We start from the raw sequence: 72,089 nt of genomic DNA on the forward strand, positions 1-72,089 counted from the left end.
TGGCTTTTTAGGATATTCAGTTGAGGTTTTTATGTGTTTTGTTTGCTTTATTTGATTTTTATTTTGTTTATGTCGTTTTATTTGCTAGTTGCTTATTTGTTTACAATATTTTCTTTATGTGTTACTGCTTTATAAATTATCATCATTTGCATAACCCCGAGTCTTCTTTCTGCAACAAGTCTTCGGGAGTACATTTGAGCATACACGACCTTTTTGTGAGTCACCAGTGTCTTTAGGGGGTGGCGTGGGAGTGTGGAGTGGGCGAACAGTTAGAGCAGCCGCCATCGACCACGTGCCGCCCCGAATTGCCTTGTCTAGTGAACCCCAACCGTAGGTCAGCCTTTAGGTCATGCTTATGTGCATCATATCATTTAAACCTAGCAGGGTTCGGTCCCAGGCATCGTTTTCCGTTATAGGAGGTCTATCCAAATTATGCCAAAAAAATATTTAATCATCCCTATGTGCTACATGTTGTATCTCTTTAGGGGTAAAAGAGTCATTTGGCGGACCAATGATATTTGAGGGTGGAATATAAAATGAAGCAAGTAGGGCCCACTAACTTTTTTCTTTCATAATTTTCCAAAAAAAAAAATCCAAAAAGATTTTACATTTTTCATCATTTTTCAAAGAGACAAAAATAGTTTTTCCAAACTAGTTGCATTTCATTTTAAAGCTTTCTTCTATGTCCGATCTTCCCGAACTACGCATACTTGATTCTCGTCTTTCGGGGCGGGATACGTAGTCAACCTACATAGGGTTCGGCCTTCCTAGTAAGTCTTAGGTTCTTGGCTTTGCGGGGTCTTGACCAAATTTTGCATGTTTAGCCACTTTTGGCTATATCGGCCATTCCTGCAAAATGAGGTCATTTTCGCAAAAGTGGTCCAATTACCCATGTCTTAGAATCTTGAGTCCAAAACTAGGTGTCATATTACTTTGAGGTTCGTCCTTTTCGAGTTTGAATCTTTAGCCACTTCTGGCCATATCGGTCGTTTTTGCAAAATGGGTCATTTCTGCAAATTAATTTTGGGCCATGATTATTGGGAGTTTGAATACATATAAGCTTTAGTGAGGTATTTCCATGTCTTTGAGGTCACCTTTGTTGATTTTGCACTTTTAGCCACTTTCGGCCCCTCAGGCCATTTTGCAAAAATAGCCCAACCGTCCCCTAGGAAATGTTGTGGTGTCACATAATATCTTGAGTCATTAACTATGTTTTCCCCATTCAGGTATGGATCCACTTACCAACACTAGAGTATCAATGGTGGTCAAAGTCCCTAGAAGGCTAGTAAAATGGTGGAACATGTTCACATTACATGAGTAGTGTGATATGATGGGTAAATTAGGGACTCTTATTTCTTTGATAGACATCACCCCCGTCCCGACCTTGTAGAAGCAATGTTGACATTTTGGGACCCATAGAGAATGGTATTCAAGTTTGGGGATCTTGAGATGATACCCACCTTAACTGAGATAGCCGGGTTAACTCGCCTGCCATACCTAGACAAGGATTTGATTTACACAAGGGCTCATTCAAGCACCAAGTTCCTTAAGATCATAGGGATGGATTTAAAAAATCACATGGGATATCTAGATCAATCTTGGGTACCTTTGGACTTTTTATTCGAGAGTTTTGCTCATCCTACTAGGTATGAGACCTTCGTAGATGAATTTTTCATATCATATGATTCTTGGAAGAAGAGGCATCCTATGGTCTTCGCTATTGCATTGTTGGATCTCTTGGTATTTCCTTTGGAGGGTAGACATATTAGCACGCATCTGGGGTTAATAGCCTTTGCACCTTTCCATGATAAACACAGTAGTAAGGTCACTTTGGTTCTGACAATTTTGGTAGAGATATATCGTGCTTTGACTAGGATTTGAGAAGGTGAGAGGTTCTTTGAGGGAAATAACTAGTTGCTGCAGCTGTGGATGATGGAACACTTACATCCCACCACCATGTTTGAGAAAGATGTGATTGACCGTTGTCTGAGAGATCGAGTGAAGTGCATCGAGCATAGAATGATGTTCGATAAGTTTTCCTTACCACTCGGAGTTCAGGCTTGGGTTGATTACTTAGGATCCTTGACTGAAGAGAAGATTTTGTGGTCATACCTTTGGATTGATTTGGACGTGATCTTAGCAGGATCTCGCGTGCAAGACTTCTTGGTACTAATTGGACTTTGGTGTACTAGACCATATACCCATGCTAGAGTGATGCGTCAGTTAGGGAGGCAGCAAGAAGTCCTCTACATTCCTAATTCTCGTGACTTCATTAGGGAATTTGACACTATGCCTCACAGGGAGGTCGACATCCAGACCTATTGGCGTCATACAATGAAGATGGGTAGGGATACTTTAGCAACTGACCCACATTCACCTGGGTATACCCATGGGTACTTCATACGGCTACAGTCTACTCAGTAGGGGGTTAGCAGGCCATTGCCCCAACATGTTAGAGGAGTATTTGACGAGGAGGCCACCTCACGGATATTGCTTAGACAGTTGATGGATCGATTTATCCAGGCAGAAGAGGCCCATGCAGCAGAAAGGGTTGGGGTTTGAGCTACACTTCAGTCATTGAGATCACAGTTGGCAGGGTTGGTAGAGAACATGGGACAACACCATGAGTACCTTACTAGAGTCAGCCTTCTAGATGCAAACGCGCATTCCAGGATTCTCATTCCCAGTTTTGAGATGTCTTTGCAGGGTATAATACAGAGCTTAGATTCGACAGGATTGACAGGGCCATCCGGATCTTCATCAGACCCGTCCCAGCCAAGACTGTCGCATTCAGGAGCAGCTTAAGGAGTCATTCTATTTAGGTGTTTTGAGATTTTCTTATGTTGTCTTTTAATTTCCTGTCTTGTCTAGGAGTACTGAGTCCTTTAGGTAGTGTCTGAGTCTGTCGTAGTGTAGTTGAGTCTGTCAGGTCTTTCATTATCGTACTTCCCATTGTATTTTAATATCGAAAAGTTTTTAAATGAAAAATCCCAAAAAAGTTTTATTTTTAGTTTATTTTCCATCACTTTTCCAGAACTACGCTTGGTCTCATTCATGAGGGACATAATATGTAGGCAACCAATATCGGGTTCAATCAAACCATTTTTGGTAAAAAAAAAAAGAGTGATAAGCCAAAAGACGAGAGTGAGAAGAGAATGATAAGAGGTGATAGAAAAGGAAGAGAAACAAGGATTGAAATGAGCAAATTAGGATGCTTCCATATGACCCTGCGACCCTCAAAGCCATTTTAGAACCGCTAATTGTTGTTAGGTGCATTGCACGTAATGTGATATTATTATCTGATAAATGCCCTAACGCTAACATGGTGGTTTTTGTGTTGTTTTCCCTTGTTATATTTATTCCAACTTTAGGAAGGTGGTTAGTTTGTTGGCATCCTGGCAAGTCATCCATACAAAACCAGGTCAAAGCGCCAAACAGTCATGGCCAGCAAAGAAACAGACACAGAAGTTGTAGACCCACCAAGGGAAATTGTTGAGTCAGAATCGGAACTGCAAGATGAGGTCAGAAGGTTGAAACATCAGATGGCGGAAATGTATCAAGCTTGGATCAAGGGACACCCTCCACCCTCGTTCCTTACCAACTACACAGTAAACCCTGCTTTCATTCCACCACTCTCCTAATCCTAGATGCCTAATGCCATTGACCTTTCCCCACAACACGCACTGGGCTTTACCCTTACCACAACTACCTGACACTTCGGCCCAAAATTTTCATGCTCCACCAGCCAAAACAACCTCGTACCCTGCTTCGACATCTACTCCTATTTTTGTACCTCCTTCACAAGCTACCCTCCACCGATCCTCTAGTGAACCCGCATTCCAAGCCCTAGATACCCAATACTTTGCCCGGAACCCACTTTCAAAATTCCAGATCCTTACTCCTACACTCCTACACTCCTACACTCTAGTAAACCCGCATTCCAAGCCCTAGATACCCAATACTATGCCCGGAACCCACTTTCAAAATTCCAGATCCTTACTCCTACACTCCTCACTTTGAGCCTCATGTTGAAACTGAGAAACCACCCAAGAACACGGAACATGAGGAGATTTTCAGGAAGGTGAGAAGCTTGGAACAGTCGCTCATCAACATGCAGGGGTTGGGAAGCCAAGTGAGTGTAGCCTACAAAGATCTGTGTCTGTTCCCTAATGTCCAGTTACCTGCTGGATTCAAAATGCCCAAGTTCGACTTGTATGACGGGCACAGAGACCCGTGGCCCACTTAAGGGGATTTTGTAGCAAAATGAGAGGAGCCGGTGGGAAAAATGAGTTGTTAATGGCATACTTTTGCCAAGTTTGAGTGGCACAGCATTATAGTAGTACACTCGTTAAGATCACAGTAGATGGTATACCTAGGATGATTTGGCCCAAGCATTCGCTCGTTATTTCCAGTACAACATCGAGATTGTTCTAGATCGTTTGTCTTTGACTAAGCTTGAGAAGAAGCCTAGTGAAAGTTTCAGAGAAGATGGTTTTCGATGGAGAGAACAAGCAGCAAACGTTAACCCCCCGATGGAGGAGAGCGAAATGGTGGAGTACTTTCTACAGGTTGTGGAGCCTACTTACTTCGGCCATATGCAAGACTTTCAAAGAAGTAGTAAAGATGGGTGGCATGGTGGAAGAAGGGCTTAAATCAAGAAAATTTATGAGCTACTCGACCATCAATGCGACTACCCAAGCCATTCAAAATGGTACTGGAGGAGTGATCGGAAAGAAGAAGAAAGAAGATGTGGCAATGGTTGATTCAGGATCATGGTTTGGATCGAGGGGCCCGTCACACCATTATACCCAGCCTCGACCCCCTCACCGAACCTACAACCAAACCCCATGTAATTCACTCCAACAATACTTCCCATTACCAGGCCCTCATATTTCTGTCCACCATGCCCAGACATATACTTAACCTCCTACCTATGCAAAATGGCGTACCCCAGCCCCACAAAACACCTACCCAGCTCCAAAAAATGCTTACCCACCCCTACGATCCAACCAAAACCATGCCGGCCTAGGTTTTCGGCCCAATCCAGCATTCAAAGATGAGAGGTTGCAGCGGAAGAAAACCTTCAACCCATTGGGGAGTCTTATACCAGTTTATTCCATAGATTGACGCAGTTGGATATGCTGGGGCCAATTGAATCGAAATTGCCAAACCCTCATCCAAAGAATCTTGGTTACTCTGTGAGCTGTGAATATTGTTCTGGTACTCCGGGGCATGGTGTTGTCACTTGAAAAATGCCATCCAGGAGCTCATTGACACAAACCGAATTGAAGTCCAAACTCTAGAGGCACCCAACATCAACTAGAACTCATTGCCAACTCATTAGGAAACGAACATGATCGAGATAGTATACAGGGGGGAACCCAAGAAGCCTCACAATATGTTATGATGATTCGGTCTAGCGAGGTCAAACCAGTCAAAAAAGTAACGGTTGAAATATCAGTGAACAAGTTGAGCATGGCAAATGGTTAACCATCTACGGTAGTTAAGAAAGGATCTCCAAGTGATGTTGTATCAAAGCAAGAAAAATCAAAAGTGGTCATGCCAGGGTTGGCAAATAAGCCTGTCATAATTGTAAAGGGTGCCCGTACGGATCTTGTCATCATCAAACCTGTAACCCAGTTGTCGATAATCAACAGCAAGGCTATCCCATGGAACTATGAATGGGTGATAGTGACCTATAAGTAAAAGGAAGTGAAAGAAAAAGTCAATGAGGCCCAGGGATTAACTCGTTCGGGGAGATGCTTTGCCCCGGAAGTGTTAAGGAAAGCCAAAACATCCAGAGATAATCTAGTTCTAGTAAAGAAAGCAGTCACTGAAGAAGAGGCGGATGAGTTCTTGAGGAAAATGAAGGTACAAGATTACTCCATCGTGAAGCAGTTGAGAAAGACGCCTGCTCGAATTTCCTTGTTGTCATTGTTAATCCACTCAAATAAGCATCGTCGGGCCCTAATGAAAATTCTGAACGAAGCTCATGTCCCTGAAAATATTTCAATGAACCATCTGGATAAGATTGCCAACAAAATATTTGAGGTGAACAGAGTCACCTTCTCTGATGACGAGTTGCCTGTGGAAAGTACTGAACACAACAAAGCTCTCTATCTTACGGTGAAATGTAAACATTCTATAGTCACCAGGGTATTAATTGACAATGGTTCCAATGCAAACATCTGCCCTCTCTCTACTCTGAACAAGTTAAAAGTTGATAATGAGAGTATTCACAAAAACAACATATGCGTTCGAGGTTTTGATGGTGGAGGAAAAGACTCAGTTGGCGATATCGTGCTTGAGTTGACAATAGGACTGGTGGAATTCACCATGGAGTTCTAGGTGCTGGACGTGGCCGTCTCTTACAATTTGCTATTAGGTCGACCTTGGATTCACGCCGCCAAGGCAGTCCCATCCACCTTGCACTAGATGGTCAAGTTCGAGTGGGATAGACATGAGATCATCATGAATGGCGAGGAGAATTTGTGTGCTTACAGTGATGCCTCCATTCCGTTTATTGAGGTTGAAGATGACAAAGGGCCGTGGATATAACAATTTTTTGAAACAGTGCCGGTCGAGAAGGTTCTAGAGGGGAAATGTATTCCAACTCCAAAGATAACCTTTGCATCAGTCATGGTGGCCTTTGAAATGCTAAAAAATGGCTTTGTACCAAGTAAAGGTCTGGGTGCATCCCTGCAGGGTATCGTACAGCCAGTGTCCCTCCCTGAAAATTTGGGTACATTCGGCCTTGGATTCAAACCTACAACAACAGATGTGAAAAGGGCTAAAAGGTTGAAATAGAAGGCGTGGGCACTTCCAAAGCCTCCATATATCTCCATGTCTTTTATCAAGACCGGTTCCAGGAAACGCCCAGTGACGATAGTTCCGAGTTCTGTGGTTGACATTGATGAAGAGCTGATCAAAATGTTCCAGAGTCTGTTCGATGAGGTCAATATAGTAGAAGTTGGTAAAGGTTCTAGTATAGCAGATGTGCAGCTCGTTGGGCCAAATGTGAAGCTTAGCAATTGAGAAGCTACTCCTCTCCCCACCAGGAAGGAGTTTTGGTAGTTTGCTTTGTTTTCCTTTCTGTTATCTGGGTTATTCCAGGGTTATAATCCAGATTTTTAGTTTTTTCTTGTTTTGATGTTCAAATCTTTCTATCCTTTTATTTTTTGAAATGCAATTTCCCGTTTTCCGTTATACCTAATAGTGTTTTATTTTGTTTTTTTCTTTTGTACAGTTCTTTTTATGCTGGTTGCAATGACATGACATGTATGAATAATTTTTAGCCAAGTCTTAAAAGCCAATCTAATTCTGAAATAATAATCTAAGAAGTAGAATATGATGATGAAATAGAATATGATGAAGAAGCAGCATTTGAGGAAATCAGTAAAGAGCTAAAACAATTTGAAGAAAAACCAAAGCCTAATCTGAGTGAAACTGAAGCAATCAATTTAGGGGACCAGGATAATGTTAGGAAAACCAAGATAAGTATGCATCTAGAACCACAAGTTAAGGAGGAAATAATCAAAACCTTGTTTGAGTACAAAGATGTCTTTGCATGGTCATATGACAATATGCCGGGCCTGAGCACTGATCTGGTAGTTCATAAATTACCAACTGATCCAGCATTCCCTCATGTCAAGTAAAAGCTAAGGAAGTTCAAGATTGACATGAGCGTGAAGATCAAAGAAGAAATCACAAAGCAGCTTGGTGCAAAGGTCATTCGGGTCACTCGATATTCCACTTGGTTAGCCAATGTTGTGACAGTACCAAAGAAGGATGGTAAGACCAGGGTATGTGCTGATTACCGTGATCTTAACAAAGCAAGCCCAAAGGATGATTTCCCATGACGAACATTCACATTCTGATCGATAATTGTGCCAAGCATGAGATTGGGTCTTTTATGGATTGTTACGCGGGATATCACCAGATCTTGATGGATGAGGAAGATGTAGAAAATATTGCGTTCATCACGCTATGGGGAACATATTGCTACCGGGTAATGCCATTTGGTCTGAAGAATGCTCGGGCAACTTATATGAGGGTGATGACCACTATATTTCATAACATGATACACAGGGAGATTGAGGTTTATGTAGATGATGTGATCATAAAATCAAAAAAGTAGTCTGACTATGTCAAGGATTTGAGGAAGTTTTTCCAAAGGCTCTGCACGTACAACTTCAAGCTCAATCCAGCGAAATGTGCATTTGGTGTCCCCTCTGGGAAATTGCTGGGATTCGTAGTTAGTAGACGCGGTATTGAGTTGGATCCGTCAAAGATCAAAGACATCCAAGAGTTATCGCCACTAAAGAACAAAATTGAGGTGATGAGTTTGCTTGGAAGGTTAAATTACATCAGCAGGTTCATTTCTCAGCTCACGACAACCTGTGAACCCATATTTAAGTTGTTGAAGAAGAATGTTGCAGTCAAGTAGACTAACGAGTGTCAAGAAGCATTTGATAAAATTAAGAGGTACCTGTCAAACCCACCTGTGCTGGTCCCACCAGAGCCTGAGAGACCTTTAATTCTCTATTTGACAGTTTTGGATAATTCTTTTGGCTGTGTATTGGGTCAACATGACATTACAGGAAAGAAGGAGCAGGTAATATATTATCTCAGTAAGAAGTTAACTCCCTATGAGGTTAAGTACATTCTGCTTGAGAGGACATGTTACGCCCTAACTTGGGTGGCACAAAAGTTGAAGCATTATCTTTCGTCCTACACTACCTACCTCATTTCTCGCATGGATCATCTAAAGTATATCTTTCAGAAGCCTATGCGCACAAGAAGACTTGCAAAGTGGAAGATTTTACTCACAGAGTTTGACATCATCTATGTGACTTGGACCGCGATGAAAGCCCAAGCCTTGGCCGACCACTTGGCCGAAAATCTGGTGGATGAAGAATATGAGCCACTGAAGACTTATTTTCCTAATGAAGAAATCATGTGTGTTGACGAGGTTGACTGTGATGAAAATCTAGGTTAGAAACTTTGATGGAGCTGCTAACATGAAATGTGTCAGAATAGGGGCTGTGCTTGTTTCTGAAATAGGGCAACACTACCTAGTAACAGCCCAACTTCGATTTTATTGCACCAACAACATGGCTGAGTATGAATCATGCATTTTGGGTTTGAGGTTAGCTGTAGACATGGGAGTCCAGGAAATACTAGTTCTGGGAAATTCAGATTTGCTGGTTCATCAGATTCAAGGAGAATGTGATACTCAGGACTTGAAGCTCATACCGTACCGACAGTGTCTGCATGATATTTGTCAATGATTCAGGTCGGTAGAATTTAGACATATTCCCAGAGTTCATAATGAGATTGTCGATGCCTTGTCTACTCTGGCGTCAATGTTACATTATCCAGACAAGGCTTATATTGACCCGGTGCATATCCAAGTTCGTGATCAACATGCTTATTTTAATGTGGTTGAAGAGGAAATTAATGGAGAACCTTGGTTCCATGATATCAAGGAATACATCAAGTCAGGGGTATATCCAGTACATGCCACAGGTGATCAAAAGAGAACCATCCGATGTCTGGCTAGTGGATTTTTCTTGAGTGGGGGGATCTTGTACAAGAGGACTCTAGAATTGGGACTTCTGAGGTGCGTAGATGCTAAGGAAGCTTCAACTATCATGGCCGAAGTGCATTCTAGAGTTTGTGGGCCACGTATGAATGGGTATGTCTTGGGAAAGAATATACTTCGAGCAGGTTATTACAAGCTCACCATGGAACGAGATTGTATCAGTTTTGTTCACAAATGTCATCAATGCCAGGTACACGCTGAATTTATTTATTCTCCCCCATCTGAGTTACACACAATGTCTGCATCTTGGCCCTTTGTTGCTTGGGGCATGGATGTCACTAGACCAATAGAACCGGCAGTATCGAACAATGATAGGTTTATTCTGGTGGCCATTGATTACTTTACCAAGTGGGTCGAAGCCGTAACTTTCATGTCCGTGACCAAGAAGGAAGTGGTGGATTTTGTTCATTCAAATATCATTTGTCAGTTCAGAATTCCCAAGGTGATCATCACAGACAATGCTACTAATCTCAACAGTCATTTGATGAAAGAGGTATGCCAACAGTTCAAGATCATACATCGGAACTCCACTCCGTATCGCCCCAAGGCAAATGGAGCTGTTGAGGCTGCTAATAAGAACATAAAGAAGATACTTCATAAGATGGTGCAAGGTTCTAGGCAATGGCATGAAAAGTTTCCGTTTGCCTTACTGGGTTATCGCACTACTGTTCGCACTTCAGTTGGTGCAACTCCTTATTTGCTGGTATATGGAACTGGGGAAGTTATAGCTGCGGAGGTTGAGATTCCATCTCTTCGAATCATTGCAGAAGCTGAAATTGATGATGATTAGTGGGTCAAAACCTGCTAGAGCAGTTGAGTTTGATTGATGAGAAAAGATTGATTGCAGTATGTCATGGCCAATTATATCAGAAGAGAATGGCAAGAGCATACAACAAAAAGGTGCGTCCTCGGAATTTCGAAGTGGGCCAGATGGTATTGAAACACATCCTTCCTCATCAGGTGGAAGCTAAAGGCAAGTTCGTCCCAAACTAGCGAGGGCCATTCGTTGTGACAAAAGTGTTGTCCAATGGTGCTTTGTATTTAACAGACATAGAAGGAAAATGTGTAGATATGACTATCAATTCTGACGCTGTTAAGTGGTACTATGTATGATTTCTTTGCTTACCTTCAATTGTATTTTGTACTTGGCATGTTCAAAGTTAAAATGACAAAGGCATTTTGTTCCGCTACCCAAACACTTTCATCCTTTGCTACCCCTTTTGAGCCTTATCTATTTTCTTACATACCCCTCTTTTGGAATCAGTAGCAAAATTAGAGAATGAAAAAAAATGATGAAAAAAAATGAATGAATGAAATGAAAAAAAAAAAGAAAAAAAGAAGAAAAATAGAAAGGAAAAAGAAGAAAGAAATAAAGAAGAAGAAAAAAAGATTAGGAAAAGAAGAAGAAAAAAATGAAAATGAATGAAAAAGGAAGAAATAAAAGCAACAAAAACAAACAAATGTTGTTTGAACTACGTTCGACCTGATACCTTTTAAGGATACGTAGGCAGCCTTACATGGTTCGGTCCTATCAAAACAAAAATCCAATTCCCCAGACCCAAAGAAACTGGGGCAGAAGTTTTGGTTTTGCAAAAGATCTTATTCCAAAAGTTGTAATTTTGAACTCTTTCATCTTAAATTATTTTGAGCCTTCATTCCACCCTTTCTTTCTAACCCTATCCAAAAGCCTATATTACGGTCCCAAGAAAGACCTTCCGATCAATCTTTGAGAATGACAAGTCAAGGGAGATACAGGTATGATTTACATCATGGGTAGCATTTTGTTCATGGGCACATGAGAAAAAATTTTAAATCAGAGAGTCTTATTGGTGAAAACCCTCACGGGAACCGTAAGGCGATGGTGAGCTGAGAGAAAATTTAAAATGAGAGAGTCTTATTGGTGAAAACCCCTGCGGGCACCGTAAGACGATGGTGAGTTGAGAGATGAACAAATGAGAGAGGCTTGTTGGTGAAAACCATTCGGGGAACTACAAATCAAATGAGGTTCATGACTTTACAAAGAAATTGGATCAGTGAAAGCCCGATTTTTGAAGTATGAAGACATGACATGAACTGAAACATGATTGGTTGGAAGGATTAGGCTGATCATTCCGAAATGCATTCCATGATCATTGAAGCCAGCCACTTCACTCAGATAAGTCTTCTTTTCCTATTCTTCTTCACATAGTCATCTATGTTCAAATTTTCCTTTGTTCCTTTTGCCAAAAATCATTTCACTTTGCTCTTTGAGTCTATCTTTATGAGTCTCTTTCAAGTTAGCCCTTGTTGAACATGCAGAAAAGGATTCCAAAGCCTACTACCTGCTTCTAAATTGCACAAAGCGAAGTTCGGCAGACACATCACAATTGACATGATTTAGAATAAGCAGTATGGTGATAACTGAGGTTTAGGCATTCAATTGAAACTTGAATTTTTGAAAAAATACAAGGATTCAGCAAATTTCAGAATGAAAACACAATGCAACAAATGAGTGTGAGAGATTCCGGTTATTCAGAGGTTTTGTGGTCCAGTTCCAATCAAAAGGTCAAACAACTCCTTGCTGGCCTATAGCAACTAATTAGAATGAAGCATGGCAGTGGCAGAAGCAGACACTCAGCAATGATGCCACAATCTAACCACCACGTTTTCAAATTAACAAAATTTTATTTGTTTGAAATAGGGGCAAAAAATTTGTTAATCCACAGGGACCCTCCTACGAAGAAGGCATAGTTCAGGGGCAAGAAATTCTGTTCAGAATCCTCCAAGAGGATAGCATGGATTAGATAAGTTCATTCTCGGCTTATCAGGACCCTCCTGGATAATGGGATTTAGTTATCAAGTTTTTAGGACCCTACTGGATAATGAGATTTTGTTTTCAAGTTTTAAGGACCCTCTTGGATAATAGGATTTAATTTTAAGTTGTCAGGACCCTCCTAGATAATGGAATTTTATTTTAAGTTTTTAGGACCCTCCTAGATAATGGGATTTAGTTTTAAGTTTTCAGTACCCTCCTGGATAATGGGGTTTATTTTTAAGTTTTCAGGACCCTCCTGGATAATGGGATTTAGTTTTAAGTTTTCAGGACCCTCATGGATAATGGGATGTAGGTTTTTAAGTTTTCAGAACCCTCCTGGATAATGAGATTTAGTTTTCAAGTTTTCAGGACCCTCCTGGATAATGGGATTTAGGGTTTTAAGTTTTTAGAACCCTCATGGATAATGGAATTTAGTTTTCAAGTTTTCGGGACCCTCCTGGATAATGGAATTTAGGGTTTTAAGTTTTCAGAACCCTCATGGATAATGGGATTTAGTTTTCAAGTTTTCGGGACCCTCCTGGATAATGGGATTTAGGTTTTTAAGTTTTCAGGACCCTCCTGGATAATGAGATTTAGTTTTCAAGTTTTCGGGACCCTCCTGGATAATGAGATTTAGTTTTTATGTTTTTAGGACCCTCCTGGATAATGAGATTTAATTTTAAGTTTTCAGGACCCTCCTGGGTAATGAAATTTAATTTAAACTTTTCAGGGCCCTCCTGAATAATGGAATTTAATTTTAAAAGTACTCAGGACCCTCCTGGATAATGAGACCTAGTTAAATTTCAAGACCTTCATAGATAACAAGATTTAGCGTAAGTTCTATCTTTAGGAAATATAACTTAGCTTTAAAGTTGTCACTCTTAATATGAGATTTAATTTGAAGTTTTCAGGGCACTCCTGGATGATAGGATTTAGCTTTTAAATTCTTAGAGCTATTTTAGGTAACATGATTCGATTAACACTCACAGATGTGCGTAGATTCCAAACTAGGGCAAAAAAATTTCTTTTGTTTTGTCCGTTTTGTTGTAATGGCAGGCACCCACCTGGAGAACAAGGGAATACAATTCAATTTTTGGCAATCAGGCACCTACATGGAGAACAAGGGAATACTATTCGAGTTTTTGGCAATCAGGCGCCAACTTGGAGAACAAGGGAATACAATATAAGTTTTTGGCAATCAGACACCCACCTGGAGAACAAGGGAATACAGTTCAAGTTTTGGCAGTCAGGCGCCCACCTGGAGAACAAGGGAATATAATTCAAATGTTGGCAATCAGGCTTCCACCTGGAGAACGAGGGAATACAGTTCAAATTTTGGCAATCAGGCGCTCACCTTGAGAACAAGGGAATACAGTTCAAGTTTTGGCAATCAGACGCCCACTTGGAGAACAAGGGAATTCATTTCAGAGTTACTTTCAATTCGCAAATTCAAGAAGCATCAGGAGCCCACTTGAAGAACATGGTCTATTTTTCAGTTTCATGTTGAAGGATCAAGTAGAGATTCAAGGAAGATTCAAGACAAGAAGTAGATAGGATCTTGTATTTTTCTTTTACTTTTGCTGTAATTTTCCTTTTATTTTTGATGTAATGGCAGGAACCGCGGACCGGAACCTCGACGACACTTCACTCGTCTCTCCACCTCGGTATACTCCAACACTCTTCTCACTCCGAACTACACGTAGCCTGATTCCTTTATAGCCAATGATATGTAGGCAGCTCAGATACCAGGGCTCAGTCACATTCTCTTTTCTTTTAGTTTTTGTCTCTCTAAATAAGGGTCGGGTCAAAAAACATGTCTTGTTATTTTTTGTCTGAAAACACTTCATGTTTCACGTTAAAGAGGGGCAGCAGTAGACATGTAATTTTTGACCCGCACATTAGAATTACTTTTAATAGTCCTAGTATTTTTAGGATATTTATTTGAGTTTATTTCTATAGGATTTTACTTTATTATTAATTTAAATTCTAATTTTAAGGCAAAAATTAAAAAAAAAATACAAAAATAGTTTCATATTTTATCCTATTTCTATTTAGTTTAGGTTAAAATATTTTTATAGTGGTATTATTTTAATTTTACCATACCTTTAACGTATTTTTATTCTTATTTTAATATGATCTTTGAAAAATAAATAGCTTCATGTCATAGTATAGTTGGTTTTAATTAATTAAGAGTGATTTCACAATTTTATAATAAATTATTTTAGAAAGGAAATTAATTTTTAGCCTTGTAGCATTAAAAGGCCACTTTTAAAAGGCAATTTTACCCCAAATTGAGGCCCAATTTCGGATATTTATAGGCCCAAATCTGGGCAACCCAATCCCCTCCCCATGCAATTGAGCCCAATCCCCTTTGACCCGCCTGACCCGCGCTCAGCCATTTTAAATCTCAGCCTTATATTCCACTCTAATCCAAGAGCCCACAATTAATTCCCCAACCACATAAAACCTTGCCATTTGCTAATCCTAACCCTAAAGACTCAACTCCAAACGGCGCTCCCTTTCTCCTCCACCTTTGCCCGCCCAAAACCCACCAAAAATTCTAGAATCCGGCCAGTTCCACGTGTGTATGGTTCCCCTTCCCCTCATCTCTCACATCCACATCATCAAAATCTCAACAAACTGTGACAATAGAGAATATTTGGGGCTTATTTCCAAACCAAGGGGGATTTGAGGACAGAATTTTGAGAGAAGATCTGGACAGAAAAAAAAGAGAGGAAAAAGGAGAGCTAGGTTTTGAGGGATTTGTTGACTCTTCAATTTCTGATTCAAAGTTTAGTCCGATAACTTCAGAAAATTAATATATATATATATATATATATATATATATATATATATATATATATATATATATATATATGGTTTGAGTTTAGTTTTTTAGTTTTATTTCTATTTACAAAAAAAACACAAAAATATTTTAGATTCTTTTTATTTCGGATTTTCTGCTTCAACAATAGAATTCGTTGGAAGTTTGAAGATTGTTTAGTTTGTCGTCGAGATCGGGTTTTCCTGCGCCGTCCGAGTCTTGCTATTGGTTCGCAGTTCCTAGTTTGAATTTCTGTTATTTGTTTGCTGGGATTTTGGAGTCAAAGCTCTGTAGTCGACCTCACTTCTATTATCAAAGAAAAATTCAACTTCAGGTTCATCTCTTTACTCCCTCTAAACTTGTTATGGTATTGATAGTAATCTGATAGTAATCCGGATTTTATTAGTTTAGAAATTTTTTGCAAGTTTGTTTGGTTGGAATTAGCATGTGATGCGATTTCCTCATGAATCATGAGGATTTTATATTGGTTCTGATATGTTTGAGTGAAACGAATTAGTAGTATGGATGTTTGAATGAATATCTAATTAATGACACATTCCTTATGATCGTCATGAGTGTTTTGCTGATTTTTGTCGGTTTCGGCATGAAATAAGTACTGGAATTCCTTTAAAATTATTCTCGCTGTTGGTTCTGCTCAATCTTTCTATGTTATACTGCAACTTCTTGCCTAAAGCGATCTAGATGAGGTTCTTTGGGTGTTAAAATAATTTTTAAGTCATGCTAATTTTTAACTATTTTAGCATCGTTAGTTTTATGCAAAAGATAGTGTCTAGAGGTGTCATGATACAGTCTAAATGGACTTGATTCCTTGTGCTTGGGTGCTGCTGCTTTGGTTCTTAAAATTCGACAACATTTAATTAGGATACAAGTTTATTTGTTGTTATTTTGTGTTGATCAGCTTTCCACTGTATTGAAACTCTGCTAGCTCACTTTTTAAGTAGGTATTCTCTTAGTAAATTCTCTTTGTGGTCGCTTAAAATATTTGCATCGTTTTGCGAATTGCATAATTTGGGTAGAAATTTGAGTGATACGTACTGCCAAGGTTCTAAATGAGGAAATTGCTTCAGCTATAAGATAATTGTTTATTCTGTCTGGAAATCTATGATATGCATTTTAATGTGTTGCACTTTATCTATCTTCAAATTAGAAGGGGGTAAGGCACAAAGAGGGGTACACTAGTGTAATACAACTCTTATCATACTTGGATCCATTCTCCTTATTTTATTTATTAGTTTTTCCTCTATTTCTTCATTTGTAGTTGTTCGGCGCCTACTAGTTATGCATGAATTTTTTGTTGAATGAATGATTTGGGACGTGGGAGTTGGGAAAAAGACTTGGCCCATTAGTGTTGATTTGCTTACATATTTAGGAATTGGGCTTGGTCTAAATACATGAAAATGATACGTTAAAAAAACATGACCCCGAGTCGAATTTATTTTAGTTTTTCTCTTATTTACTTATTCTCATTTTATTCACTAGGAGCATGCTACGCCGTCAACACTTGGTTAGGCAAGCCTTAGGATTTTTGTTAGTTTCGAGGTGAGAGGTCGTTCCCTTAGTTAAATTTATCCGTGGAATGCCCCAAAGGATTTGTATATATTTTTATCCGGGGAGTGCCCCGTAGTACTTGTATTTGGAGGCCAAAAGTAGAGCTTGTAGTATTTTGTTTTTATTTTATTTTTCTTTTATTAGGTGGGGACGATCTCGAGCCGTTTTGTGTGTTTATTTTTCTGTGTTTGTTTTACCTCAATTCAAATATTCTGAAAGTCGACTAGATCAAGTGTGCAACCGTACTAGTTGGAGGACTTGGGGAGTGCCTAATACCTTCTCCCCGAGTCAAATGAACCCCCTTACCCGAATCTCTGGTGTAGACATAATTTTGGAGTCTAAAGTGTTTTAAAGGAAAAATTAAGGTTTTAAAAAAAATGATGACCTGACACACCGAAATTAAAGTCAGGTGGCGACTCTGACTTATTTCCTTTTGAACACAATTTTGTCACTTTTTTTAGTTAAAAACCCTTTTGAGATTTACAAATCCTTTCTATTATTTTTAAGAGGGTTAGTGAGTTTTTTTTTAAAAAAAAGGGTGTGACAGCTCTGACGACTCTGTTGGGGATTTGCAGGTTCGAGCTAGTCCTTCATAGGCAAAACCCAAAGCAAGACCCGCTCTCCAACCATATAGGAAACATCACGAACCTTCCGATCCGCATAACTCTTATGTCTGGAATGGGCTGTATGGCATCTATCCTGAATTATCTTAACCTTCTCCACGACGTCTTGAACCCAGTATGTGCCCAATAATCTAGCCTCACCCGGATCAAACCAACCCACCGAGGATCTACACCGCCTACTATACAAAGTCTCATACGATGCCATCTGAATGCTGCACTGATAACTGTTGTTGTAGGCAAACTCTGCCAGTGGCAAGAACTGATCCCAAGAACCTCCAAACTTCATCACACATGAACGAAGCATATCCTCAAGAATCTTAATAGTGCGTCGGAATGTCCGTCCGTCTGGGGGTGAAATGCTATGCTCAACTCCATCCGAGTACCCAACTCATATTGTACGACCCTCTAGAACCGTGATGAACTGAGTATTCTGTTTGAAATGATAAAAACTGGAATACCATGCAGACAAAAAATCTCCCAGATATAAATCTCTGCCAACCGCTCTGAAGAATAGGTAGTACACATAGGAATGAAGTGCGCGGACTTGGTCAGTCGATCCACCAACACCCAAATGGCATCGAACTTCCTCAAAGTTCGAGGGAGTCCAACTACGAAGTCCATGGTGATTCCCTCCCACTTCCACTCCGGAATCTCTATCTGCTGAAGCAACCCACCCGGTCTTTGGTGCTCATACTTTACCTACTAACAATTAAGGCACCAAGCTACAAACTAAACTATATCTTTCTTCACCTGCCTCTACCAATAGTGCTTCCACAAATCCTGGTACATCATCGCGACACTCGCATGGATGGAATACCGCGAACTATGGGCCTCCTCTAGAATCAACTCCCGAAGCCTATCAACATTGGGTACACATACCAGACCCTGCATCCTCAATACCTCTTCATCACCAATAGTTACATCACTGGCATCACCGTGCAGAACCTTGTCCTTGAGGACGAGCAAATGAAGGTCATCATACTGACGCTCTCTAATATAATCAAATAAGGAAGACCGAGAGATCATGCAAGCTAGAACCCGACAAGGATCCAAAATATCAAATCTCATAAACTGGCTAGCTAAGGCCTGAACATCCATCGCCATGGGCCTCTCCGCTGCTGGTAGATAATCCAAACTCCCCAAACTATCCGCCCGACGACTTAAAGCATCGACCACCACATTGGCCTTGCCCGGATGATACAAGATAGTGATATCATAGTCCTTCAGCAGCTCTAACCATCTCCTATGGCGCAAATTAAGATCCTTCTGCTTGAACAGATGCTGCAAACTCTGGTGATCAGTATAGATCTCACAAGGAACGACGTACAAATAATGACGCTAGAACTTTAAGACGTGAACAATAGCAGCTAATCGAGATCATGGATAGGATAATTCTTCTCATATACCTTCAACTGTCTGGATGCATAGGCAATCCCCCTATCGTCCTGCATCAATACCGCTCCAAGGCCAATCCTCGAGGCATTACAATAGATAGTTTAAGACCCCGAACCTGTAGGCAATATCAATACTGGGATTGTAGTCAAATCCATCTTGAGCTTCTGGAAGCTCCCCTTATACTCTTCTGTCCACTAGAACGGAGCACCCTCTGGGTCAGCCTGGTCATAGGTGTTGCAATAGATGAAAACCCCTCAACAAATCAACGATAATAACCCGCCAAGCCAAGAAAACTATGGATCTCTGTAGCTGAGGATGGTCTAGGCCAACTCTGCACTGCTTCCACTTTCTTTGAATCTACCTGTATACCCTCACTCGATACCACGTGACCCAAGAATGCCACAGATTCCAATCAAAACTCACATTTCGAGAACTTTGCATATAACTTCTTTTCCCTCAAAGTCTAAAGCACTGTCCTTAGGTGCTGCTCATGATCTTCCCGACTCCGAGAGTATACCAGAATATCATCAATAAAGACAATGACGAACGAGTCAATATATGGACATAACACACTATGCATCAAATGAATGAAGGCTGTTGGGGAATTGGTCAGCCCAAATGACATAACAAGAAGCTCGTAATGACCATACCGAGTCCTAAAAGTAGTCTTTGGGATGGCTGCTCCCGAATCTTCAATTGATGGTAACCTGAACGCAAGTCAATCTTAGAAAACACTCGTGCACCCTGTAGGTGGTCAAACAAATCATCAATACGAGGCAAAAGGGTACCGGTTCTTTACTGTAACTTTGTTCAACTGGCGATAATCAATGCATATACGCATAGAACCATCCTTTTTCTTCACAAACAAGACAGGAGCACCCCAAGGTGATACACTGGGCTGAATAAAATCCTTATCAAGAAATTCCTACAACTGATCCTTCAACTCCTTCAACTCAAGAGAAGCCATACAGTACAGAGAAATAGAAATGGGCTGAGTGCCCGGCAAGAAATCAATGCCATAATCAATATCTCTATCGGACGGCATGCCCCGAAGGTAAGTTGGAAGCACATTAGGGAAGTCCCGTACTACTGGGACTGAATCAACTGTAGGGGTATCAACACTAACATCTCTCACATAGGCTAGATAAGCTTCACACCCCTTCGCAACCATTTATTGAGCTTTAAGGAAAGAAATAACTCTACTGGAAGTGTGATCTAAAGTACCCCTCCACTCTACTCGCAGTACACCTGGCATAGCCAACATCAAGGTTTTGGCATGATAATCAAGAATATCATAATGGGGCGAAAACCAGTCCATGCCCAAGATAACATCGAAATCTACCATGTTGAGCAATAATAAATCGGCTCTGGTCTCAAAACCACTAAGAGCAACCAAACATGACCAATAACGCGGTTCACAACAAGAGAATCCCCTACAAAAGTAGAAATATAAATAGGGGAACTCAAAGAATCTTGAGATACGACCAAATAGGGGGCAAAATAAGAAGACACATAAGAATAAGTGGAGCCTGGATCGAATAGAACTGATGCGTCTCTATGATAAACCAGGACAATACATGTAATGACAGAATCAGAGGCAACAGCCTCAGTACGGGCAGGAAGGGCATAATATATGGCATGGCCTCCCCCTCTAGGGCGACCTTTACCTCCTTGACCTCCACCTCTAGCTGGATGAGCAGGTGGGGTAGCAACTGGTGCTTGAACCATAGCCTAGGAACTCTACGAGGCACGCTGTGGTTGAGGAGTCTGTGGAGGTGCACCTCTCCTAAGTCTGGAGAAATCCCTAACCATATAGCATGTGTCGCCACACTCAAAACAAGCTCTAGAAGGGCGCGGTGGCTGTGACTGGCTCGGGCCAGGTTTGCTAGACTAACTACTAAAAACACCCCGTGCAGGAGGTGCACTTGATATTGGAGGTGCATAGTAAGGCTCCTAAGGTATAGGAGGAGGTGGAATACCACTGGCTGCTGGACGAGCTGAATGAACAGGGTCTCATATAACCCCTACCATGACAAACTGCAGCTGGAACACGGAAACTAGAATAATGGCCCGACTCTCGAGACCTCTTGGCCTCCCTCTCCTCTCTATCCCAGAGAATGCATATCCTCTACTCTCTTAGCAATGCTCACCACCTGCTGATAAGAAATATCCATCTCTAACTTACGAGCCATGCTAGACGTGGTGTTGGGAATGAGCCCCTCAATATACCGACAAACCCTCTCACGAACTCTAGAAACCAAGGTTGGTGCATGCCTAGCCAAGTCAGTGAAACGGACAGCATACTCCGAAACAGTCATAGTGCCCTGGCACAAATGCTCAAACTCTACGCGCCATACATCCCTGAGGCTCTGAGGGACAAACTCTCTCAAGAACATATCTGAAAAATGAGTCCAAGTAAGGGATGCTGCCTCAGCTGGACTATCCAACTCAAAAGTAAACCACCACTGGTAGGCTACTCTTCGAAGTTAGAAGGCAGTGAAAGAAACCCCACTCTATCCTGATATACCCATAGTAAGGAGGATACGGTAACACTCCTCCAGAAATCCCAAGGCATCATCTGATGCTAAACCACTGAATATAGGAGGCTTGTACTTCTTGAATCTCTCAAGCCTCTGCTGCTCATCCTATGAAGCCGCTGCCTTGTCCTCGGGCTGAACTGCAGCTACAGGAGGTACCGGTATAACCTATGGAATCTGATCAACCTGGACCTGTTGCTCAAGAGTACGACATGGGAGTCTGTTCTCCTCCCCCGGCCTAGGATGTGGCTACAGTAAGGAGAATCAACTCTGCATGAGCTAGAGTGGTGTACATGCTCACGAACTGTGCAAGAGTATCCTGAAGAGCTGGAATAATAGTATCAGTAGGTGTATCAGGTGCTTGGACTCTGGCTGGAGCTGCTGGTGGCTCCTTGGTGGCAGCTCGTGCGAGTGCTCTGGCTGCACTACGTGGGTGTCCTCAGCCTCTACCCCAGCCCCAACCTATGATGGTTCTAGTAGAGGGTGCAGGTGCCTGGTCATCTCCGTTAGTACGTGTCCTCACCATCTGTGAGAGAATAAAAGAAAAAAGTTTAGAATTGTGATACCAAAATCTCGTACGACAAGGAAATCAAATGAAGTGGAATTTTTCTTTACATAGCCTCTCGTAGATAAGCACAGACATCTCTATACCGATCCGTGAGACTCTAATAAACCAGCTTGTAATTCATGACTCCTATAAACCTAGAACTCTGATACCAACTTGTCACGAACCGATTTCGCCCTCCGTGAACTGTCGTGATGGCACCTAGTCTCTACGACTAGGAAAGTCTAACAATTTGCAGAAAAAGTAAATGAAAGATAAAACTAACCAAAAACTGTGGATAAAACATAAATGAAACATTTAAAATGCTGCTCGGCATATACAAATATAAACTCTCAAACTGAAACACCTCCCAAAACTCGGAATCTCATGAAATCACAAGTTGTTGAATAACTACAAGTGTTCTAACTCCAGAATTTCTAAACAAAAGTAAATACAGGAGAGTTAAAGCTAGCTAGAGGGAAGAATAGAGAGGGACTCCTCGGTCTGCGAACGCCGCATATATACCTCGTAGTCTCTGAAGATCACCTCGCCTCACTGATGGTATGACGCCGAAGAACTTGGATCTGCACACGAAAACATATGCAGGAAAGGGCATGAGTACACCACAACGTTACTCAGTAAGTGTCAAGCCTAATCTCGGTCGAGTAGTGACGAGGAAGGTCAGGGCCCTACTGATTATAGATGAAAAACAAGGTAAAATGGTGTAAAATACGACAATATAATTAAAGTGCTAACAGTCTATAATGAATGAAAACACAGAAAGAATCTAACTCAGTATACAGAAATAGCAACAGAGGATCTCCCGGGATACCATCCCATAGTCCCAAACGTAAATGTCTAGAGGATATCTCGGGATATCGCCCCGTAGTCCAAATCATTAATGTGCAAGGAAAACTCCCAGAATACCAATCCATAGTCCCAAAGTAAATATCCAGTACGGGGAATCTACCGGGTGCTGTCCCGCAGTCCCAATCATAAATGAGCAAGGGGATTTACCGGAATACCAATCCGTAGTCCCAAAGTAAACAAGTCAGGGGATCTCTCGAGATATCGTCCCGTAGTCCCAAAGTAAACACACAATCATCTCAGAAAAATAAACAGTTCTATTAAAGAATTAGATAGGAATTTCTACTCTAACATGTTGCACAGAGTACAAGTAGGCAATTAGAGCAGGTAAGGCAATTAAGTCACGTAGGCATGCTTTTCCTAATCTAAACAAGAGGCTTCAAGTACAAGTATTTTCTAAATTACAAGAAAACATAGGAATTAGCTTATTGAAAATGGATTTTCAACAATTAGCACATGTACGCACTCGTCACCTCATGTACACGGTAGTCATATAACAAAAATACCAAATCCTAAGGGGAGTTCCCCCACACAAGGTTAAGCAAGCCACTTACATCGAACTAGCTCAATCAACTCGAAACCACATTCTTACCACAAGTACCCGACTCCAAATAATCTATTCAAAGTAATTGCATAATGTAAATATAACTTCAAGTAACTAATTAACTAATGAATTCGAAGCTAACACGCGAAATTAAGAAAATTACCCAAAAAGTACCCCGGGCCCATGTCTTGGAATCAGATAAAATTCGCAAAACTAGAATCCTTACACTCTCACGAGTTCACACATACCAAATACATCAAAATTGGACCACAAACAACCCCTCAAATCCCTAAATCGAGTCTCCAATTTCAAACCCAAAACCCCCAGTTTTAACCCTCATTTTCCATAAATTTCTTGCCAAATCAATAGAATAATACCATATAAATGAGTTTTGGTTCCAAAAACTTTACCTCCTCAAATTTCCCTTGGATTCTCTCTCAAAAACCTCCCAAAAGCTTCAATCCCTGGTGAAAATGGTGAAAGATGAGCTGAAATCACGAAGGGACCTTTATATAGGTTTTGTCCCAGGGTTTCCGCACTTGCGGACTCGCACCTGTGGTCCTAGGTGCGCATTTGTGGAAACCACTAATTGCACTGGGGTTGCACCTACGCTTCACTTACCGTACCTGCGGTCTCGCAGGTGTGCTCAACCTCTCGCACCTGTGACTTCTGGTCTTCTAGCTCATGGCCGCATTTGCAGCTTCTCCCACACTTCTGCAATCACGCACCTACGGTCTCCAATTCGCAGGTGCGGTTATGACAGAAGTTCAGCAGCTGAAGCTGCTCAAACAAACTCCCAATTCTTCCGACAACCTTCCGACATCATCCCGAGGCCCCCGGGGCCTTAACGAAAAATACGGACAAGTCATATACCACTATTCAAACTTATACCAATCTTCAAAACACTTAAAACAACATCAAATCATCAAAACACTCTTGGATTCAAGCCTAAGGGTTTCAAAACTTCCAAATTTCGCTTTCGATCAAAAAGTCTACCAAACCTTGCCTGAGTGACCTGAAGTTTTGCACACACATCCCAAATGACACCAGGGACCTACTCGACTTTCCGGAATTCCATTCTGATCCCTATATCAAAATCTCGCCATCAAACTGGAAACTTCAAAAATTCAACTTTCAGCATTTCAAGCCTAAATAAGCTACGAACCTCCAAAACACAATTCGAACATGCCCCTAAGCCTAAAATCACCCAATGGAGCTAACAGAACCTATTGAATTCCATTTAGAGGCCATGATCACACTACTTTGACTACGGTCCAAATTTTAAAGCTCTCATTGAGGGACTAAATATCCCAAAATACTTCAAAACTCCAAACGAATTCTCCCGACAACTCACATATACAGAAATAAACACGGGAATAGTAGTTAATAGAAGATCGGGGCATTAATTCTTAAAACGACTGGTCGGGTCGTTACAAAGTTTTTAATTGACATTTAAAACTTATTATGAAGATTCAATTGGTTTGACATCCATACAAATACTTAAAGATTTGGCATATAAATTTAAATGGCATAGTAATATTTAAGGATTAGTCTTATGCAAATAATTTGTAGTATAGAATATATGTAGTTACTTGTTTACAATAGTTAATATTCTGCTTATTCTTATTTTTAATATTAAATAACAAATTAAGGTAAACTTTTTTAAATAGTTTTAAATGGTATATCTATCTCCAAACACTTCCAAATTTATATAATTATATTTTAAAGTGAATCACACAGTTAGAAAATATATCCGATTTGCCTGTTATGTGGCTTATATTTCCTGATTTTGTAAATTTTATTGAATATTTTGTTAATTTTAATGTCAAATATTTTACTCTAAAAAATTTATGATGAAAAAGAGTGAAAGCATGTGGTTGAAGACTCCTCTAAAAAGCAAGCTATGTTATTTGTCAGAGGTGACGTATGCCATGTGCTATAAATTGGGATGAACTTGTGGGTCTTCACATGCCCACCTGACATCGCAAAAGGGTTTGTTTGGGGGAGTAGAGCAATCAAAGAATGAACTGAACCACCATGTTTAATGAATTTCTACAGGTCGTAGAACCCTTTTTATAGGTCGTTCAAATCATTTGTTGGCTTAAAATATTGGAGTTCAAACAAGATAGCTGAGGGTACTTCCAGGAGGAAGCACATTTAAAGAAAAAAGACATTAATGCCCCCTAAATCCTAAGTAGACATTTCATCCAGATGTCTTCTAACTCTCTCTTATTATATAGTAGAATCAGTATAATACTAATAATTATTTAGTATAATTTTCCGACGAAGTGATTTTACTTCGATCAATGTGGATTTGTCATTGCACACTATAATATATATTGCTTAGGGGTAGAGAAAAAAGAATATACCATTTTTCCAGTTGAAGAAAAAAACCTTATTGTAATACCTAGTTGTTACACCCCGTATTTTCGTACGTGGGATTGCGTCGTAAGTCAATTGATGTAAGATCAGAAATGAGATAATATTTGGAAGTATATAAAGTAAGTTAATTATGTTACCTTAGAGGTTATAAATATTTAAGATCAATAATAACAAGTATCAAGAGGGATTGAAGGCGTAGAAGCTAAACAAATTGATAAAATTAAGTTTCGTCGGAAGTCGGCAAATTGGAAATATTATAACATGTATTTTTGGGGTGAGACTAGTGTTCTTAACATGATAAGGAGGTTATGTTATGAGTTATTATAGTCGTACGATAGTCTTATGTTGAGTTTTAAAGTCAAGCGAGCTTTGGAACAAAAGTTGGCAATGGTCATCAAAAGTTACATTCGTAAATGTGCTGAAAATTAGGTCAAATGTATCAGAGCTTTTCTCTTAATATAATACGAATTATGTAGTTATCCACCTATCAAATTTATGGTCTACGAGTCTAATTTCTAGCGTATTAAATTGTTCATCGATACAAAATTGGTGTAGAAAGATAACATCGAGATTTCCGAAGTCAGAAGACATAGGGAATGATTTGGGGTCATGATTCATAACCTTGCACGATTTGGTGCAAGGTGTTCTGGGACCGATGGTTTGAAGCTTGAGAGAAAATGAGATAGAAAAGGGAAATGGGGCGGCATGAATTAGTGACAAATAAATTAGAGTTATGGAATGAAACCAAATAGTCTTTAGGTTAAAGTTGGAGGGAATGATCTGGACCGTTGGATCATTTGATCAACGACCATGGTAATTTAAATAAACTTAATTATTTTTAATAAAATGTAGTAAAAATTATAATCATCAATTATTGTAATCAATTATTTATAAAATACTTTATTTCTAAATGGTAACACTAATTTTGAATTATTAACATAGTGATTTAATTAATCAAAATTAGGTAAATAAGTGCGAATGGATGTTATTAGGTAAATAAGTGCGAATGGACACTTGATATATAAGGATCCAGCGCGAGAGGTAAGTTAAGAGGAAAAAACATACCTCAAGAGAGGTTATACAAAATATAGATATGAGAATGGACCAACGAGTAGTCAGTAGTTGATTCAGGAAGAGCCTAGTTATGGCTAGACAAGAGGCCATAGATAAATCAATAGATCATGCAAGATAAACATAATGAACCCCAGCATAGGGAATTCAATCTCCCAGATACGAGATCTCAATGCTTGAAAAATTTTCAAATAGGAGTTGGGGTAGTTAAAGGTATCGTTTAAGTTTTACGAAAATAAGAGAGAGTGCCACTAAGGAGACAATCAAAATTTGAGTTCAGAAGTAACCCTACGAGCATAGGGTCAAGGGGGTATGTAACTAAGGATATTTATAGGCGAGTAAGAACATCAAAAATTCCGTCGGGTATACAATGTAATAAGCTCACAGCTTTACAAGAGTCAGAGGGTCTCCACTAAGTATTACAACAAAAGACTAGTTGAGGAAATAAGGAAGAAGGCTTCAACTTAAGTATAGTGACCTAAAGAAATAATGGTCTTGTAATAATAATCTCACTACAACATCATATGCACTCTATAATAAGTGGAACCTATTGTTACTAATGAACGGGAAGGAAAAATCAAAAGTAATATTCGAGATCATATGGGTTGCATGGAATTACAGTATGTGAGGGTACTAAGATAACCTAAGTATTCATGCAAAAAGTGGTACAATGACCAGGAAAAGTAATTTCTTACATTTAAAGACAACTGAGAAGGCACGAAAGGAAATCTATGGCGCTAACATGTAACGACTCGGCTGGTCATTTCGAGAGTTAAAGCCCCGTTTCCCCATTTATTGCTTCTTTTGTGTTCTTCAGCTGAATTTTGTCTTACCGGGTTAGTTGGTTTGGGTTCGAAGTGGTTTTGGAGTAAATTGAGACACTTAGTTTCTTACAGGAAGGGTTAAGTTGAAAAAGTTGACCGAATGTTGACTTATTTATAAACGATCTCATATTTGATTTTTGATGGCTCTGTTAACTCTGGCAGGTGATTTTGGACTTAGGAGCGCGTTCAAAATGTGATTTGAAGGTCTATAGTAGGTTTAGACTTGAATTGGCAAAAGTTGGAATTTTGGCGATTTTGGTTGGAAGTGGAAATATGATATCGGGGCCGGATGAGATTTCCGGTAAGTTGGAATAGATTAATGGTGTCATTGTTGGCTTGTATGTGGAATTTGGAGTCAATAGGCTGTGATTTGATAGGTTCGACACTCTAAGTATTGATCTCTGCTCTTAGGAGTGCGGACCGCACAAATATGGTGCGGACCGTAGAGGTGAAATGCGGACGCAGCAAAATGTTGTGGACCGCAGTGAGGAGTGTGCGGCTGCAGTGGATTTATGCGGACCACAAAAGGAGGAGGACTCAGGACTGCGACCGTAGCAGGATTATGAGACTACAGTGCTGGCAGAGTGCGCCCGTAATGAAATTATTCAGACCGCACAGTAAAGGTTCAGAGAGCACTACATAAGCGAGGCTTAGGGTTTTATTTCACATCTTGGACTTTGGGAGCTCGGTGTGAGGCGATTGTTCGTGGGTTTTTCAAGAACTTCATTAGGGTAAGTGATTCTAACTCGGATTTGGCTAATATATATGAATATATCATTGATTTCATCCTTTGATTAGTGCTTTGAGATGAAAATTTAGGAAAAAATGTGGAGATTTTATCAAAATAAATTTTTGAGAATTGAAAGCCGATTCGAAGTCGGATTTGAGTGAAAGTATGGTTGGTCTCGTAATCTCATAGGTTGTCGAATTTTGAAACTTTGGTCAAACTTTGAGATGTGAGCCCGGGTCCCGACTTTTGAGTTGACTTTTGACCTAAAGTTTAGTATTTTCTTATAGGATTGATTCCTCTGGCTCATGTTGCTTATATCGAATTGTTTGTTGCTATATTCGAGGCATTCAGAGGCTGATTTGAGAGGCAAAATCATTCAGAGTAGGAGTTGCATGGTTTGAGGTAAGTAACGCTTTCAAACTTGGTTCTGAGGGTTCGAAACCCTGAACTATGTGTTATGTGATTAGTATTGGGGTGTAACGACCCGGCTGGTCATTTTGAGAAATTAAGATCCATTCAGCGGTGAAAGGTCTTGAACATCTTCATATTATGTGTATCGACTTGCGTGCAGGGTTGAATTTAGTTACAGGATGATTCAGAGTCGAATTGGGAGAAGGAATCTAGGTTTGGACGCTTAAGCGGTAAGAATTTGACCGGAATTGGACTTTTGAGTAAACAACCCAGGAATGGGTTTTGGATGGTCTCAACAGCTTCGTGTGGTGATTTTGGACTTAGGAACGCGTCCATATTTGGATTTAGAGATCGTAGAGTAAGTAGAGGCAAAACAGCGAAAGTTGGAAAAGTTGAAGTTTGGAAAATGGAGAAGTTTGACCCATGGTTGACTTTTGTGATATCACGGTCGGAATGTGATTTCGAGAGTTGGAGCAGCTCTGTATGTAATTTTGGACTTGTCTGCAAAGTTTGGCATCATTCTGGGTTGATTTGATAGGTTTCGACGCGAGTTCTAGAAGTTGGAAGATTTGGAAATTCATAAGCTCGATTCATAGCGTGATTTACATTTCTGGTGTTGTTTGATGTGATTTGAGACCTCGAGCCAGTCCGTGTTAGGTTATAGAACTTGTTTGTGTGCTTAGACGGGGTCCCGCAGGCCTGGGGTGTGATTCAGACGAGCTTCGAATATTTTGCATGGTTTTGAGCATGTCTGATTTCTAGTGTTTTCGCACCTGCGACCTTGGAGCGCAGGTGCTGCTCCACTTTTGCGTGAGCCTGACCGCTTCTGCGATCATGAAGGCTTGGGAGCTTTTGCGGAGGCTGGCACGTAGGTGTGAAGGCCGCTTCTGCAGTCCAGCTATCGCACCTGCAAAGAAATCTCTCTCCTGCGATTTCCCTTTCACTTCTACGGTGTCGCTGATGCGGCTGTATTTCCGCAGATGCAGTCCCTGGCTTGGTAAACTGAGTTCATAGATGCGGACTCTCTCTCGCAAATGCGGTCCCGCAGATGCGGAAGTCTTGGCAGAATCATATAAGTCAAGGGTTTGGCCATTTCTTCATATTTTGAGTTTTAAACTTCAGATTTAGGAGCTTCTTTTGTGGGGTTTTTAATCAAATCGATTGGGTAAGTGTTCTTCACCTAGATTCTAACATATTTCATAAATTTCATCATTTAATTTGTGTTTTAAGTTGAGAAAAATGTTGGTTTTTTGAAGAAAATTTTCAAAATAAAAATTCATGATTTGAGGGATGAAATAGTATCGAATTTTGATAATTTTTGTATGGTTGAACTCATATGGGAATGGGTATTCGGATTTTATAAAATTTGTCTGGTTCCGAGGTGCGATCCCCGGGGTCGACTTTTGGACCAATTTTTAGATTTTGTTAAAGACTGAGAGTCTATGATCCGGAATAGTTTCTTATGTGTCTTATTTGTGCTTTGAAGTTAATTTGGTTAGATTTGAGCCGTCCGGAGATCTTTTCACCCGAGAAGTGCATTGTAGAGTATCGGTTTGTCATCTTTGAGGTAAGTATATTTCCTAACCTTGTGTGGGGACTTCCCCTTAGGATTTGAGTCTTCTATGTTGATTGTAGTTCGTATACGCGAGGTGACGAGTACGTACTCAGAATTATTTGTGGAAAATTGGACTTTAGGGTTTTTAGGTCCTTATATTCACTATGTATTAAGTTATTCTTGATATGATTGAGTTTCCTATTTAATAGTTTCCCCTCTACATGCTTAATTGGATTAATTGCTTCATGAAGCACTCTTATTGCCTAATTGACTTGTTTTTGATTTAACTGAAGAATTTTGCCTCTCCTATTGTCATGCTATCCTTTTATGGCTGCTTGTCTTATTGAGAATGTATCATTACCCCTCCTGAAATTGTTTAGTCTTAAGTGAAAGCTAAGATCATCTTTCCTTAATTGAATTATCGAATATCCTCGTAAGTGTCCAACCTTAAAAGGAGTTAGATAACTTATATCTTTATTGACTTGCCTTTATTTGGGACTACTTGACTTGTGTTGATTTTCCTTGTTATTGACTTGTATATTGTTGGATCGTTGCTACATGTTAGTTTTCCCTTTGTTGAACTGTTCCCTTTATGCCAACATTCGTTTTTGTGGTTATTCCTTGTGAGCTGGTTCTTCCGTTTCTTTGTGATTTACAGTTCTTGAGTTGATTTACTTGTTGTACCTTGTATTATTGTCATTGTTGTTGTTGTACGTGTTGTGGTGATGTACGAGTTTTCTATCATGCGGTAATTGTTATCTCTTTGGTTGCGCTGCATATTTACTTTGGGACTACAGAACGGTATTTCGGGAGATCCCCCTACACATTTACGTTTGGGACTACGGGACGGTATCCAGGGAGATCCCATGTTCTGCATATTTACATTGGGACTACGGAACGGTATTCCAAGAGATCCCCCTGCTCTGCATATTTACTTTGGGACTATAGAACGGTATTCCGGGAGATCCCCCTGTACATTTATATTTGGGACTATGGGATGGTTTCCCGGGAGATCCCATGTTCTACATATTTACTTTGGGACTACAGAACAGTATTCTGAGAGACTCCCTTGTTCTGAATATTTACTTCGGGACTACAGAACGGTTTTCCGGGAGATCCCCTTGCACATTTATGTTTGGGACTATGGGACAGTATTCTAGGAGATCCCCTATCATTATCACTGTGTTTTGAGCTGTTGCTTTCATTGATCCTATCCCTGTGTAAACATTATATGTGATGTCTGTTCTTGTCCTTATACTTACTAGTTGGTATGAACTATGTTAGGACACTTGCATGAGCATACACGTGGCTAAGCACCCTTATCGGATATGAGGCTCCTTGATATTGCTGAGTATAGACGCACACCCTTGTTTATTTGCCTTCCATGTGAGAATGACTCTTTTAGGCACGTGAGTTGTCAGTATGAGTATGAGGTGTGTGAGAGCACATGATGCCAAGTGTTAGGGTTCAGGTACTGAGACCCGTATTCTCTGATTATGAGATAAGGTGTTACAGGGTGACTTATATTCGAAGGATATTTATTTGAAAAGGTTATATTCCAAAGGTATTCATTTTTAGAGAACTATTTTGGAAAAATATTTATGTGAAGGAAGTATATTTTGAAATGGTTTTATCAACTGAAGGATTTGACTAATTGATTGAAGTTTGTTGGTTATGACCTAATGTGAAAACTGTCGTAGTTGCTGAGTTATGATTTGTCCTTACTGTATTTGTGATTTTGAATTTGTGTTGTATTTCTGTTCACTTTTATGCGCTTTATTATGGTGTTCTGATGTTACTTGTTGTTTTCTTTCCTTATTATAGTTATTTTATTGTTAGCAATATCTCCTAGTCTTTATATAGATATCATATTCGGTTGTTTCCATACTTATACTTGTTTTGCTTATTAGACCAGTGGATTTCTTGACTTTTACTCATCACTACTCCACCGAGATTAGTCTTGATACTTACTGGACACCACTTTGATGTGCTCATACTACACTTCTGCATAGTTTTTATGCAGATCCAGGTATTGATCGTTAGTAGCTGAGTGGATTCTTGCCGAGGAGACTCAAGGTAAACCTGTTGTTGCGTTCGTAGGCTTCAGAGTCACCTTCCTATTTCGTATTCACACTGTTGTACTTATTTCCATACAGTTGTGTTTAGAAGTTGTAGCGACACTCTTAGAGCTTATGAGTTGTACCGCCGGTTATGAGCTTATGAGCATGTTTGGTACATTGGCTTAGGCGAGGTTGATTCCAGTTGCACCAGCTACTTCACAGACAGAGGGAGGGACTCAGACTCCTGCTGGCCGCACTCCAGAGCAGCGAGTTCCCGTTGGTCAGGTTCCAGGTGTCATGGCGACACGGCCTATGGTTCTAGTTTAGCCCATAGTCAGGGCAGCAACATCTGAGGGAGGGAAATTTAGATTTGCAAGGTTCAAGGAATATGACCCTCCTACATTCAGTGGTTTGGCTTCAGAGAGCGCACGAGGTTTCATAGAGGAGTGCCATCGCATTCTTCGCACTATGGGTATTGTTGAGGCGAGTGGAGTTGCTTTTACTACGTACCGGCTTCAGGGAGCAACTTATCAGTGGTGGCGGGCATATGTGTTGGGTAGCCCAGCCGATACAGCTTCACTTACATGGGGTCAGTTTTTAGAGATGTTCTTGAGAGAGTTTGCACCTCAGTCCCTTCGGGACGCATGGCACGTGGAGTTTGAGCAGCTGCGCTAGAGCACTAAGTCAATGTTAGAGTATGTCACCAGATTCAGTAATTTGGCCAGACATGCACCTGCCTTGGTCGCTACTATTAGAGAGCGAGTCTGTAGATTCATTTGGGAGGGGGGGGGGGCTCAGGCATGATATTCAACTCAACATGACTCGGGAGTTGGAGTCAGGTATTTTGTTTCAACAGGTGGTAGGGATCGCTCGTCGGTTAGAGGGCATGTGGGACCGAGAATGGAGGACATGCGAGATCAGGAGAGAGAGTGCGGGGAGGTGAGGAGGCCTCGTAGACCAGAGAGATCTGTTGGTTCTTATTTTGGAGGCAAGGTGCGGCATGGTAGAGGTTTCGTGGGTCAGCCAGTTCAATTTGTGCTTCAAACTTCGCACTATAATTCAGGTGTTCATGGGTCTTAAAGTACCTATACCGCACAATTCCTATAGCCACATCAGCATCGAGGTTACTTTGAGTATGGAGATACTAGCCATATGGTGATATATTGTCCCAAACTTCTGACAAATGCGTCACAATGAGGTATTCATGCGAGTAGAGGGCGCCCAAGAGGGTGAGGCACGTCCTGTTGCTGTGTTTCATATAGTAGGCTTAAGACCGCTATGCCAGATGATGTCATTCAGGTATTATTTTGGTTCGTTATATAGGAGGACCAGCCGTAGTTCATTACAGTTCTACCTATCGGGGTGAGTTCCCCTATTTGTTGCTCCACTTATGGGTGTGTTTCATGATTTGCACTCTATTTATGTGTTACCATGTTGGGAGGTTCTATGAGTGATAGTCGTGTCTATCGTTATTTCTAATCATTGTTGAGAGTTATGAGACTAGTAATACATTTCTGTTATCCATTTCGGTAGACTTGATGTGATTTATGAGTATTTTTTGCTACGAGCTATGATTTTTTTTATACTCCACTAGTGTGGGAGCTAGCACTTGTTGTAAATTATGATGTAGTTGATCTAGTGAGAGTTTCCAACTGGTTTGATGTGTATCCTACTTGTGATTCAGAATTAAGGGTGAGACCCTCGTAATTTCATGTGATTTGACGTGTTGAGACGGGGTACATGCCGTGGTGGATAATTATATCAGGATGAGATTCTTGAGATTTGTTCATATATTTTGACTTTTCCTTGTGTTGATTTGTAGAATTTTTACTGATAGAGAGTTTTGCCTGTCGGGCTTGTTTGGTAGTTCTCTTGTGTGTTTCTCTTTACATATCCAGTCATTTTCATTTTGTGCTTCTTAAATTTTAGCTTTGTGGGGTGTGTACCAAGTGGTGTTAGTTGTGGCTTGTTGATTTGGTTGTTAGTTATGAGGTTTTCGTGGTTCTTGAATCATCGTCAGTGTTGTGAAGGTTTGAAACAGGTTCCTATTGAATATAAAGCTTATGGTCGGTGCTGGAATTTGATTTCGGGCGGATATTATGATTAAAACTCTTATTGTGGGCCTATGTGTGATATGTCATGTTGTGTGGTTGTACTCTATTAGGTGTAGGAATGGGTTGATACAGCTGGTTGAGACTGATACCGAATATCATTTTCAAATCGGGTCTTTTGGAAGTGAATAGAAGATAAGAATTTATGCTATAAGGCATATCGATGTTGGTAGAAAGGCAAAATTATAGTCGAGGTGGTGTCGTCAGGTTTATGTGGATTGGTGCGACGTAGTATCACCCGCGGGTGTATATTAGAAGTGTGGATTCAGCGAATCATGGCACGTTCGAGGACGAACGTTGTTTTAAGAGGGGGAGGATGTAACGACCCGGCCGGTCGTTTTGAGAAATTAAGCTCCATTCGGTGATGAAATGTCTTGAATAGCTTCATATTATGTTTATCGACTTGCTTGCAGGGTTGAATTCAGTTACGGGATGATTCAGAGTCGAATTGGGAGCAGGAATCTAGTTTTGGACGCTTAAGCGGTGAGAATTTAACTGGAATTGACTTTTGAGTAAACGGCCCCAAAATGGGTTTTGGATGGTCTCAACAGCTTCGTATGGTGATTTTGGACTTAGGCGCGCATTCGTATTTGGATTTGGAAGTCCGTATAGTAAGTTGAGGCAAAATAGTAAAAGTTGGAAAAGTTGAAGTTTGGAAAATGGAGAAGTTCGACCCATGGTTGACTATTGTGATATTGGGGTCGGAATGCGATTTTGAGAGTTGTAGTAGCTCTGTATGTCATTTTGGACTTGTCTGCAAAGTTTGGTGTCATTCTGGGTTGATTTGATAGGTTTCGGCGCGAGTTCTAGAAGTTGGAAGATTTGAAAGTTCATAAGCTCGATTCATGGTGTGATTTACATTTTCGGTATTATTTGATGTGATTTGTGACCTCGAGCGAGTCCGTGTTAGGTTATAGAACTTGTTTGTGTGCTTAGACGGGGTCCTGCAGGCCTCAGGTGTGATTCAGACGAGCTTCGGATGTTTTGCATGGTTTTGAGCATGTCTGATTTCTGGTGTTTTCGCACCTGTGACCTTGGAGCGCAGGTGTGGCTCTGCTTTTGCATGAGCTTGGCCGCTTCTGCGGTCATGATTGCTTGGGAGCTTCTGCGGAGGCTGGCACACAGATGCGAAGGCCACTTCTGCAGTCCAACTATCGCACCTGCGGAGAAATCTCTCTCCTGCGATTACCTTTTCGCTTTTGCAGTGTCGCTGATACGGCTATATATCCGCAGATGCAGTCCCTGGCTGGGTAAACTGAGTTCACATGTGCGGACTCTCTCTCGCAAATGCGGTCCCGCATATGCGATTTCTTGACCGCAGATGCGGAAGTCCTGGCATAATCATATAAGTCAAGGGTTTGGCCATTTCTTCATATTTTGAGTTTTAAACTACGGATTTGGGAGCTTCTTTTGGGGTTTTTAAAGCAAATCGATTGGGTAAATGTTCTTCACCTAGAATCTAACATATTTGATGAATTTCATCATTTAATTTGTGTTTTGAGTTGAGAAAAATGTTGGTTTTTGAAGAATATTTTCAAAATAAAAATTCATGATTTGAGGGACGAAATAGTATCGGAATTTGATAATTTTTGTATGGTTGAACTCATATGGGAACAGGTATTCGGATTTTGTAAAATTTGTCGGGTTCCGAGGTATGAGTCCCAGGGTCAACTTTTGGACCGGCTTTTAGATTTTGTTAAAGACTAAGACTCTATGATCCAAAATAATTTCTTATGTGATTTATTTGTGCTTTGAAGTTAATTTGATTAGTTTTGAGCCGTCCGGAGGTCTTTTCACTCGAGAAGTGCATTGTAGAGTTTCAGTTTGTCGTCTTTGAGGTAAGTATATTTCCTAACCTTATGTCGGGGACTTCCCCTTAGGATTTGAGTCTTCTATGTTGATTGTAGTTCGTGTACGCGAGGTGATGAGTGCGTACTCAGAATTATTTGTGGGAAATTGGACTTTAGGGTTCTTAGGTCCTAATATTCACTATGCATGAAGTTATTTTTGATTTGACTGAGTTTTCTATTACTAGTTTCCCCTCTACATGCTTAATTGGAATTAATTGCTTCATGAATCATTCTTATTGCCTAATTGAGTTGTATTTGATTTAAATGAAGAATTTCGCCTCTCCAATTGTCATGCTATCCTTTCATGGCTGCTTGTCTTATTGAGAATGTATCATTACCCCTCCTGAAATTGTTTAGTCTTAAGTGAAAGCTAAGATAATCTTTCCATAATTGAATTATCGAATATCCTCATAATTGTCCAACCTTAAAAGGAGTTAGATAACCTATATCTTTGTTGACTTGCCTTTATTTGGGACTACTTGACTCGTGTTGATTTTCCTTATTATTGACTTGTATATTGTGGGATCGTTGCTACATGTTAGTTTTCCCTTTGTTGAACTGTTCCCTTTATGCCAACATTCTTTTCTGTGGTTATTCCTGTGAGCTGGTTCTACCGTTTCTTCGTGATTTACAGTTCTTGAGTTGATTTAATTGTCGTACCTTGTATTATTGTCATTGTTGTTGTTGTACGTGTTGTGGTGATGTACGGGTTTTCTGCGGTGCTGTAATTGTTATCTCTTTGGTTGCGCTGCATATTTACTTTGGGACTACGGAATGGTATTCCGGGAGATCCCCCTGCACATTTACATTTGGTACTACGGGACGGTATCCCGAGAGATCCCCTGTTTTGCATATTTACTTTGGGACTACGGAACGGTATTCCGGGAGATCCTCCTGAACATTTATATTTGGGACTATGGGATGGTATCCCGGGAGATCTCATGTCTTGCATATTTACTTTGGGACGAAGGAACGGTATTCCGGGAGACTCCCCTGCTCTGAACATTTACTTCGGGACTACGGAATGGTATTCCGAGAGATCCCCCTGCACATTTATGTTTGGGACTACGAGACAGTATCCTGGGAGATCCGCTGTCATTATCACTGTGTTCTGAGTTGTTGCTTTCATTGGTCCTATCCCTGTGTAAACATTGTATGTGCTGTCCGTTCTTGTCCTTATTCTTACTAGCTGGTATGAACTATGTTAGGACACTTGCACGAGCATACACGTGGCTAAGCACCCTTATCGGATAGGAGTCTCCTTGATATTGCTGAGTATAGACACACACCCTTATTTATTTGCCTTCCATGTGAGAATGACTCTTTTAGGCATGTGAGTTGTTAGTATGATTATGAGTTGTGATGAGGGCACAAGATGCTAAGTGTTAGGTTTCAGGTATTAAGACCCGTATTGTATGATTATGAGATGAGGTGTCACAGCTTGACTTATATTCGAAGGATATTTATTTGAAAGGGTTATATTCGAAAGGTATTAATTTTTTGAGAATTTTGGAAAAATATTTACTTGAAGGAAATATATTTCCGAAATGTTTTTATCAACTAAAGGATTCGACTAATTGATTGAAGTTGTTGGCTATGACCTAATGTGAAAACTGTCGTACTTGCTGAGTTATGATTTGTCCTTACTATATTTGTGATTTTTAATTTGGGTTGTATTTCCATTCACTTTTATGTGCTTTATTATGGTGTTCCACTGTTACTTGTTATTTTCTTTCCTTATTGTAGTTACTGTATTGTTAGCAATGTCGCTTAGTCTTTATATAAATATCATGTTCGGTTGTTTCTATACTTATACTTGTTCTGCTTATTAGACCAGTGGGTGTCTTGGATGTCCCTCGTCACTACTCTACCGAGGTTAGTCTTGATACTTACTAGCACCGCTGTGTTGTGCTCATACTACACTTCTGCATATTTTTTGTGCAGATCAAGGTTTTGATCGTTAGTAGCTGAGCAGATTCTTGTCAAGGAGACTAAAGATAAACCTGATGCTGCGTTCGCAGGCTTCGGGGTCACCTTCATATTTCGTATTCGCACAGTTGTACTTATTCCCATACAGTTGTGTTTAGAAATTGTAGCGAAACTCTGTAGAGCTTATGACTTGTACCGCCGATTTTGGGAAGATGTAAATTTCATAAAGATTTCTATGTTGAAACTGTTAGACTTTCTTTATTATGGTTGATATTCAGTAAATGTTAGGCTTACTTAGTCCCTAAGACTAGGTGCCATCACGAAACCCAACGGAGGGAAAATTGGGTCGTGACATAGGGTGACGCACATTCCAAGTGACGGGTGTGCAGGTGTGCACCGTGAGAATCGGGACCTGGTTCATCCCATGACACCGTTTAGTGACTCTTTCTTGCTGATATCTATTTTCCCATCATGTGATTAAGTAAATGAGCTAAAAATCATGCTAGATATCATGTTAGGGCTTCGCAACGATACTGTTGGGACCCCTATTGGCCATTTATTGCTATCATCTCACTAGTTTCATTAATATTCTGCACTCAGTCTTAATCATGCATTTCATATCATGTCTCAGTCTCATTTGTTATTTATTGGCACATCATATAATTGTTCCGGGCTAGTTTTCATGGCATTGTGAGCCCGTGTGTGAGACTGGAGAGTAATGACTGAGTGAGGCCGGGAGCCTGATTATGAGGATATTTATGGGATCGGGCTGCACGCCGTAACAGTTATATTGATGATTATGATAGCTTTTAGGCTGTCGGAGCCCCTCCGCATTGCACACCCCCAGTGAGCGCAGATGATATTATTGAGGGATTGATTTCCCTGGACATGGATTTGTCCGAAGTATTGATATCTGGAGATGAATTTCTCCACAGGGTTGGATTACCTTTTCCTCGGTACCGAGTGACTTATAGTCAACATTGAGTATGTTCCGGGATAGATTTCCCTGGGCCGACTGGCCATATGCGGTACCGAGTGGTGTGTATATATATATATATACCTGGAGATGGATTTCTCCTCAAGTTTGGATTACCCTTCTTCCTCGGTACTGGTTGACTTGCAGTCAGTGTCGTATATGTTTCGGGATGGATTTCCCTGGACCGGATGGCCATATGCAGTACCGAGTGGTTGATCACTTGAGAGTGGGAGCACACAGTGAATTTCATACATTTTGTGCATTGGCATGTAGAGTTTAGCTGAGCTTTATATTTCACATTGTTCAGATCTATGTTTTATTTTACTGTTTGAGCTGTATACTTGAATTGATGGCATGCCTACTTTTCCTACACAATTTGTTTCTGTTACCTGTTGAGCTTAAGTTCGTCACTACCTATCAGTCCATAGTTTGGACTTGTTACTTACTGAGTTGTTGTACTCACGTTATCCCCTTGCACCTTGTGTTCAGATCCATGCATCTTTGGCCACGGTAGAGGTTGTTGATTTTACTTAGTAGCAGATCATCGGAGATAGCGAGGTAGCTGCCTGGCGATCACACTCCTGCTTTTCTCCTTCTTTATCTTCCCTTTAGTGTATTTTGGTTATTCTCATACTATATTAGTCTTGCTATTTTTCGAACAGTTTGTAGTAGTTGCTCATCACTCAGTGATACTCCGATGTTTGGGGCTTTATTTTCCTCATTTCAAATTTTGAGTTCAACTCGTGTTTTCTCTTATGAAATTCTGTTAAACATGATGTCTTTTGGAATAGTTTTTAATGAATTATGGTAGTATTATGAGAGTTGGCTAGCCTAGTTTATTGATAGGCACCATCACGACAGGTTTGAGTTAGGGTCGTGACATAGCAATTTAAAGGAAGATTGTGAGTAGTATAAATAGATATGTGTAGGTCGCAAGCTAAAGTATGGTAGAACGACAAGGTTTTAGGTAGATAGGAGTAAGGATAAGAAAAGGTGAGTGAGAAGATGACAAGAATAGGTAAGGCCTCAGAATTAAGCCCATCAAAACAAGAGCGTTGACGGTTCCACAAGTTATAGAAAACTCAGTATAACCTGAATGAACTCAAATGAGTTTAAAACTAGGATCATTTAGAAGAGATGGAGTGCTGCCATGGTCGTAATGTGACGGTGTAATTATGATAAATGATAAGAGGATGATGTTTAGGCCTTCTATTGAGTAATGATTCAAAGAGAATAGATTTCATGAATTGCACGGGATTAGAATACCCCCCATAAGATGAATAACATTGGGATGCTATGAAATACGGTTATTGAAGTATAGTATTGTCCCTAGATGGATCAAGCGAATAACTTCATATGTTCCCCAATGAGATGTGAGCCCTAGTGATAACATATTACGTAAGAAGTTTCAAGTTATCAGTGGTAGATTACAGATCAACATTAAGATGAATCAACAATGGATGGATAAAAGTTACAAAGTATGAGAGGAGATTAAGCCATCACTCTTAAGATGAATAGTAATAAGAAAGCATTAAAGGACATAGATTTATACATATAGGATAAGTAGTGAGAAAGTAACCTGGAGTTTGATAGTGGACCTCGATAATAATAAATCAAAGTAAGAGTTATGATATGGTATGACCTACCTAGATGTAGTAAAGCCATAAGAATAGATAACCAAGTCTATAAAACAAGATATAGCAATAGTCGTAAGTTCCACAAAGTACCAAACGAAGAACTTCAGTACACCTATAGATGCCCAAAGGGACACCTTGTCATAGTTATATATATGTTAATAAAGTGAGGCCTGGAGATTGGCTAAAAGTTGGGGGAGGGAAGAGAGAAGAGTCACATAGGCACACATACAAGGATAGAGTCGTACAGGATACATGACATAGGGTAGCAACAGTTACGAGATTGGAAGAATTTTGATCACCAGTCGTGGTATGAAAAAGAGGTTTAAAGGGGGGAATGCCCTGACATTTGGATTTATTCACTGAATAGTTGCCTATATGGCAAGGACAATATTAAAGTATTAGTAAGAGCTATAGGAATGTTCCAAAGGGGGGAATGATGTTACACCCCATGTTTTCCTATGTGAGAGTACGTTGTAAGTCAATTAATGTAAGCTCATAAATGAGATTATATTGGAAGTATATAAAGTAAGTTAATCGTGTTACCTTGGAGGTTAAAAATATTTAAGATCATGAATAACAAGTACCAAGAGGGTTTGAAGGCTTAGAAGCTAAACGAATTGATGAAAATAAGTTTCGTCGAAAGTCGACAAGTTGGGAATGTTATAACATATACTTTTGGGGTGAAACTAGGGTTCTTAACATGATAATGAGGTTATGATATGAGTTATTATAGTCTTACTATAGTTGTATGTTGAGTTTTAAAGTCAACCAAGTTGTGGAACAAAAGTTGACAATGGTCATCACAAGTTACATTCATAAATATGCTGAAACTTTGGTCAAATGTAGCAGCGCTTTTCTCTTAATATAACAAGAATTACTGGGTTATCTACCTATCAAATTGAAGGTCTATGAGTCTAAATTCCTACGCATTAAACCGTTCATCGATACAACATTGACGTAGAGATATATTTGCATTTTTGCAAGACTGTGCAAGCAGCTCCCTTTGGGACCCACCTAGGCGGTTGAGACATCTTGATATATATATATATGTGTGTGTGTGTGTGTGTGTGTTGCCTAATGCCTATTTTAACTCACTATTTTTCACTCTATTCAAACCCTAGATACCTAAAAACATTTTCTCAAAGTTCTCTCATGATCCAAGACCCAAACCAAGGGCAAACAACATAAATAAAGTATGAGAAATCCCGTGGCACTAGCGAGTTTCTTGTTCTTTGTATGGTTGCTGATTTTGGTGTGCTTCTAGCTCGTGTAGAGAGTTGGTTATAATAGTTTAAGTTCTGTAAAATACTCTCCCAAAATGTGCATGAACATATTAATAATTTTAAAGCTACCAAGAACAAGAGGCAGCTACGACCAAAATGCAGTTACGTCTTCAGTGCCATCTCCCGCCATACACAACAACATCAGTATCCAAATCTGCACGCAAGGTGCAGAAGTACAATATGAATACAACCGACCACATGTACTCAATAAGTAACAAACCTAACCTTAGATTGAAAGCATTGACGAGCTTGGACAAACAGTTAGAGTCGAAAACCAATCGCCAACAATAACTCATAACAATATAAATAAATTAGTACAAGAAACAACTCAAAGATATAATGCTCAGCTCGTTTACAGTTATGGAAAAATAGGCATGCTTTTCAAGTATAAAAATAAAACCCAAATCTTTCACCGAAGTTGCCAAAATGAGTCTATAAGAAAACTATGATTTTTCCCAAAAACTTCAACAACAGATAATATATTTCAATCTTAGATAGCATGAGGAAAGTACATCTCTATGTCTATATGTCAATGTGCATGTGAAGTTATTGATTGTCACAATACCGTGTATCATGAAGAAATGCATCTCTATGCCAGTATGTCAAATATACATGTCAATGCAATGCATCACAGTGATGAACTCATGTACTCATACTCTCAGAATACTCAATATAATTGTCTCGCACTCCCACTCATCATACTCAATCCCTTAGCACACTCGGTCAGCACTGCACGGTACCTGCTACGGCGCATAGCCTGATCCCATCATGAATAAATAAAACTTGTGCTCACTACTGGTATGTCAGACTATGGAGGGGCGAATCCTACCCAAGCACTAATATAAGCCAACATGGCATGTTGTTGCTTGCAGCCCGATCCCATCAATAATAATAAATACTATAAAGCTTGTTCCGACGTACAACCCGATCCATATAATAATAATATATATAAAGCCAATATGTCATGCTGCAGCATACAACCCGATCGCATCATGAATCAAATAAGCCTACTGCGGCGTGCAGCCCGATACCATCAATATCATTCACACTCCATCCCTCAGGCCCAAACTCAGTCATCAATCTCTCCAATCTCTTGGGCTCAAGAATCTCATGCCAATCAACCCAAACAATGATAACATGATGTGACAACAAATTATAACAAAGATTGACATATGGTATGCAAATGGATGAATATGACTAAGTATGTAACTGCAATTTAAGCAAATAATTCAACAACAAAAATGACCTTAATGGGTCCCACCAGAATAAGCATATAGCTTAAACATAATTTCTAACATGGATCATAGCTCAATTACTTTAGCACGTAAAAATTTCATGGATAAAGACAGGATTAGGTAACTACACACTACCACAAAAATAACCGAGTCACAATTCACACGATGCACGGACACACACCCTTCACCTAGCATGTGTGTCACCTTAACACCAAACATATAACACGTATATTCAGGGGTTCATACCCTTAGCACCAAGTTTAGAAGTATTACTTACCTCGAACAAGGTAAATCCAATACCGAGCAAGACAAACTATACTCTAGAAATGCCATCCAGTGCATACCGACCTTCGAACGACTTGAAACTAGCCAAAAGCAACTCAAGAACATCAAATAATGCCAAAGGAAACAAACTCAATCGATAAAGGTCGAATCTTTAATCAAAAGCCCAAAGTCAACCAAAAGGTCAAACCCGGGCCCGCATCTCGAAACCTGACAAAACTAACAAATCTGTTAACCCATTCAATTACGAGTCCAACAATACTATTTTTACACAAATTCCCACCAATTGAAATTCCTCTTATGTGAACGCAACATCATAATTGCAAACGTGATGGTCAATCCCCTAGAGCTATGAATCGTGTTGCACACTTTGCGACCATGATGAACAAACACGTAACATCCTCAAGGCCTCCTTCCTTCTACACGAACACGCTGAACAATTGTCTCAACCTTCATGAACGCATCTCTGGACCCGTGAATGCGATGAAATTTTTTTCCCAACCATTAAACAACTCTACGCCATCATGATCCACTCTACATGATCACGAACAAGAAAACCAGATGCCCAGAACTCAACAGAAACCAACAATGCCGAAATGAAGAAAAATGGTCCGAAATCAATCCGAATCACACCCAAGCCCCTCGGAACCCCGTCCGAATATTCCAACAAGTCCCATAATAGTACACAGACCTACTCGAGGCCTCCAATAATGAATAACAACATAAAATCCACGAATTGCACCTCAAATTGAACTTTTGAACTTTTGAACTTTCAACTTTCAGAACTCGTACCGAACCATATCCAATCAACTCGGAATGAACTCAAATTTTTCATACAAGTTCCAAATGACATAACTAAGCTATTCCAATTTTTTGAATTATAATCTGAATTCGATATGATCAAAGTTAACTCTCGGTCAAACTTATGAACATTCCAAACCTTTAAATTTCCAACTTTTGTCAATTAGTGCCGAAACCTTCTAGAAATATCCAAATATAAATTTGGGCATACGCCTGAGTCCAAAATCACCATACAGACCTAATGGAACCATCAAGACTCTGATCTGAGGTCAAGTACTAAAAAGTCAAACTTGGTCAACTCTTCCAATTTAAAGGTCCCTAGTTAAGAATCATTCTTCCAAATCAATTCCGAATAACCTAAAAACCAAAATCGATGATTCACACAAGTCATAATACATCATAAGATGATGCTCAAGACTTCAAATAGCTGAATGGAATACAAATGCTCAAAATGACCGACTAGGTCGTTACATCGTTGAAGCTAGAACTTGTGAAATATCGATTGAAAGGCTTGTTAGTAATGTTATAGATTGTTGGACTATTAGGGAGGTGTTCTTGTAGCATTTTATGACTGGAAAATTTCTGGAATAACTTGAGTATATTTTGTTTTTACTATCAATATTTTCTTGAATATAAATAAGAGGGAAAGGGTTCAAAATATAGTGTTATTAGACATGAACCGAGCTTGCCGCTCGACGTGTTATTGTGTTGGTTGTGTTCCATATAGCTACTAGTTGTTGTTTGGGTTGTTTGGTGACTTTTAGTAACTTATAAGATATAACACAAACAAGGGAGGTGTTGTCTGTTTTCTTGTAGAATATTGATTTTGACATGTGAGAGTTACAACTCTTATATGATGACGACGAAATCGGTTTACTCATTGTAGACGTAAGAAGGTCATATTGAGATTGGTTGACGATTGGATAGAAGATTGCAAAGGTATGTTAAGTCACTTCCTGCTTTCTTTTGGCATGATCTAAAGTGAAATGAACGTAAACGATACACTATTTCATAACGGATCTACACCTAGCAACTAAGGTTGTCCATGTTATTCTTTCCTTATAAAGTTATTCTAATCATGTATATATGATGCCTGAATTCTATTGAGGTCCATATTGATAGTATGGTGTCCATAACGTTAATCAAAAGTGTAACGACCTTACGTCACTCCCAAAGGTTTAGAGCGTGATTCTATGAGTCTAGCATGCATTATATATATGTATTTATTTTACTCTACCAAACCACACTATAGTCGGCCGGGTATGGCACCTATTCTAAACCACTGATCAGTTGGGTTTTACCGAGCTCTATGTGGCCGGGTACGATTCTACCTAGCCTTATGATGGTCTGGTACATTTTTAACGAGCCTATTACGGTCAGGTACGATATGATAATGATGGTGCCCGCAGAGGCGTATGTTTGTATGGTATCCCTCTACTATGGTATATTGTTTACTTCTGCCACCTGTTATACTTTTCGTCCAAATATATCCCTACCGTTAACAAAGTTTGCATAATTGCCCCTAACCCTAACAGATCTATACCGTGGCAGCTGATCACCTCAATTTTCTCCGTGTCAGCTACCAAGTCAGTAGGTCCCACCCAACCCCTCTGATATTATGCATTTTAGAAATAGAAGTTACTGTACAATAACAAAAAAGGCAGCACTTTTAAGGCAAATTAAATGAACAGCGTGGGCTTAATTTAAGAATTAAGAATAAATAATATAAGGAGAAAAAAGGAGACCTTGGCAACATCAAGAGGGTTGACAAGGACGGCGGAGAGAACGGCAGCACCAGCGGCGAAAATAGCCCGCTCTCCAAAATGCAAATTTACAACCGTAAAGTTCTCGGAATGTGAAGGCTTACTTGACGACATGTCCCCACCAGAAACGGAAATGTTTTTATCAAATTCAACAGTAGATCATGTTGCAGTGGCTGCCCCTATCAATGATGGCAACCCCTGCTTTGTTGATGTTGATCCCACCATCAATATTTTTTAACCTTTCGGGTTGAACAAATTTTTTGCTTTTGTATTGAAATTAATTGAAATTTCTCACTCTTTTTGTGTATAGAGGTGGACAATTGAATTTGAACAAAATTTTGGATACTTTTTCATAAAATTATAGCTTTTGGGGTTGAACAATTTTTTGTTTCGACCGAATGGAAATTTCTAGGGGTTTCTATAATTTTTCTGGAGGCAGAAAATTGATTTTTTCCCAACACATTTTCATTTTTCCCAAAATTGATTTTTCTCCCAACACTCGAACGTTCCACTTTAATAAATCCAATAACTAAGATATGAGTATTAAAAGTGGTGATATCGACTCCACTTTGGCATTTTATTTGGTAGGGACCTGCTGACTTGGCAGCTGACATGGAGAAAATTGAGGGGGTCAGCTGTCATGGTGTAGATCCATTAGGATTAGGGGTAATTATGCAAACTTTGTTAACGGTAGGGATATATTTGGGCGAAAAGTATAACGATGGCAGAAGTAAATAATATATCATAGTAGAGGGGTAATTATATATATATATATATCATACATTTCATGTCAGTAGCCCTCAGAGGCACTTAGATGTTACACGTTGTATCTTCTCTATCTCTTTTTGCATTACTGTTCTTATTTATGCTTTCTTGCCTTACATACTCGGTACTTTATTCGTACTGACGTCCCTTTTGCCCGGAGATCTGCATTTCATGCCCGAAGGTCCTGATAGATAAGTTCACATTCCTCTTAATAGGCTATCAGCTCAGCAGGAGGTGTTGGTGCACTCCACTTACTCCGGAGTTGCCTCTTTGGTCAGTATAATTTGGACATGTATTGATTAGTATGGCGGGGTCCTGTCCCGATCTTTATGACTTTTGTGTACTTTTAGAGGCTTGTAGACAGATGTCATGTATATGGATACTTGTATGGCCTTGTCGGCCTATGTTTTGAGTGTACAAAGGATCATGTTGGCCTTATAGGCCCGTATGTCACATGTATAAGTTTGTATATCATGTTAGGTCGTCGTATATCTTGTATCCCCTTATGCTTTATTCTGGCTATCTCATGACGGCCTTTCTAGATCATTTACCCCTGATATAACGATAAGAAATATATGTTATGTTGGTACTCAGTTGAGTAAGGCACCAAGTACCCGTCACGGCCCTTCGATTTGGATCGTGACACTAATTTTTCTTTAGAGATTAGAGTTGAAAATTTTAAAATTCCTCACTTCTAATCCCAGTCTCACACTTGGGAAGTTTGGGGCAACTTGTGGTAAAAATTTACTCGTATTAAATATTTGTATCAAATTATGGATAATGAAATGTATATGTATATCGATATTTCCTGCTTAATTATAGAATATGGAATATTCTTATTTTTTTATTAATGACTTAATTATGGTATGTTAATATGATTAGTATAAACACTATATGCAATTAAGTTTTTACCTGATCCGACCTACCTAACAAAAGACTTTCGCGCTAATACACAAAGGATTGCAATAATACTGATGGGGTTATTTGGTAGGATATATTTAAAAAAAATAATATATATATTAGCTTTGGTATTGTTCTTAAACCTATGCATGTATTAGTTATATATCTTATTCAGTACTATTCTTTAGGGTTAGATAGAACTGTCTGTCACGACCCCAATTTCTCTCCGTAGGATGTCGTGATGGCGCCTAGTCTCAAAGACTAGGTAAGACCAACACTTACTAAGTTAAATGACATAATTTAACCAAAACAACTACTGAACATAAATCATAATCTTCTATAATAAGTAGACAACGTCGAGTACAATATCCCCAAAACCGGTAGTATAAGTCATAAGCTTTACTGAGTTCACTAGGAAGTTGCTAAATACAACCGTTCTGGAATAAAAATAAACTGTACAAAGTAAAATATCAGAATGCGACTCTGAGGCTTGCGAACGCGACGACAGGTATACCTTGAGTCTCCACAACAATGTCCGATCAACTAGCTAATGATCCACAAACTCCGAAGTACCTGGATCTACACAAAAATATGTAGAAAACGTAGCATGAGTACACCACGACAGTACCCAATAAGTATCAAGACTAACCTCGGTGGAGTAGTGACGAGGAACAGTCAAGACATCTACTAGACATAACAACATGTACAAATATAAAAGTGAAACTAACAAGGAACAATACCAATACACAACTAAGCATGGTAAACGCCAGTAATACTTGCAACAAAACATTAGAAGCAATAATCATCAACAAGGAACAAACTGGTAATAATACCGTAGGGTAAGCTGAATACAGTTTAAATCCAGTGAAACCAAGGAAAACAAGTAACAACTCAATAAGAACAACCGCTTTCACACAAGATCTATTCAATAATTTCTCCGAGGTACCACAACTCATAAACACAATTCACGAGTCTCATTTCACGAACCATAAACACTTGGCATCTTGCGCCCACATTACAATTCACAATCGCACGGGCAACTCACGTGTTGCACGGACAGCTCACGTGCAAATATCATTACTACCTCATATCTGCACGGACAACTCACGTGCTATGGGAGTGACAATATCTCATAGCTGCATGGACAACTCACGTGCCAACACTAACCATAACTCGCAACCGCACAGACAACTCACGTGCCAATAGTACAACTCTCACACAGAGGGCAAGGAAACGAGGATACATGTAAATGATCAATAAACATCAAGATTCATCTTCTTAAACTGATATGAGTGATTAATAACGTGTATGCTTGTGCAAGTGTTCTATCACAACTCGAGTTAACAAGTAAGAGCAGAGACAACAAATGGCACATAGAAAACAACACAACAAAACTGTAAAATGCATGACTCACACAAGATAGGCACACCACTACACGAATATTATCACTAACAATGTCCCCAGGCCATCACAAGTCATCACAAATAATCCCTGACATAGCCCTCATGTCTCGCCGCATACGCAACAATAAAGCAAATGTCCGCCTTGTTTCGCCACACACGCATAATAATATTCCCACCTTGTCTCGCCACATGCGCAACCCATATATATAGCCCGCTTCCCCATATATATATATATATATATATATATATATATATATATATATATATATATATATATATATATATATATATGTGTGTGTGTGTGTGTGTGTGTGTGTGTGTGTGTGTGTGTGTGTGTGTGTGTGTGTGTGTGTGTGTGTGTGTGTGTGTGTGTGTGTGTGTGTGTGTACAGTAAGAATAGCACGGACAACTCACGTGAGATCGGCTCGACAATCTTCTTAACAATAACACGTGTGCAAAAAACATAACAACACAATATAATGACTTTCACCACATGTGTCCATATGCCAAAACATTTCCTCAAAACTATATAGCCATATAATTAATAACACTGAGTACAACAACAACAACAAAAATAATAACATGAGAGTACGACAAGTAAATCAACACAAGAATTTTAAAACACAAAGAAATGGAAGAACGAGCTCGCGATAAAGGACATAGCAAGTAATAATGGTTTCAAATAAGAATAACTCAACAATGGGAGAGATAATGTATAACAACGATATCCAATAAGAGTAACTCAACAATTGAAGGGATAACGTGTAACAATGTTTCCAAATAAATACAACTCGATGACAAGAGAGATAGCATGTAACAATGATTCTAAATAGGTACAACTCAATGATAAGGAAGATAACAAATAACAATGATTCCAAATAAGGATACGTCAATATTGAAGGAGATAACTGATCGGGTCCAAGCCTACACTACTATTGAGTAGAGAGGGTGGTCGATGCAGTTTTAACCCAACTAGGTCAGGATCGAATCCACAGGGAGTAATAATTGAAATTAGGTTTATATCTAAGCTAAATGCGGGCTTTGAGTCTAATTACACATCCATAAGTTTTGGGTTTGATTTCTATTTCTAACTTTACTCTATTGTATAGAATGATTGAAACTAAGGACAATATTTTTGTTGGTGTTTTTCAAATGTTTAAAAGGACTAGGGTCGTGACCTCTACCTAGGTGGATATCTAACGGATAGTAAAATCTAGGGCAGCTCGTGATTAGTTCGGATTGTAATATAGCTATCACACTTGGGTACTCACTCTACACCTCTCGGTAGTTTGAGTGATTTTGCCCAATTTGGCTTTCTCAAGTCCAAATGGGTATTCATGCAATTCAAGTGATATTAGCTCAAGTCGGATATTACTATCTCTAGGTTTAACCCTTTAATTAGGGCTATCAATTTCTTGAAGTCACCCCAATTCCTTGTTAGCCTAGTTTTCCTAGACTTAGTCCCTCTTTCTCAAGTAGAGACTAAGTCATAAAGGCATGAATTAGTGTTTGCAACCACTAATTCTATAGTTCTAGAAAGAACTAGGCTAAATATCACTAACACATACACATTCAAACCCTAAAATTCAATACTCATTAAATACTCACACTAGGGTTAGGTCACAACCCTAGCTATGGGTCTAGCTACTCATGGAAATAACAGAAATCATAATACTAGATTAAAAGATGAAAATCTAATATTGAAAGATAATTCTAGTACAAAATTTCCCAAAACGGAATGTACAGTTGTCTCACGTGCTCAGATAATACATAACCTGACCTAAAAATGTCAAAAAGATCTATTTATACTAAGTTAAAATTTTTGGACAAAAATACCCCTGCGAAGGTTGTGCGGCCGTGTAATTTTGAGCGCAACTGCATTCTTGCTTTCGCGGCTAGGTAATTCTGATCGCGGTCCGCATTCTTCAAATCTGGATCTGGGTTGAGCTTAGTTTCGCGGACCGCATAGTTTCAAAGGCGGCCGCATAATTTTGATGCGGATTGCGCTTGTCATTTAGCCTGAAAATACAACTCTCTAAATCTCCCTTTGCGGACTGTGTGTTTCTAATCGCGGTCACATTGTGGCTTTTACGGACGCACAATATTTGTTCGGTTCGCGTTTCAGATCTCTTGGCCAGTCTTAGTTTTTGTTCAAGTTTTGACTCCTTTATGAGTTGATTATGACTTATTTTGCTCATTTTGAACAATTTCTACAAGCAAGCATATTACATTAGTTTCCAAAAATACCTTCACGCATTTTTCTGCTCAAACACAAGTAAAAGAGAGCAAATAATAGGTTAAAATCCCTACTTATCAATAATAATAACTTCAATTAAGGTTAAGCGATTACGGAAGAGATAACAATAACTTCAATTAAGGTTAAGCAATTACAGAAGAGATAGCATGGCAATAAAAGATGCAATAACTTCAATTAAGGTGCATAAGAGTTTATTTGGCAACAAGGGTAGAACTTGAATCAGTCAACTTCAAATAAGACACGTAAGGGTGAATTTAGCAAATGAAGGATTGAACATGATAAGACAACTTTATTTTTAATGAACATAAGAACCTAAGAGTCTAAGACGGTCAAAATTCCACATAGAAGTTGTGTACACACTCGTCACCTCGCTTACACGTCTTTCACATAGTTCAACTAATACAAACCAACAAATCCATACGGGGTAGTTCTCTCACACAATGTTAGGCAAGATACTTACCTCAAAAGTTCTCAATCAATTCTCAAAAATAGCTTTTCCTTTAAAATTTACCTCCACGCGGCACAAATCTAACCAAAATCGACTTAATAACATCAAATAATGTAAGAGAAATTAATTCCAATAATTAAAGCTATGATATTTAGACAATTGCTCAAAGTCAACAAAAGTCAACTCGGGACTCGCCCGGTCGAAACCCGGTCCAATGGTAGATTCTGACTATCTATGACACCACGAGTTCATATATGTGATTAGTTTCAAAATCCAAATCCAAATCGACTCTCAAAACTCAAATTCTTATTTTTCAAAAACTTGACAAGGTTTCACAAATTTTTACTGTGAATCACATGATTTTGATGTAAAAATATAAGATATATTGATGGAATATGATTAGATATATTTTAGAATCACTTACCCAAAGTTTGTAGATGAAATTCCCTCTTCGAAATCACCTCCTACCGAGTCTAGGGTTCCAAAATATGAAAGTGAGACCAAAATCCCGTCCCTCAGCTCTTATGTACAGTCGGAGGTGTCGCAATTGCGACTATTACAAACCCCTCAAATGTGAAGAAACCATCACAAATGCAAAGACCCCTACCACAGTTGCAAATGCGACATTATGTTCGTAATTGCGAACCCAAGACACTTCGCAAAAGCGACCAAATTTGTCGCAAATGCGAATAAAGCTTATCCAACCCCCCACTGCAATTGCAAACCATTTGTTCGCAAATGTGAACTTACCAGTTTTAGCCTTGCATCGCAAATGCGATCTCCCACCTTGCAAATGTGAGGCCTGCAGTATCATATTACACCACTAGTGTTAAAATCCTTCCAAACACTCTGAAACGTGTTCGAAATTAACCCGAGCCCTCGGGGCTCCAACCCAAACATCAATACAAGTCTCAAAACATAACACGAACCCGCTCGCACGATCAAATCATCAAAATAACATCTGAAATCACGAATCGGACCTCAAAACACATGAATTCAACATGAAACTCAAGAACTTCTAAAAACACAACCACGTGTCTGATTCCTATCAAATCAACTCGGAATGATTCCAAACTTTGCAGACAAATTCCAAATGACAAAACGGATTATTCCAAGTCGCAAAACAAAAATCCAAACCCGATAGCTACAAAGTTAACCTACGATCAAAACTTATGAAAATTCAAAGCCTTAAAATTGCCAACTTTTGGTAAAACAACACAAATCAACCTGCGAACCTCCAAATTTGATTTTGGGCATACGCCCAATTCTAAAATCACGATACGAACCTATCAGATCTATCAAAACACCACTACGGGGTCATTTTTAACAAAATTCAAACCTTGGTCAATATTTTTAAACTAAGCTTATGAGTTGAGAATCACTTATCAAAATTCATTCTGAACAGTCCGAAAATAAAATCCAACCATGCACACAAGTCATAATACACATATGAAGATACTCAAGGCCTCGAACCATTGAACGTAACTTTAAAGCTCAATACGACTGGTCGGGACGTTACATTCTCCCCTTCTTAAACAAACGTTCATCCTCGAACGTGTCAAGAGTCTTTCCCAAGACATCAAATCACTATATAAACTCACCATACATATACTCGCTGGTGATCCCATGTTACCCCAACCCACATAAGCCCAATAACATCATCCCGACCAGATATTATTCCTTCTACTCATGCCAAATAGCCTTAGAATCAAATTTCCACATCTACCAAGGGCCCCATTATCACATAAACACAATGTAAAACCCTCAAATAGCTACAACAGCTCATTCATACACCCACAAAGTATAACCACACAACACAACACATCATCCATATGCCCATAGCAATAACTCTAACCATAATAGCCACCCATTACCAAACCTTATATGGGCAAACAAACTTATATCGACTAGAACCTTGTTCCAAACCTTCACAATGCTAAAAAAATGCAAGAAACATGTGAAACTCATAACTACTTATTCGATCAACAAGCCACCTCAAACACCTGGGCACATACATTGTAGTCCAAACATAACAAGCAAAAATCGAATATGAATGAATATGAAAAGAGTAATGCATGAGAGAATCCGTCAAACAAGCCTAACAGGCACAATTTCCCACTGATGCCATACTGTGGATCCAATCCTCAAGTAAGAAGTAAGATACACGCAACTACCACAACCAAATACTACCTTAATATGACCTCTCCACAGCACATAGCCCGACACCAACACACCTATTCACAAAGAACACCAGGTCCCTATCCTCTGCTCGGAATTCATGAGTAAGGTAAACATCTCAGTAACTAAACCATTATACTAACTCAACCTCGTAGAACTAGAACCACAACACGTAAAAACTTCCCTTACCTATAGAGCACCCAAATCATAAGTCGGGCCAAACCATCCAGAGATCACATCAAATCCTACCGTATTTAACTAACGAAAAGTCCACCCAAGTCTCATGACTTACAATAGCAGCCAAACCAAATCGATAGACACAGTCTTACACAACAAAATTTTCAACTAGCATGAACACATGAACATAGTACAAGAATCAGAGAAATACAACCATATCTGAAGCAAGGTAGGATGAACCTCACCAATAAATGGGACTAGATCGAAGTAACACAAATGCATCTCTATACTCAAGTGAAACCATACTTTTAAGGACATCATCTGGTACATTGGCCTCTGCCCAACCAGAAAGTGTGTAACAATGGGCACAACCTCCCCCTCTAGGGCAACCTCTACCCTTAGCTGGCGGTATAGGTATAGCAGCAACTGGAGCAGAACTCATAGCCTTAATACCCCGCTATGACGTATCTGTCCGGAGTCTAGGACAATTTCTCACCATGTGGCAAGTATCTCTACACTCAAAGAAACCTTTCCATTGATGTGGCTGTGGAAGTTGTACGGTATGGGTACTCTAAGACCTATAGATATCTGAAACACCGCACGAAGCCTGAAGTGTAAGATGCACTGGCTGACCCACAAACCTCTACCATGACGTACCCTACCTCTAAAATAGGGACAAATAGATCCTCCCAGTCCATGAGGCCTATTAGCCTCTTTGACCTTTCTCTCCTGACCCCACATTCCCTCTAATCTACGAGCAATCTCTACCACTTGCTGAAACGAAATATTCATATCCAACTCCCGAGCCATGCTAAATCGGATACCATAATTGAGACCCTCAATAAACCTACAGACTCGCCCTCTAACTGTAGAAACCAAAGAGGGTACATGTCTAGACAAATCACTAAATCTAATGGCATACTCTAATACTAATATAGTACCCTAGCGCAGTTGCTCAAACTCCACGTGCCACGCATCCCGAAGGGTCTAAGTAACAAACTCGCCTAATAAAATCTTTAAAAAGTGAGTCCATAAAAATAAAGCTGCATCGGTTGGGCTACCCTTCTCGTAAATCTGCCACTACTGATACGCTTCTCTTGACAGCTGGCATGTAGTAAAAGCAACCCCACCCATCTCCACAATACCCATGGTGCGAAGAATATAATGGCACTCCTTCAGAAAACCATGTACATCCTATGAAGCCAAACCACTAAATATAGTAGGGTGATACTTCTTGAACCTCTCGAGTCACAACTACTCCACCTTAGATGACCCCTGGCCTAACCTCAAGCTGAATCGAAATAACAGGCTGTGGTGGCATGACACCTAGAACCTGACCAATATGGACTCACTGCTCTAGAGTATGAGTGGCAGGATTCTGAGCTCCTCCACTGGTCTATGAAGTTGCTGGTGCAACCATAATCAAATCCTGCCTGAGACAATGTATCTATAATGACCTGATCGGTCATTTTGCGTTCTAGTGCGTAGTTCGGAGGTTTGAGGCCTTGCGTAGCTTCACTTCATGTATTATGACTTATACGTGTGGTTGGAATTGAATTTTGGGAAGGTCGGAGTTGTTTCAGAAGGAAAATTCTCAATTCAGGAGCTTTAAGTTGGAAGAGTTGACCAAGGTTTGACTTTTGAGCAAACAACTTAGAATCGAGATTTGAAGGTTCCAGTAGGTTTGTATGATGATTTTGAACTTAGGCATATATTCGGGTTGAGTATCATGTGGTCCGAAAGCATTTCGGCGCTTATTATAGAAAGTTGGCATTTTGAAAGTTTAAGAATTACTTAAGTTTGGTTTGAAGTGGATTTTGACATTATCGATGTATGTTTGAGGTTTCGAGCCTTGGAATAGGTTCGTATTGTGATTTATGATTTTTGCATAAAGTTTGGCATCATTCCGGAACGTTTAAATATGATTCGGACACGTTCGATAAAGTTTAAAAGTTTGAAAGTTGAAAGAAGGTTTTGATCGTCGATTCGTAGTTTTGATGTTGTTTGGTGTGATTTAAGGCCTCGATTAGATTCGTGTTATATTTTGGGACTTGTTGGTGTGATTGGTCGGGGTCCTGGGGGCCTTAGGGTGTGATACTGATCAAGTTCGGACTCACCTTGGACTTTGTTAGATTGCTAGTTTCTGGGCATCTAGTTTCCTCTCCCATGACCGCGAGGAGAGGGAAGTGATCGTGAAGGGCCAATTTTGGTGGGGTGAGCATTTTTTCTACGTGTTCGCAAGGTTAAGGCTGCGATCACGTAGGTCTGGGTTGCATAACATCGCGTTTGCTACTGGTAGTTTGCATTCTCGTAGGCCATTATTGGAGGCAGTGAATTTTGTCCTTCGCGATCACGAGGGAGGTTCCAGGATAGCGAAGAGGGGGTATCTAGGGCAGCTGAATCTGGCCTTTGCGATCACGAAGGTATTTCCACGATCGCGAAGAGGAAGGACCTGGGCAGAGAGTTTTTATTTCGGGACTTAGCCCATTTCTCTCACATTTTCAATTGGTTGGGCAATTCTTGGAGCTCTTGGTGGGAAGATTTTCGTTATCTATTGCAAAATAAGTAATTCACACATATTGTAAGTTAAATACATGAGTTATAAATGGATTTAAATATGAAAATTTGTAGAAATTATGGGATTTTGGAAGAAAACCTAAAATTTGATATTTTTAGATTTTGACTACGAAATTGGACATGAATTAGGAATAAATTATATATTTGAGTTCGTGGTGTTATGGGTAACGATTATCTTCAAATAAATTTAAAATTCGAGCACGTGGTCCCGAGGGTTGATTTTGTTGACTTTTAAAGCGGAGTTGAGAATTATTATAAATTAATTAATTATGATGTTGGAGTATGTTTTTATTGGTTTTCATGATTGTTTGACTAGTTTCGGATCGATGGGCATTAGTTGGAGGTGCTAGAGAGGCGTTGGAGCCGGTTATGGAACTTCGGGGCGAGGTAAGTCTCCTCTCTAACCTTGGGGGGGGGAGGGTACCCCATAGGTGTTAAATTTTTATGTGTTACATGTTGTGGGAGCTATGCACGTATGAGGTGTCGAGTGTCCGTGTGTATACTAGGATTCCTGATTTGTCCAGGTAGACTTAGGTTCGCGACATGCTTTAATTATACTATTTGAGTTATCCTTGCCCATTGAACTCCTTTATTATGTGTTACAACCTGAGACTAGGCTTGCATAGAGTGATAGACCCGCTATTGTAGAGATTTGATGAGCTACTTGATTTAGCCGCATTACAAATTTCTCCGTCGTTGTGCATTTTCATTTAAAAGCTTCCTTAAAGTTCATAACTCACACGTATATTCATGGGTGGGGTCAAGGGTTCCTTAAACTTCTTATTCTTAGGGTATTGGGCCATTTACCTCGGCAGGATCATTGTAACAGATTCTTATGGGATCGGTCCATTCACCTCGGCAGTATCATATTCTTATGGGATCAGGCCGTTCACCTCGGTAGTACCACGCTCTTATAGGATCGGGTTATTCGCCTCGGCAGTATCATATTCTTGTGGGATCAAGTCGTTCGCCTCAGCAGTACCACACTCTTATGGGATCGAGCCGCTCGCCTCGGCAGTATCATATTCTTATGGGATCAGGCTGTTCGCCTCGACAGTATCACACTCTTATGGGATCGGGTTCTTCGCCTCGGTAGTACCACATTCTTATGGGATCGGGTCATTTGCCTCGGTATTTCTATAAAATACTCTTATGGGATCGGGTTGTTTGCCTCTACAGCTTCATAGAACACTCTTCTGGGATCGAGCCGTTTGCCTCAGTAGCGTCGTGTGTAATATTTGGAAAGAAGCAATCGTATCCGTGAGTTTTCCCGATTTGAGTTGCGATGACCTATCTGGTGCGGACCATTTTACATATGTACTCCGGTTGAGGAGGTAACCAATAATTGAGAGCTTGTGTTTACTGTTTAGAGGAGGATTTGTGCCACATTCTTATATTTGTTTATACTAGTCTTATGATACGCGCTTTGCGCGTGTACACTATCTCAATAAGAAAGAACTATAAAATACTGTATAAATAATATATTAAAATATTATGTTTGAATGATAAAATAAAAGTTTATTTTTTCTAAAATGATGAATCTTCATACAAGTTCTCAATCATTAGTCAATATATTTAACTAAAAATTTATTAATTCAATCATTTTAAATTCATAAGTTATCATGCTTCTTTTTCAATTTCAGCAATCACATATAATCCTTAAAAACATAAGAAATTTTTGATTTTTTTTTGAAAAGTTATTCCCTAGTTCATTTTAGAAGACTCAAACAGGAATAACAAATAGATAGAAAATAATAATTTGTTTTCAAAAAAAAAATGCAACCGATTTAATTTTTTCATTAATAATAAATACTATATGAATTATTTTAAACAGATTAGAAAATGAATAAATTTCCAGACCCCTCCTGTTGGGATCAAACTGGGTTTGTTGTTGTTGTAGAAAATGAATAAATTATTGTAGCTCATTGTATAATCAAATTACATAACTTATACGAAGAAAAGGTGTTCTGAAAAAGAAAAAGAAAATAAACAACACTAAACCTAAAACGCTTTTTAAAAAAAATATAGAGCACGTCAAGGGCTCTTAAACAAAAAATTTCACAACAAAAAAATAATTATATGATTTCTCATATCAAGGTCCTAAATATTGGGCTATTAATTAAATGTTTGTCCCTAATATTAGAAAAATAATTAATGACAATTCCTACATATAAGGAAAATAACTAAAATTACTATTCTGTCCAATATAAAATATATTCTTAAAGGGTAAAAAATGCAAACGACATTTCGCTTAGGGCCTTCGTGCTTTTAATATAGTATAAATTATTTATTTACCATGCCTCATGCTTGTTTACTTTCTAGTTTCTACTGCACTTGATTTATTAGACCACTAGTAAGGGTCGATGTCGACCCCTCGTCACTACTTCTCCGGGGTTAGGATAGATACTTACTTGGAACGCATTGATTTACTTACTCATGCTGCACTTCTGCACTTATTGTGCAGGTATATATATATTTGGTGGTCTTTCGGCCGCAAAGGCGCAGCTATCACAGGGACTTACGGTGATCTACATCACATGCTATGATCTGCAGCATAAAGAGTCTCTATCTGAATTATTTACATTTTTCCTGTCTAACTTGTATTCTTGACAGATGTTGTATTATTATTGTACCTTCTAGTAGATGCTCATGCACTTGTGATACCAGGTTTTGAGTATTCCTAGTGGATGTTTATTTTTGTAGATCACATAATTATTAACATTTTACCTTGTAATTTACATTTTATACGGAAATTGGTAAATAAAAATCACGAGTATGATTCCACTCTCTTTATTTGATGGGATTTATGATTTCAAAAATAATAAAATGAGCAATTCAGCTGATAATTCACTGTTGGCTTGCCTAACGGCGACGTTAGGCGCCATCACGGCCTATAATGGATTTTGGGTTGTGACAGTACCAAACATGCTCAAGAACTGTGCTAAGGTATCCTAAAGTCTCGGGGCAGCAACAGGCGCCTCTGGTGCCTGTCCCCCAACCAGAGCTACTGGTGGCTCCTTAGCTACTACTCTAGTAGATTCTCTAGCTGTAGCATGTGCTCCTCCTCGACCTCTGCCCATGCCCTGGCCCCTAGCAACACTGTCTCTGGGGACAACATCATTAGTAACTACAGCTCGTATCCTCACCATCTGTGAAAGAGTATAATGATAAAGGCTCAAACTCCGAAATCAATAAACCCGCACGATAGGAATGAAAGAAGTGAGGTTTTCCTAATAGTTCCGTAGCCTCTCAAAGATAAGTACAGACGCCTCCGTACTGATCCGCAAGACTCTACTAAACTCGCTTATGACTCATAGCACCTATGAACCTAGGGCTCTAATACCAACTTGTAACGACACCAATTTTCCTCCATAGGATATTGTGATGGCGCCTAGTCTCTAAGACTAGATAAGTCTAACACTTACTAAGTTAAATGATAGAATTTAACCAAAAGAACTACTGAACATAAACCATAATCTTCTATAATAAGCCAACAACCTCGAGTACAATACAATATCCCTAAGACCGGCAGTACAAGTCATAAGCACTACTGAGTTTACTAGAAAATTTCTAAGTATAACTGTTCCGGAATAGAAATAAATTGTACAAAGTAAAATATCAGAAGGTGACTCCGAGGCCTGCAAACGCGATGACAGGTATACCTTGAGTCTCCACAGCAATGTCCGACCAACTAGCTAATGATCCACAAACTCCGAAGTACCTAGATCTGCACAAAAACGTGCAGAAAATGTAGCATGAGTACACCACAGCGGTACCCAATAAGTATCAAGACTAATGTCGACGCCCCCTTTTTCTCTAACCGTGGGGTCAGAAATCGGGTATACGACTTTGGGAAGGACAACTCTATTCCCTTTCGAGAATTGGGTTTTGGAATTTGAAGAGTCGCCACCTAATGATTATAGTGCATTAGGACACCTTTTTTAGAAGAGTTTGAGTTGGAAAACCAGAGTTCGGGTAAGGGCTAGAAATTATCTCGAGGGGAAGGTGTTAGGCACCCTTCAAGATCCACTAGTATGGTTCCCGGCCATGTTACAATTGTGACTTTACAAGTAAACAATCAAGGCTCAAATAAGGATTCACATATAACATTTCAAACAATCAGGTTGAAAACTTTCGAAGGTAAGTAGAGAGGGCAGAAATTTAAAAAAAAAAAGAGATTTGAATAATTTTACAAGAAAAGATGAAAGCAAATAAAGGGAGGGGGTCCTAGGTTTACAATTAATATGGATCACATCAATGCAATATCCAGCAATCACTCCTCAGAAGAGGTGTCGCACGTGATATTGGCGCACCGGTCATCATATGCATATTCTACCCTTCCCACCCCGTTAAGATATTAAAGCGCGGAAAGTTTCGTTACTTATTGCATGCTAGTACCCGTCCCACTCCTATCAGTCCCAAGGGCATTTAGGACTACTAATCCTAAAGGGAAAGGGATTTAGGGCCTTTTGAGAGTTTCAAAGGACAAAATAATAAGGCGTCAATCAAAACGCATAATACAAGTAAAAGTGGAGGCAGATAACCAAGTAAGGCTCAAGTAAACCTCCTTAAATCAGATAAGCCACAGAGTTTAGCATGTCTCACATGTACTGGTTTGGTCTTTAAAATTAAAGCGATAAACGGACTGATATAACTTATATTTTTAGATAGGAAGTTTGCATGAGGCTTACTCGAATGCAGTCATCAAAGACTGAACCACTTTAATTAGTCAACTTTACCTTAAATGTGGGACAAAACTACTGATTGTAAAGGAGTTGCAGAATAAGATAAGTTTCAGAAAAGATTGTAGGCTTAATACAAAGAAAATGGTTTAAAACGAGTTTCAGAAAACATACTTGTTTAAGAAAATGAATTGCCAAGTTTTAACAAAAGAACTGAATTGCAGACTGATTCAAAAGGTTTATCAAATAAGTATAAAGAAGTGAATTGACATTGATTTGAAAAATGTTTGTCAAATTATCAGGAAAGCAGTAAGTTTCCAGGAAAAATGCACCGATTTTGAGAATATTTATCAAGAAGGAAAAGGATGCACTGGTTTGGTTGCAAGAAAAGTTTTAAGGGTTCAGAAAATGTGCAGAAAGTCGCTTGTTTTAGCAAAAAGGGGAAGTACTGTTTTAGACGAGTGAAACAATTCCGATTTGAAGTTCCTATAGGCATGATCTCTACAAGTTACTGATTTTAATACCTTTCAAACGTTAACAGCCTTACAAACATGATATCTATTGCTGGCTTATCATTAAACCTAACAGCTTGCTTAATGTCATTATAAATGTAGAAATGCAAATCCCCATAGGCATGGTATCTATATGCATAGTTGCAGAAATCAGAAAGTTAGATCCTATAAGCATGGTTTCTACTTGTGAGATTGCATAGATCAAAAATTAAATCCTATAGGCATGATCTCTACCCTTTGTGCATAAAGTAACCCCCTCCCTTTTCACTAAATCCCCATGAGTTTATACAAATTATTACATGCCAATAAAAACGACAAAAATTAAAAGTACATCAGAAATCATTAACTACCTCTGAGCAGCCTAATTCAGACTTAGTGTATAACAATATGAAATTGAACCATTTTCGAAATCCAGATTTCCAAAGCCTTCTCTTATCTGGGGTGTTTTAGAGATCCAAGGAGTTTCAGGAACTCCAGGCAGTGCTTACACCCCAAATATATTGCAAATTTAGATTATAGTGCAGTGTGGAAATGCCAGCTCTCAGATGTCCAAGTTCGGAGGGAACTCAAGGTCCCAAATCAAGGCTCAAGAGAGAGGGGCAGAACTTAAGATTCTAGGAATAGGTGTAAGTACACAAGGGGGGAAGGTAATCAAAGAGAGACCGGGCAAGCTAGTGGTCATGCCCAGCAATCGGGATGCTGGCACACCCCTGACCAGCCTGCTGGTCAAGCATTGAGAGTTAGGATCCATTATGGATCAAGCCAAGGCCTGGACAGTAATTAGGATACTGTCAGGCCAAGAACTTAACTTGGCACATAGAAGGGATAGCGGTAGAGGATTCATAACAGAAATAGAAGCAAGGAAGTAAAATATTTAACACAAATTACTGAACATAGGCAGTAGAGTAAACAACAGTCTGAAGGTGTGAAGTAAACACATAGGAGGTGAGGCAGAATATTTAAACAAAGGACATACCAGTTTCAAAGAAAATAAGTAAGCAAAAGTAGCCTTGAGAGAACCAAGTTGTAAATAGCAGTTCCAAAAGATCTCAAGCAAAGCCGAATTTAAAATAGCATTACAAAAAAGTGTTTTTGTTCGTGTGTATTTCAGTGTGTGTCTGTGTGTCAAAAAATGTGGAAGGGTAGTCCCTTTTATATTGCAGAGAAGCAAGTAAGAAAGGTAAGAAAATAGTTTACCATCAATCACATAGAATTTCCCTTCAGTTAAGGGATTTGATCTCAAACGGGTAGAAGATAATTAAGGAAAGAATTTTGATTAAAGCCTTTTCAAAGTAGCATAAAAGAGGTAAATACATAAAGGCTATTCAAGGATAGGGTCTTGACAGTACATGGCTTTAACATTTAAGGAAATAAAATCAATTAGCCAAGAAATCAGAATTACGAGCTCAATTCGAATGAATCAAGTCAAGAAAAGGTAAAGGGAGTTCAATCAAAGAAAATCAGTGACAATCAATCAAACCCCATTAGAGGATTTCAGAATCAATCAATGAGTTAGTAAAAACCTTTGAAAGCAGAGTTCTCATATATAAAGCACACAAATATGTGAATCAAGAAGAGGCTATCAAATTATTTAGAAGAGGGTTTAATTGAAGAGAAGTCCAAAATCATAAGCAACGAGATGCAGGTTCAATTTGTAGACTCATAGCGAGTCTGAGAGTTCAGGGTCCCAAAGTGGAGCCTCAACTCGAACACAAAAAATCAAAATCGTCAAAGGAAACCCCGAATCCTATGGTTTCAAAATTGAATCAGACATGAAAGTGAGAAAACAAGTCATTGAAACCGGGATGATAGCAGGTTTGAAACGCAAAGCAAGAAAGCCGATTTAATAGCATAAAAGAACATGTTTTAGAAAAGTCGGGGCTTAAGCAAGTTCAGAAGAGAAGAAAGGATACGAACTTAAACAAAAGTCGATGAAACATGCTTAGCAAGAACACAAACAGAGTTTAGTAAAGAAAAAATCAAAGAACTCAACGGTAATCATATATAGTAAAAGAGTAAGGAAAACATAACACGGATTAACATGTGAGTACTGGAGTAACATGTGTAGTAGAAAAAGAAAGTGGAAGAATAGTACATGCGTAGTAAAAGAGATCATACGAGCCTAACATAGACAAACACACGTAAAGAAAGAACAGAAAGATGCTTTTTGAAAAACCTTTCAGGAACCCTAAATCGAAGGTAAACGATTTTAAAAAAGAAAATCTGGGGAAAACCTTTTAAAATGTCAAATAAAGCATAGATACAACATAGATCTAACCAAACAAACAGAGAAAGAACCACGAATAACTTAGGGTTTCGGAGAAACCCTAGAAATGAGAAAGGCTTGGAAACAGGTCCGATCTAAGTCGGATGAGGTCAGAAATAGGCTCAGAAGACCAAGAGTTACCGGAGCAAAGTCGGAGATAGCTGGAATCTTCGAATCAGTGAAGGTATGAGCGAAGACCTTCGAGGTATGGCCTCGAACCTTCGAGCATCAGGCATGCAAGAGCCGGAGGAGGTGAGTATAGGCTGTTCATGGCCTGAGAAGCCATGGACTCCGGCGTAAACACGGTGGAACAAGGTGGGAGAAGGCTAGGGTTCCGAAGAGCCTTAAGAGAATCTGAGAGCGTTTGGGATTCAAAGGCGGCGGGTCAGGTGGAAAATGAAGGAATTAGGGTAGGTCGTTTGGTTTAATTATGGAAGGGTGGGTTATGGCCGTTGATCTTGAATGATCAACGGTCCAGATTTGGAAGGGTAGGAGGGAATCGGGTAGGGTCATTTAGATTGGGTTATGGGTTGGGTCAGGTTAAAAAGTGGGTCGGTCCGGTTGGGGTTGGGATTGGGTCAAATGGTGGTTAAAATTGAAATATAAAAGGGGTTGTAATTGAAATAAATGAGGCTAACTGTTAAACGGCTATTTCTTCCCCTTTTATTTTATATAAAATAATTAAAAAGATTTTTAAAATAGATTAAAAGCATTGAACTAATTAATAAGGTATAAGTATTAATTTAAAAATACTGAAAATACTTTAATAATAATGAAATGCTGTTAATTGTAAAATAGGCTATAATTGCAATTACATGCAATTTAGCTTTTAAATATCAAATAAATTTGTAAAAATATGCAAAAAATCACCTTAATTATATTTTAGTGTAAATATGAGAAATAAATAAATTATTCACCAAAATGATCATTTTGGGAATAATTATTAAATTTTGCACTACTAAAATAGACAATAAATTGGTTTTGAAAGTCTTTAGAAATTTGGGAAAAATACCAAAACACTTGGGCATGCTTATGTATGCACATATATGTTATTTTGAAAGTATTTTGAGTGTAAAAAATACTTAGGAAAAAATTGGGTATCAACAGCTGCCCCTCTTTACCCGGGAAGGATGAAAGAGTTGTCGGGTAAAGATACGATGGCCAATTCTGCCCGAAAAAGAAACGATTTGAAAAGTTTTGACCGAGATATGGTTCCTGAGCTTCCTACATATCCCCGGTCTTATAGGAATCAGGCCACATGTAGTTCAGGATCCATTGACGAGATATGCCGATGGAGATTTTGAAAAGAACGGACACGATGTTTGGTTGAGAAAAGTGGTTGAAGTCTGATAGGCTACGGGAACTAGAGCGGGATCGCTCCTACTGAGGTGGCTGTTGATAGCCGGTGTACCTGCAAATGAATAATACCAACATACATTGTGCATAAATTTAAACGTGATGCAAGTTCCATCGGACCATGAATGTTGTCTTTGGATGGTTAGGATGACGTCCTCAGACCATGCCGTCCTGGGCCATGAAGCGTATAATAAAGGATTCGCAGGCTATGAAATGATGTTCTCGGGCTATGAGAATGGTGCCTCCGAACTATGACGCCTTTGAATAATGATATGCAAAAGATAAAAAGGGTCCTCAGGCCATGGCATGGAGTTCTCGGGCTATGAAAATGGTGCCTCCGAACAATGACGCCCTTGGACGATTTGGCGCTCTTTTAGCCCATGAAATGCAGCAGGTGGCGATCTTTCAGCCGATGCAAGACGTAAATAAAAGGTGGGTATATTCCAGCCGTGCAAGAAAGATAAAGTGGCGATATTTCAGCCATACAAGAAAATAAAGTGGCGATAAGGATGGAGACAGAACTTAGTCTCGGAAGGCAGAAAGGTAGCCTTATACAGATGATGATGGAGGTAGAGCTTAACCTCGAAAGGTAGAAAAATAGCCTTATGCAATGCAGATAAATGCAGATGGAGACAATGCTTAGTCTCGGAAGGCAGAAAGGTAGCCTTATGCAAAATGCGGATGGAGACAGGGCTTAGTCTCGGGAGGTAGAAAGGTAGCCTTATGCAATGCAGGAAATGCAGATGGAGGTAGAGCTTAACCTCAGAAGGCAGAAAGGTAGCCTTATGCAAAATGCAGAGAAATGCAGATGGAGACAATGCTTAGTCTCGGAAGGCAGAAAGGTAGCCTTATGCAAAATGCAGAGAAATGCAGGATGGAGACAATACTTAGTCTCAGAAGGCAGAAAGGTAGCCTTATGCAAAATGCATATGGAAACAGAGCTTAGTCTTGGAAGGCAGAAAGGTAGCCTTATGCAATGCAGGAAATGCAGATGGAGGTAGAGCTTAACCTCGGAAGGCAGAAAGGTAGCCTTATGCAAAATGCAGAGAGATGCAGATGGAGACAATGCTTAGTCTCGGAAAGGCGGAAAGGTAGCCTTATGCAAAATGCAGAGAAATGCAGGATGGAGACAATGCTTAGTCTCGGAAGGCAGAAAGGTAGCCTTATGCAAAATGCAGATGGAGACAGAGCTTAGTCTCCTAAGGCAGAAAGGTAGCCTTATGCAGTGCAAGAATGTAAAAGGATGATTAGTATCAGAAGGCAGAAAAGTAGCCTTATGCAAAATGCAGAGAGATGCAGATGGAGACAATGCTTAGTCTCGGAAGGCGGAAAGGTAGCCTTATGCAAAATGCAGAGAAATGCAGGATGGAGACAATGCTTAGTCTCGGAAGGCAGAAAGGTAGCCTTATGCAAAATGCAGATGGAGACAGAGCTTAGTCTCCTAAGGCAGAAAGGTAGCCTTATGCAGTGCAAGAATGTAAAAGGATGATTAGTAGTAAGATCTCTTAGTTGATAGCCGATTACGACAATATGACTGCTGGGGAGATTGGATAGCAATTGCGGGCAAGTGATGATTTCGAGAAGTTGCATTCTTGGGAAAGTATGCGTACATAAATATACCTGACGATATTGCAAGTCGAGTGCCTGCATCCAAAGAAAATCTTGAGTTCTGTGAGGGGAAAGGTTAGTTCGTCTTCCCTAGGCTCTTGGCGTTGTGTGTCATTCGGGTAGCGTCGCTAAACAACAACAATTCGGATAGTAGTTATACATGCTTTAGCAAATATATAATCGAAAATAGTTTTCTTTAGATGAACCAACGACTGCGACGTGGTTCCAGACATTGCAACCTCTTTCGCTCCGGAATTTTGAGGATCCTCCTCAAAATTCTACCCCAGTTTGCTGAGCGGACATCTCTGACGGCTGTGCTGAATGACTAAAAATCATCTTCGGAATTTTGAAGGTCCTCCTCAAAATTCCATCCCAGTTTACTGGGCTGGCGCTTCTGGCGATGCATGGACTAAAATTAACTTCGGAATTTTGAGGGTCCTCCTCAAAATTCTGCCCTAGTTCCAATAGCGGGGAGAATGGAATTTTTATTAAATTATGACTGAACCCATAGGGCTACCTACGTATCCCCTCTTAAACAGAAATCAGGTTAGGCGTAGTTCAAATTACATTATTAAGGGAATCATAAGTGGTTACACATAGTATCGTTTCACTGCATCTGAATTGATTGGCTTCAGCCAGACTTCTCCATCCATTTCTATAAGAATAAGGGCTCCTCCAGTTAGAACCCGGTGAACCATGTACGAACCCTGCCAATTGGGAGAGAACTTCCCCTTGGCTTCATCTTGATATGGGAATATTTTCTTCAACACCAGATGCCCCGGTGTAAACTTCCTTGGCTTAACCCTTTTGTTGAAGGCTCTGGACATTCTGTTCTGATACAACTGACCGTGGCAAACCACATTCATCCTCTTCCCATCTATAAGGGCTAACTGCTCGTAGCGACCTTTTACCCATTCTGCATCGTCCAACTCTACTTCTTGTATGATCCTTAAGGAGGGAATTTCTACCTCGGCAGGGATGACCGCCTCTGTACCATAAACCAGCATATAGGGAGTTGCTCCGGTCGATGTGCAGACTGTAGTGCAGTATCCCAATAAGGCAAATGATAACTTCTCATGCCATTGTTTGTGCCTTTCGACCATCTTCCTTAGTATCTTCTTAATATTCTTGTTGGCTGATTCCACAACTTCATTCATTTGAGGCATGTAGGCTGTAGAGTTTTTGTGTTTGATCTTGAAAATTTCATACATTGCTTTCATCAAGTCGCTGTTGAGATTGGAACCATTATCGGTGATGATTGATTCCGGAACTCTGAACCGACAAATAATGTGGTCACGGACGAAACCCGCCACAACCTTCTTAGTGACCACCTTGTATGATGCTGCTTCGACCCATTTGGTAAAATAATCGATTTCCACTAAGATGAACATGTGCCCATTTGATGCGGCAGGATCGATAGGTCCGATAACATCCATTCCCCAAGAGACGAATGGCCACGGTGAACTTGTTGCAGTAAGCTCACTTGGAGGTGCCTTTATCATATCTGCATGTATCTGACAGTGATGGCATTTGCGAACATACTGGATACAGTCTGTTTACATAGTCATCCAAAAATACCCTGCTCGGAGTATCTTCTTTGCTAAGACAAAACCATTCATGTGCGGCCCGCAGGTCCCTGCATGCACTTCGTCCAATAACCTGGATGATTCTTTTGCTTCGACACACCTTAGTAAACCCAAATTGGGAGTCCTCCTGCACAGGATTCCTCCAGTGTGAAATAAGTTGCTGGATAGCCTACGAAGTGTGCGCTTCTGAGTAGCATTGGCAAGTCCTAGATATTCCCCTGTTGTCAAGTACTCCTTGATGTCATGGAACCATGGTTTTCCATCCGCTTCTTCCTCAACGTGAGCACAATAAGCTGGCTGATCATGAATCTTTACTTTGATGGGATTAATGAAATTTGTATCTGGATGCTGGATCATGGACGATAAAGTAGCTAATGCATCAGCAAACTCGTTCTGGACTCTGGGGACGTACTGAAACTCTGTCTTTGTGAACCTTTTCCTCAACTCCTGTATGTGATGCAAGTAGGGAAGTATCTTAGAGTTCTTGGTTGCCCACTCTTCTCGAACCTGATGTATGAGCAAGTCTGAATCCTCGATCACTAGCAACTCCTGAACGTTCATGTCAATGGCCATTTTGAGCCCCAAGATGTAGGCTTCATATTCGGTCATGTTTTTGGTGCAAGGGAACCTGACCTTGGCGGATACCGGGTAGTGCTGGCCGGTTTCTGATACTACGACTGCTCCTATGCCAACTCCTTTGAAATTTGCAGCTCCGTCAAAAAACAACCTCCAACCATCATAGGATTCTGCAATATCTTCTCCTATGAAAGATACCTCTTCATCGGGAAAATACGTTTTTAAGGGCTCGTATTCTCCGTCCACGGGATTCTCGGCAAGATGGTCCGCCAAGACTTGCCTTTTGATTGGCTTTTGGGTCACGTAAACAATGTCAAATTCACTTAGCAGGATCTGCCACTTGGCGAGCTTGCCAGTGGGCATGGGCTTCTGGAAGATATACTTCAAAGGGTCCATTCTGGATATGAGATAAGTAGTGTAAGCACAGAAGTAATGCCTCAACTTCTGCGCGACCTAAGTTAGAGCACAACAAGTGCGTTCTAAAAGAGAATATTGGGCCTCGTACGGTGTGAACTTCTTACTGAGATAGTAGATGGCTTTCTCCTTTCTCCCTATTTCATCATGTTGTCCCAGAACACAACCGAATGCTCTATCCAATATCGCAAGGTAAAGCAATAGGGGTCTTCCTGGCTCAGGCAGAACCAAGACTGGCGGCGTTGACAGTTATTCCTTAATTCTGTCAAAATCTTTCTGACAATCATTAGTCCATTTGGCGGCGGCGGCCTTTTTCAACATTTTGAAGATAGGTTCACAAATGACCGTGGATTGAGCTATGAACCGGCTGATATAGTTGAGTCTTCCCAGGAAACTCATCACGTCCTTTTTGTTCTTTGGCGGCGGCAATTCTTGGATAGCTTTGACCTTTGATGGATCCAATTATTTTCCTCGATGACTCATGATGAAGCCCAATAATTTTCCAGCAGGAACCCCGAATGCACACTTGGCGGGATTCAGTTTCAGATTGTACCTCCTCAGTCTGTTGAAGAACTTTCTTAGATCTTCCATGTGATCCCCGACTTTCTTGGATTTGATGATGACGTCATCCACATATTCCTTGATCTCCTTGTGTATCATGTCATGAAAGATGGTAGTCATGGCTCTCATGTAGGTGGCACCAGCGTTCTTCAAACCGAATGGCATCATTTTGTAACAGTACATTCCCCACGGCGTGATGAAAGATGTTTTCTCTGCATCTTCCTCATCCATCCATATCTGATGATACCCAGCAAAACAATCAACAAAAGACTGCAACTCGTGTTTGGCGCAGTTGTCGATAAGAATGTGTATGTTAGGCAAGGGGAAGTCGTCTTTGGGACTGGCCCGATTAAGATCCCGGTAGTCAACACAAACTCTAACTTTCCCATCCTTTTTTGGCACTGGCACGATGTTGGCTAACCATGTCGGATATTCTACTACCCTGAGAACCTTGGATTTGACTTGTTTGGTAACCTCTTCTTTGATTTTCAAACTCATGTCGGGTTTGAATTTCCTGAGCTTCTGCTTTACCGGGGGGCATGTTGGATTTGTTGGAAGTTTGTGAGCTACAATGGATGTGATGAGACCAGTCATATCATCATATGACCAGGCGAATATGTCTTCATATTCCTTTAGGAACTCCGTGTACTCTTTTTTTCTGATGGTAACAGGTGAATACTGATGCGTGTTTCTTTGACATTTTCTGCATCTCCCAGATTAACGACCTCAATTTCATCCAAGTTAGACTTAGGCCTATTTTCAGAATTCTCAACTCCTCTAACGACTTATTCTGGTATATCATCCTCTTCTAAGTCCGTATCCATTTGTTGCGTTGTCTCGTTAAAAGTCACAATCGTTGGTTCATCGTCAAGGCAAGTAATAGTAATGCTGTGTAAAATAAAGTGAATGATAGAAAAATAATAAGAGCAAGATATATAATAAACTAAAATGCTTCGATTAAATCCGTAATTGTTTTGAGTATTAGAGCTCTTTTCAGAATTAAAGACAATGTGGAAATAAAATCAGCTAGTAAAAAGTAAAATATGATGCATGGTGCTTTTGTTTAGCCTTGCTACCCCGAAGCTTTCCGGGCCCTGGTGGTTCTGATTGACCAATTGCTGAGGCGCTCTCCTCGGTTCACAACTTGTATAGAAGGGCCTTCCTCCTCGAAAATAACACAACAGTCCATATCATCATCCTCCAGAAACAGATTCTTCACGGCTGCCAATGCTTCATCTTCCTCCGACCCATATATAGTATCTGCCGGCTGGAAAGTCTGCTCCAGGTGAGGTATCGGATGCTCCAGTGGGTAGTAGGGACCGCGCCATGGTGGCGACCAGTGATTGAACTCCTCCCAAGTGTACTCATACCCCAAACCAAATGTAGTGCCATGTTTCTTAAGCTTGATGGGTTTGGCGATTCCCTGGAGGTTTTTGCCGAGTCCCTTTCCAGGTTCGTATCCATACCAATTCAGGATACTTTCAATCTTGTTATCCCACCATTTATCTTTGTCTACAGCGTTGACTCTTTCAATGTGGAGGTATGTTTCTCCGCCTATTTTCCTTCTGCCTCCAATCATCGGGATGGTCTGGCGACTATATATGGGGTTGCTACCATCGCCA

General features: G+C 39.8%; 1 long non-coding RNA gene across 2 annotated transcripts; it reads left to right on the forward strand.

Annotated features, from left to right (window-relative positions):
* The first annotated feature begins 14,838 nt into the window (after positions 1–14,838).
* LOC107829355 (uncharacterized) lies at positions 14,839–38,485 on the forward strand. 2 transcript variants are annotated; one of them, XR_012695656.1, is made up of 4 exons: positions 14,839–15,556; positions 32,287–32,350; positions 32,431–33,633; positions 38,240–38,485. It is a non-coding gene; the product is annotated as an uncharacterized LOC107829355 (long non-coding RNA). The 2 variants fall into 2 exon arrangements; XR_001657894.2 differs by lacking the exon at positions 38,240–38,485 and having other exon boundaries at positions 14,840–15,556; positions 32,431–33,986.
* Positions 38,486–72,089: the final 33,604 nt, after the last annotated feature.

Source organism: Nicotiana tabacum, chromosome 10 (assembly GCF_000715075.1).
Source record: "Nicotiana tabacum cultivar K326 chromosome 10, ASM71507v2, whole genome shotgun sequence".
Classification (NCBI taxonomy): Eukaryota; Viridiplantae; Streptophyta; class Magnoliopsida; order Solanales; family Solanaceae; genus Nicotiana; species Nicotiana tabacum.